Below are 72089 nucleotides of genomic sequence, written 5' to 3' on the forward strand. Positions count from 1 at the left end.
AGTGTAGGTGATGGGCATGGTACACAGTGATGTGTGCCATGTCGACTCTTTGTTTTGTCCTGCACCCAGACACTCAGCCTGCAAGGGCAGTGTGTGTGTGTAAGGGTACAGGGCCTCTGAGGGTGGCACAATGAGTGCTGCAGCCCTTAGAGGCCTTCCCTGGTCACAAGGCCCTGGGTACCTAGGGTACCATTTACTAGGGGCTGACATGTGGCTAGGGTTTGCCAATTTGGAGTTTGTGTGGTTTAAGGAAGGAACATAGGCCCTGGGCACCTGATTGGCAGGAACCCAGGGTACACTCAATCGAAGTACATTCAGCAATTTAGCAAAAAGTGGGGGCATACCATGCAAGAAAGATGGCACTTTCTCACATGGAGCCTTCCAGCACTCTGAGAAGTACAGGAAATCAAGGTCTCCTAGACTCCTGTGGAGCTATTAGAAATTTGCATGGGACGACATCTGGTGGCCCTCGGAAACCCACCCACACCGACAGACCAAGCATGCAACCTCGGCATTATACTGGACTCTTCTCTCCCTTTGAATCGCCAGATCAATGCCATCTCCTCCACATGCTTCAATACCCTCCGCATACTACGTAAGACATTCAAATGGATCCCCCACTGAATCCAGGAAATTGTCACTCACTCACTCGTCACCAGCAGACTGGACTACGGCAATGCCTGCTATGCCGGAATCAACATAAACTCCTCTGCAAACTCCAGACCATCCAGAACGCTGCAGCCAGACTAATCCTTGACATCCAACGTCAAAACCACATCACCCAACAGCTCTGTGACCTCCACTGGTTCCCTGTCAAAAGAAGAATAACTTTCAAGCTGCTCACGCGTGCCTACAGAGCCCTCCACAACATCGGACCCCAATACCTCAATGACCGCCTCTCCTTCCACGCACCCAAGAAAAACCTCCGCTCAGCCAACCGTTCCCTAGCCACCATCCCATGCTTCTACAGGACCAGAGCAGGTGGAATGTCTTTCTCGTAGCTCTCAGCCAAGACCTGGAACGACATCCCCCTTCACCTCTGGTGAAGCCCGACACTGCACCAATTCAGGAAGGACCGCAAGACCTGGCTCTTCGATTTACCCAAACACAGTACGAAACCCTGAGGTCTCATAATATAAAAAACGAATTAATTAATTAATCCGGTGAAGTACAGAAACAAACTAAGCCTGATAGATATTTCTAAGGGCAATCCCTTTGTAGGAAGTAATCCCTCACTCACCCGAGGTGACATGCTTCATCATTTGGGATTCTCCTCCCAGAGGAAAAACCTAGTTCCTCTGGGGGCTACAACCCCCTCTCTGAGAGGGAGGAGCTCAGGGATGTTTTGAAATACACTGGAGGATCAACTAAATCCACAAATGGTGAGCTGATAATGTGAGTGAGGGGTGCAGTGCTGATCAGAGACAATTAAGTGAAAGTTGTGTAGTTAAAACTAGTTCACGCACGGCAGACAAAAGGAAAAAGTTATTGTCATTTATATATAGCATCCGTACATGACCAGGATTAAAATTGTGTACGCCACCAGTCAGGAGGTTATAGACTGTGGTGGAAAATTAACAAATGTGGGTCGACATGTTTCAGCCGTCACACCTATAGAAAGGCTAGGCTTTCATCAGGACCACTCACGCTACTGCAATAACAAAACTGTGTGGACAGCACACAGATAAAGGATACAAACGACACACAAAAACCAATTGACGTGTGTCCGTAACTGGTGTGTTTCACCTTCACCCATAAATACTGGGTGAGTCACCAACCTCCGCCTGGCAACCGCTCAGGAAAGAAACACCGCACTCTCCGTCGGTGAACCGGCGTAGTTATGAGCCTGAAGCCTTCGATTGACCCAACAGAGCTGCTCACACACCCCATCCCCCCAGCGCCTTGAGATCCTAATGGGTGAGTAACGCGCTCTACAAAACCCTGATTGATTGACAATACTCTCGCTGTTTGAAAATTTCTTGGTGCATTTAGGAGAGGGGATTTGGAGGAAAAGCACACAATAGGCCATACGGCCATTTGATCAATAGAGCATCTATCCCTCTACCCTTGCCTCAATTAGTAAAAACAATGATGGAGAATGTTCTCTTTGTATGCAAATACATCTATGATTGGACATCCCATTTCTTGCATAAAATCTGAAAAGCTTTTAGGTAAAACCAGAAATTTGTCAATTAACAAAATAACGAATATAGCATGTTTGCCCTACGATTCATCTTCGCTAGAATGCACATTGCCTGTAGAAATTTCACGGGCCTGATGTATAAAGAAATTTGGAGGATGCTAAGTCAGCGATATGCAAAATCACAGGCTTTGTGACCACAAAATGGCTTTTTTACATACTAAACCTATTTTGCAATTCAGTATCAAGTTACTATATAGCAAAATGGGTTTAGAAAGGTATAAGGAATTGCTATTTGGAAATGGGATATTTTAGGTGTCCCTTCAAGATTGCAATTCAGTATGGTATGTATCAATGTTTTGTGACTGAAATCTGGGTGCAAACATTAAAATGTTATAGACTTCTGAGTTGGGATGGTAATGAATTTGCAAGTTTGTTGATGAGTAAGAAATGGGCACCATTTAAAGAAAAGTTTATCTTATTTAAATGAGATCACAGACATGATGATATTCTTACCATAGCAGGCCACAATTCCTGTGATGGCATCCCGTCATAGTGAGCCCTCATTAATATTGAAGAGGTAGGTCAAATTGTGACCCACTACAATTCTGAATTGCGTGCATTGACTTATCAGTACATAGGTTAGTTTATAAAATTCATTTCCATTTGCAAAACATTTGTGTGCTATAGACCACAACTTTTTGCAAATGGAAATTTAGTACATGAGGCACCATATTCTTTCCGGCCCACAAATATTTGTCTTGGGCTTTCTTGAGAAATTACAAACATTGTTTCCCCTTGGAAATTGAAATTGAATTAGGCTATCTGACTGTCTGTTCATATTACCACTGCTTGTCCCTAGATCACCTGAGAAAAACCCTGAATGTATTTTTTAACTGCTATTTACTTTCTCCAATTGGAAGACTGGAGTGCTTCTTCTAGCAGGCATGGCCCTTAAATTGACTGATTCTCTAGAACTGCACCTCCAACCTAAAAGACTTGTATCTGTCGTATTCACTACAGGATTGGGAGGACATTAAGGAGCTTCCTATAGAATGTTATGTCTTCCATTCCCTGTAACTCTCCTTTCTTATACCCCGAGTTATTTGGGGAAAAGTCTTACTGTTTTTTTTCTTCTGGACACCACTGACAGACTAAACTAATCACAGGCTTAAAATGTAACCTTGCCCATGTTATTACTGATATTGTGGCTGCACTTTCAAACATTTTCTTACTCAGTCTGTGTTAAACTGAAGAATGATTCTCAGAACCTTCTGTGATGTTCTTGCATGATCTAAAGGAAGAGATACAATCTCCACCAGAGACTGGAATATGGCTCATAAAAACAGTTAGTCCTCTTATGGTTGAATATGTGATTTTGTTTCCAGTTCAGGACCCACCAAAACTTTGAAGCACTTTACAATTTTTTTGTCTTTGTTGATCTTAGGAAGAGAAGATGTAGAAAATAGCCAATTGTCTAAAAATGGACAAAACATGAGGAGCCACAATTGGTGCTAATACCTTTGTAAACACACTTGTAGATGCTAAAAGTTTTTTAAAAAAGGATTATGATGTGGCGAACGCTGTTTGTTTCATAGCGCTTTTTTTTTGCTGGCTCAAGGAAAGGCTTAAGCTATTCTGTACAGCAACTGGAAAAAACTGTGGCTGCATTATAGCACTTTTCTTAATTGCTGGTGGGAGGAAGTACTTTAGGAATGTTGTCCAGCAGCACAGCTGTAAGCTAAACAAGCAATGGCATAGCCAATACGTCTCGCTTTTGTGACCTTGAAAGTGTTTAGCCAGAGCTTTTGGCTTAGCCAACTTCTTTAACCCCTTGCATGCTTATGATGAGCCCAGCTCGTCATGAGGCACAGTGGTGCTGTGCTCATGATGAGCTGGGCTTGTCATAACGGCTGCGCTGCGCCCAAGCGCTAAAGATTCCCCGCCTGTGCGGGAGAATCAATCAGTGGGCGGAGTTGTGACGAGCCCAGCTCGTCATGAGCACAGCTCCACTGTGCCTCATGACGAGCTAGGCTCGTCACGAGCACCGTGGCGCTGCGTGCCCCCCCCCCGTGGGTGAATTACCCCGGCAGCGAAGGGGTTAAGCTATGTTGTTGAGTAGCATGTTGAAAAGTTATAGTAAAAACGTGTTATAAGCATTTTTGTTACCTTATATATAACCAATAAAGACATTATTGTCTAGGCAAGACCTACAAAATTTGCTACTGCATTTTTTTCTTTCAAAGCCAATGTTTGGGTTTCCTTGAATTCTGCTCAGGCCCAAAGGAGTTGTTGATGATCATGGGGCCAGGCCTGTCCAGGCTTGCTACTGGGCTTGCCACAAACGTTAGTGTAGGGAGTGATGTCAAATGCATGCTTCAAGGACTAAGTGAACGACACCTTTGGATGTGACTGACAGGCCCAACCAATGCCTTGTCTTGAAATTTTGGTACTGAACAAACATCTGAAACTGTCCTGCATTAAATCAGAAAGAGGGTTGCAAACGTGTGTGACAGGGACAGCTATTTAAATTAAAGAGCATGAAGTTGTAGATAGGACATGTATGTTAGGGGCAGAAATCCTACATATTTCAAACTGCTAGTCGTTCAAGAACATTGAAAAATATAACACAGTGAGTGTGGATTGATGTAGTCCAATTACATTTGCCCACAACTCCCAACAGTTGTTTTAAAAGTCTTTTAGACTATCTCCAAATATTTTAATTTTGTACGCGTAAGAAAGGTAATTTCTCCAGATTCTGACTTGGGGGCATATGTATCAAACGATTTTTTAATCGCAAACGCTGCGATTCGCAAAATAACAGCGTTTGCGATTAAAAAATCGGTAATCGGGATGTACGAGCCAAATCCCATCGCAAAATTAAGGAATTGCTAATTTAGCGATTTCTTAATTTTGCGTAAGCATTTAAGAAATCGCAAATTGCGATTTCTTAAATGATATGTAAAAAGCACCCAAGTTGTGCGAATTATCCTTAAGAAATCGCAAATTACCACCAACTTCCAGTTGGTGGTAATTTGCGATTTCCTTTCAAAAAGCACTTTTTTGAATTTTACAAAGTGCCACGTGGCGCTCATACATGCCCTTAGGGCATGTATGTGCGCCATATGCACACACATGCTCATTTCAGGGGTGCATCAGGGTGTCATCATGACACCCTTGCACCTTTGAAATTATTCTCAAATTCCGATTAGCATATTGCGATTCGCTATTTGAGAATTACTTCCCATTCATTCCTATGGGTCTCCTGGCCCATAGAAATGAATGGGCAGGTATTCCTTAATTGCGATTTCGCAATTTGCTAATCGCAATTAAGGAATTTTAAGAAATCGCAAAAAGTTTGCAATTTTTTTTAATACATCCCGTTTTGCAATTCTCAAATAGCGATTCTTTAAAAATCGCTATTTGAGAATCGCAAATGGTGATGTTGATACATATGCCCCACGGTTTTGACAGGATTATGATGTCATGTTGTCAGTGCACACTGTGTGCATCAATATCAACATAACACACAGTTATGTAATACATGGCACACAATAATATGTGCGCAGTGACAGTATGTTAAGCACAGCGTGTAGAGCATTTCCTTCAAACACCAAACAGGCTGGCACCCCATGGATAACAAATCCCTATGGTAGTTCATCGTTTGCATCCAGTTTCCCTTTGGGTCCTGGTGTCTAGCAAATGTCAACAAAACACAAAGGAAGGGCCAGAGGGTGTTTAAATACCATCGTGGGTTATATCGCCAAAAACAGAATCACAACACAATAGGAACCCTGGGTCTGCAAGAAAGTAAAAAACGGATGCTAATAGGGTGTGCCTTTTATAGGACGGTTTCCCTCACCCACCCGAGGGTGGCATGCTTCATCATAGGGTAACCTCCTCGCACTATGAACCTAGTCATAGTACGGGCTACAACCCTCTCACTGAGAGGGAGGAGCTCAGAGATGTTTTATTTGTTTGAAGAGGCATACTAAATACCGTATGTGAAATCAGTGTGCATCTTTAAACAAATCATGGGTCAGTGGTCCCATACTGAGCTCACCTTGGGTTCCACAAGCCTTGGAACCCGGCAAAGGAATGATTCTTACAGCGATCCCTAGCACTATATATTTCAAGGAAATAAACTGTTGTATCGAGTTCACTTGTTTATTTCCTATTTTGATTCAGCTGGTGGCCTCCAATATACGGATGTCTGTGTTAATGGTGCCAGTTGCCGAACAGGTCCCAATCGCAGAATTGTACCAGGCACTGCAGTGCACTGGTGGGGGGTGCAGAATACAGATGGACGGTTTCTGTACTGGAGCAGCTGAGGGTCATGCAGGTTAGCTTTAAGTTGCATGGGTAGAAGAAGCAGTGCTGTATTCTAGCACTGTAATGGCAGGTATGTAGGTCCCAGTACTGGAACAGCTGGGGAGTCGGGGTTACTACATGCCAGGACTAAGTTCAGTACAGTTGTGCGTATGAGACCGGGAGTGAATATTGCATCAGTGCTGGTTCTCTCCCTTTCAAATTAGGAAGTGCAGGTACTCAGTACCAACCCATTTAAAGCACTGTCTAGGACATGGCCGAGCCACAATAAAAATTATGCCCCATACCTGTTGGTGTTCCTGCTTTCTAACCGGACTGCATCACCGGAAACACATTTGTTTCAAGTGTATGTATTGTGTCAATTTTTAAGCTTGCTTGGAAAGTGGTGAGGATTAGAGCATTCGTATCAAACAAACAAGAAAAAAACGATTTTATAACAGATGTTTCTAAATTTGACAAGATATCCGTCCATGGCAGCAAAACGTTGATTCAGGCCTGAGCTTTCCTTTTACCAAGCATGGTTAACCCGGCATGATCAGTGATGCGCAAAGCAGGCGAACCAAGACTACAACTCCCAGGATGCGTTACATTGTCGAAGTAAAGTCCACGACGAAAGAGCATGGGCTGATGAAGCTTAAGAGAGGCAGGTGACAACCCTAACTCGTTCTTCACTTTTCTTTATTCTCGGCTCACATCAGAGCTACCCCCATACAGCTCCATAATTCGTGCACGAGCCGATGAGTTAAAGGTCAATAGTGGTAAGGCTCCCCTACTCAGACCAGTGAGAATACCACTCACGTGGCCGTTACCCGCCCACTCACAGGTACCCAGAAGCCTCCATGAGATAAAAAGATACAGCTGGCGCGATTACCCAACTACCACATGGCCAATCATACTCCCGCTCTTACTCGGGAACCAACAAATTACACCTGGATTGGTCACCTGGCTACACCCATCGCGCTCCCGTCTGCTTTCCTCTCGCTGGCGCTAAAATCTAATGGAAGCCTTGGATTGGCCATGAGATTGTCACATGACCAAAATAGGCGTGGCTTGTAATTATCGGAGAGCCTTTGATTTGTCCACAGGTGGCCTCGTGACCAAGTGTCTCTTGATTTAAAAAATGTGCAGAGGGCGAGTGTGCTGTTATATATTCATTAGAGTAATTCGGTTTGTATAGCGGATGAAGATTTTTTTGGGCGTTTCGAGTTGTTTTCCTGCTGTAAGTATTAGTTACGTGCTGGGCAGTTTAAAGTTATAACAAAATTTTAAGTTCTCTTACTTACAGAGCGTTCCTGGGTTATTTTGTTATCAGTGATGTTATCTTGTTTTGTAGATAAGGACTTGGATGTTCATCTTCTGTCGAAGGAGAGTTCGGACCCAGGCGAAAGATAGGCCGGTTTTCGGAGAGGGGTGGACGAGCGTTGGTGGTAGGTTTACATTTATTTGTAAATCTTCATTTATTTTGCAGCGCTTTATAATGTAGTAATCCTTAATAATCGGTCTCGAAGATTTTGACCAGGTAATGTTTGTTTTTCAGAGGCTGTCATAATTAAAGTTCTAGAACTGGTTACTCCGAGTTTTTTCCATTTGTTGTCACTGTTTTGTCTTATTAGTATTTCAAGTAAATGTTAATTAGTTGTGAACCAAACTTTTAAATTGATTAGTTTCGTTTTTTTTTTTTAACCTTTGCCGTTTTACGGTTAAATGCTTGTTTTTTTTAAAATATTTGTATCGTGATGTTTACTCTTAGAGGTATAGTTTCTTTCACCCCCCAACTAGTACTCTTATTTTTATTTGGTATAAGGAACTTTTTCGTTTCTATTAATTCACGATTGTGTTCTGGGAGTTGTAGTTGGATATAAGAAACTAGAATAATTCACATGATAAGAAGCTATGTGTTAGGGAGGCGCCGGTCTGGCCAAACTGGAGTTCTGTAAACGATATTTCAAGCACTTTAGTAGGCTAAATTATTTGAATTCCAAGTTAGTTTAGCTATGAGTCTCGAAAAAAAGGAATCTTGCGGCTAATCTGAAATGCATATGATGGGAACTGCAAGGTTGTTCTCTTTGAATTTGTAGTGCATGCTATTGGAACCGGCGTTAAAGGTGGGAAACTTATTTTTTTTTTAAAACTGTTAGATTGGGAGTTTATTTAGTGCCGTTTATTTCTAAATCAGTTTTAGAATTGTTTGGGGTCTGTAGGCCCCCTCAATCCCCCCCAGGTACTTCTGGATGCGAGGTAAGGCACCAATATTAACTTCTTAGGCTGCAGTCCGAATGTCAGTCGCAGGGCCGCCTCTCAACGAGGTACTTTGTCATGAGAGCCCCCGACTAGATCCGGAGCGCCCTCTTCGTACCTTCCCGGGGGGGTGGGGGGGCACCAAGGTTCGTTACGCAATTGTTATGGGGGATGTTTCAAGGGTGACGAATGCTTATTATGAATTTAGGAAGATGCTGCCTCGGAACTTGCCTTTTGGCTGCTGTTGGTGTTCGCTCTCTGGGTGGGAAGACAGCTGAAAGTGCGATTCCTTAGCTACGCTTTTTGGGGCTGTTAATAAAATATTATGTTTTGTGGCTCTGTTTCCCCTTTGGACCAATACAATGAACTATGATTGGTATGTTAGGTGTGTGGGGGGGGGGGGGGGGGGGGCATATTTCTATTTATGGTAGGGTGGTCTTGGGTTTCAGTGGGAGCGTTGTGGATTCATCTTTTTCCTTTAAAGATGGAGTGATAACATGCCTATCTTTGTTTTCATGTGCTTGTAGGTGGTTCTGTCTCCTGTAAGTCTTCGGAACTTCGCTCATACTGCCAGTAAGTACAGTTTAACTTTGCATGAGGTGGGGTTGTAGCGGGACTATATTTTGCTTGCTTACTTGTTTGATCTGCAGAAAGATTGTTTGTGTGATGGGCTCAGCTTTCACTATCTGATTGGCCGGTAGCATGTTTTCAGACTTGACGAATTCCTGTTTTAATTTGCTTGTGACCCCCCCCCCCCCACCACCACCATAATTGAGTAGTTTGTTTCTGCTTTTAAAGGGCTGCTGTTTTTTAGCGAGTGTTTAACTTTTTGTTTCTGTATTTCAGGTTGTTGCGGTGGTGTAGTGTAACAAGGTGACACTGGTATAGCTTGAATTGGCACTTACCAAGCCATTTACTTTCTTTGGCTGCCAGTCTTCTGATAAAAGTCCTGGAGTACTCAGCTCCAGTACTCCAGGACTCCTACACCTCGTAGGTCTGTCTTATGTAACATTTCCAATACATTGATTTACACAAGTACGATTGTCTCTATGCAATGTACGTGTGATGTAAAGTGTTCTAACACCTTAAACTGGTATGAGTGGTGCTATAAACCTATAAATCGAAGAGACAGATGTTATGGGGGACTTGGGGGGCAGTGAGGGAATCCGTCACAAGCTGGCCGTGGGGGGGGGGGGGGGGGCAAGCATTGTCGCACAGGGCGCCACCCATACTAAAGTCGGCCCTGCACTAGAGAACCAGCTGAGTACTGGTCTCATTTGCAGACCCTCATACAGCCCAGCACATCACTATATGGGATTCACAGGATACTGACCAATCTATTGTCACCAGACCCCTTACCTTTTTCTATCCTCCAAAACAGACTTTTGAGCCATCTGGGGCTTGGTCAATAGCCCACAATCGTAGATGGAAAGGACATGGGGATGGTTGGCAACCCTTTAACAACGGGTGGGAAGGAGCACCCACTATGAACAGGTTTGAATGTCTGGATCAGGTGGATTGACTGGGAATTACTGTCGCCCCAATCCTTACCAACGCCCAAAATCCCCTAATGGAAACTGTCCCGAGTGAAAAATTAATGCCCATACCCCAAGTTCCAAGCCACATTGGGATAGGCCTAAACCCCCTTGAACAGCACCCTTTTACTGCACAGGTCAAACTACAGGCAGACCCTGCACACCTGCAAGTTCGGATAGGCACAACGGGGAATGCAGGGCATCATCCACAGGAAATTAGAAACCCAATGCACTCTCTCCTTTCTTGGAATGTTGCAGGCCTCGGTAGTAAGATCACCCACAAACCTTGGCTAGAGATTGTGCAGAAGCATGGCATCCTATGCCTACAAGAAACCTGGCTTATAGAGGAAGTGCACATGTTGGGCTACCGAACCTTCCATTCCCCAGCTGTGCCATCAGCCCAGGGTCGCAACAAGGGGGGCTTGTGCACATATATATCTAACGTAGCGGACGTAAAAGCTTGCGATTTCCAATCCAATCAGTACTTCCAAATCATACTACTTAAATGGGGCACTTCGCATAAGGGGATTCTCGTGAATTTTTATAATAATTTGCCAATTAGTGAGGTGGAATCAAATTTGAATATTATGATCCATCATATTCACAAACTGAGAGATCAAGGTTCGGGGGATCACATAGTGTTGTGGGTGGGTGACTTCAATTGTTCTGTCTGTCCGTCTTCTGAGCTAGGTTTGTGCGGCCTGTCAGATCTCGGGGAGGACGGTCCTCTGCACTTCTCCCACACCAATATGGGGTCTCTTCTTAACAATGTCATATTTACCTTTGACCTCACCTTCATTAACCAGGCATGCTCCCCCCCGGTTCCCTTTGCCCCAACGTACAATGGAAGAGGTTGTAAATCCACAATCGATTTTGCCTTGATATCACCCACCCATTCTGACTTTATAACCTTCTGGGAAACGGGGGATGACCCCATGAGCGATCATTACCCCATTACCTTCGGGGTAAATCTCATGGAGGGCAAAGTAAAGGAACCTAGTAGGGTTCTATATCCATTTGAGGTTACCCTATCTAAGACCAATGGGTATGTAATTAAATGGGAGAAAGTGAACCCAACATCCTTCTTTCAAAACTTCCTATCCTCTTGCTCCACGGACATACTTGCCTGCTTAGAGGAAGATACTGACCCAAAGAGTATCATGGTTGCTTTTTCTAACATTCAGCACCACATAAAAAATGCACTGACTAGGAACTGCAAAGACAAGGGGAGGCATACTCGTGGGTGGTTTGACTCTAGATGTACATCTACACTGAAAATCTTAAAGAAAGTTTTGTCTGCCGACCCAAAAGATAGAGTTCAAATTCGTCAAGCGAGACACGATTATAAGCTGGCAATTAAACAGCGGAGGGCGAAACTGAAGCAGGAGGCCTGGGAAGCTTTGGGGGAAGCCGCCAGGAATAAGGACAGTAATGCCTTCTGGAAAGTCATAAGATCTGTTTTATAACTTAAAAGACAGAGATAATTCTGTAGAAGTGGCTATAACGGCTGAGCTCTGGGTAGAACATTATGGTAATCTTTATTCCAACAAAACACAGGGTAATGTCCTGAACCCATGCAAGGTGAATTCACCCCCAGATAGCATAATTCAGGATAACCACCCAACTGTCTCCCCAGCACCTCCTTACCCCATTGAACTGGTATTCACCACACTAGAAGTGGAAGATGCCCTTAGAGAAAGTCCTTTAGGTAAAGCTCCCGGCCCTGACCACACCCCAGTGGATCTCTATAAATCAGAACCGGACTTTTGGGTTCCCTTGTTAACTAATGTACTAAATATGGGAAATAAATGCGGTTTTATTTCCACCTGGTCGGACGCAATCGTAGTCCCCATATTTAAAAAAGGGAATAGGGACGACCCGGCTTGTTACCGTCCAATATCGCTATTGGACGGACTCATGAAAGTTGCTGGCAGGATTGTCCTTAAGAGGATACAACACTGGGAAGAAGAGAAGAAGGTTATCACGGAGTTCCAATATGGGTTCCGAAAGGGACTAGGGACATTGGAGCAATCCCTAAATTTGTCCCTATTAGTCTCTAAATATACGCAGGCCAAAAAAGGGGACCTATTTGTTACCTTTGTCGACCTCAGCTCCGCATTCGATTGCGTGGACCATGCGATGCTCTGGTCGACACTGGAAGACATCGGGGTGGACTCAGCGATCCTCACATTTATCAAAGAGCTATATAGAGAAGCGGGGGCCAGAGTAAGATTTGGGACCCAGGGGCAATGCTCACAAAAATTCGCCATAAACAGAGGGGTGAGGCAAGGCTGCATACTTGCGCCCTTGCTTTTCACTTTTTACATAAACTCTATCGCTGAAAGCTTAATAACTCTGCCAAGCGATTATCCGGCTGTTAATGGTAGGCCTGTACCCATTCTTTTATATGCCGATGACACGGCAATTATGTCTAGGACAAAAGTAGGTTTGCAGAGAGCTGTAAATGAATTTTCATCCTACATGGGTAAAAGAAATTTAAAGGTGAACATTTCCAAAACTTTCTCCTTGCCCTGCTCCCAAAAGAACAGACCATCATGCTCAATATATTTAGATCAGCAAAAGATTGCCATTACAGACACTTTTTGCTATTTGGGCATTGTGTTCGACAGGAGGGGAAGGTGGAAACACGCAGTGTCAGCTAGGAAACTCGCCTTTAGCCGTGCCATAGGCGCTTTAAGAACCTTTGCAGCCAAAATTGGGGGTAAACCCATTCATGAAATGTTACAGATTTACCGGGCAAAGTGTATAGCTACGGCCACATATGGCGCAGGTCTCTGGGGTTTCGAGAATGTGTCCTCATTACAAACTTGCGAGAATATTTTCATCTGTTACTTACTAGGTGTGTCCAAAACCACGTCGACTTTTATGACTCATATTGAGACCGGCGTCAAATACCTTAGCGACATCATAAAAATATCACCTTGTTTGCTTTGGCATAAGATTTGGACCACAGAGGAGTGCAAATTGAATAGAAACCTCATGAAAGACTGCATGGCTTTGGACGGTGTAGCAAAAGTCAAGTGGCTGCGATATGTACAAACGATGTTCTCTAACATTGGACACTCTGAATTTTACCACGAACCAGAGACCCTTCAAACCTTGACTAGACCGGCCCTCAAAAAACTATTATCTATACACTTAGAGAGTGCTAGATGGGACACTGAGAAACTTAAAGGCACAACCCTGAGTTATCAGCAAATCACCCCTACTGAAGGCCTACAATCTTACCTTGGGCTTGAAAAAGCACCCTATGCTCGCATGCTTTTAACTAGGCTGCGCCTAGGGTTTTTCTTCCGCTTGGTCACTTTGCCGAAACAGAATGACTGGGCCTCACTGAAATTAATATGTCCATGCGACGACCATTCAACACAAAGTAACATTCACATCATGTTCTTTTGTAATCTGTATACCAGCCCGAGGAAATTATTTCTTCTACCCTTACTTAAACGCTGGGGAATAAGAACATGTAAACCTGCATATTTAAAACTTTTGCTTTTAGAAGATGTGGATGTCATCTTTGCTGTTTCTCGCTTTTTAATGTCAGTGATGAAATTTAGAAACTCAATGAGTTAACTAATACTCGTTAATATTGACTGATTAGTGTAAAACGAGGCCCCGCATCCAAATGACTGCTGTAGATTTTAACTTTTGGAGAAATGTTTTATCCATTTTTGTAATTTTGTTCATATGAAAACTGTTCTTAAATTATCCGCATAAATTGTATTTGTATGCTTTTATGATTTATTGATCGAATAAAGCTTATATTTGATTTGATACATGCTGGCAGGACAGTTGAGAGTCCTTGGTCTGGAAAAGCGCAAATTCAGAATTCAAAATGTAACGCATTATGATTTTCTTTAATTGATTTCTACCCAAATGAACCCTTTTTGCAATATCTGGATAAGGAAAGACTGGGCGGATAAACATGTAGCTGTAATATTTTCCTTGCAGTTTGCATGCATCTCTTTGACGACAGTTGATAGCTCACTGCTCTATAGTAGGATTACCTTTTTAAACTTCAAGTAACAAGAGACAACCCATTGACCTATTTATATTTTATGCACTTTGATCTGAATGGGACGCTTTTTTTGCAGCAGGCATATTAACCTTCTGCGCCATCAGTTAAAACTTCCACTACCAGGCAAAGCTCTGGTCTCTCTTCAGGAAGAACATTCTCCAGTGTTATCGTGAAATTTTTACTGATGTTTGAATATTGCTGGGACACGGAACATGGTATCTGGTCATTCTAAAATAAACCTGGCACCCTCCATCCCAATTCAGCACCCAGTGCAGTGGCACTGATCGCCCCACCTTAGAGCTGGCCCTGCTGTAGTGGGTCTTGCCTTAGGGCATGAGTGCCCTAATCAGCAGCTGGTTATTTATCAGCTAGCGTCTTCCTCTACATGATTAGGTTCTGCAGGTTCCCTGTGGTTTGTGTAGACTATCCACAAAGTTGGTGTGCTCGTGACTTCTCCAACTGAACTGATCCAGCAAAACCTGGTGACTTCCACTGGGACCTGAATTCTCAGGGTTTAAGGCAACTGTTAAATTGCTCTACTTGGGGTTGCACAGCGTTTGCAGGACATGAGGTCGTATTAAAGTAGTGTAGTCCTGAGTAATCTGACAACACTAGTATTGATGCATGTGTTAAAAACCTATGTAAAACGCAAGAAGGCTTTTTCGGTTACAGACTACAATGTGGCTTTTTATAACAAGACTCCATGAGCATGGATAGGGAGGTCACGATGCAGTGAATCTACTACAGCAACGCCGCATACCTGGGTGGTAAGGGGAGTTTTCTGCAGGAATCGGGGAAAACTACAAAAAATCCTAACTGCAGAAACTGCCTTGTTGCTAGTGCGCTTCATCGGTGTACTTGGGAGCCCTCAGTTGAGTAACATTGGCGCAGCTGGCTCGTATGGTGCATCTTCCCCCCCCCCCCCCCGCCCCCAATTCTAGATGAACCTGGCAATATCTGAATTTATTTAGTGCCTGAAGGGTGCTTGAGAGAGCAATTTCACCCTGCCATCATACAATTCGATGTGTCCCACAAGTTACAAACCTGTTTAGGCCAAAAACTGGCTTCTTTCAGGTCTAAATTTCTTAAGGCTTAAAATTCAGAAGCTTGAATGAACTGATCTGGGAATGGAAATTATTTCTACTGCCTGGCGGAAGGATGAACTTGCCCACATACAATTAAGGAAATTATTGACTAACTTTCATTGTAGTGCTTTCACCAGTGTCTGATGCCAAGCAAACTGTCATCTGTGAGCAAGCCAGCCTGCCTCAAACACATCTTGCGGTATCCCATGATGTCGCAGTTCTTAGTATGAATTCTACAAGCTCATTCACTTTCTATAATCTCCTAATTCTTAAATTTGTGCAGCCCAAATCCACACTCTTGCTTGATTTTAGTATTTTTAATTTTTGTGATAGGCTGTGCCATGTGAGCGTGTAGCAGCTATTGACTTGGATATGCTAAGTTTTATTTTTTAGGGACATAATGTTACTGCTCATACTATACTTTGTAAGCTGTAACTCTTTTGGTTCCCGACTAGGTCTTGTAACAGATGCCCCGTGTTTGCACGGATGTTCAGCTGGTTTTAAGACTGAAGTTGATCCTGTGCTTTTTCTTTCTGAAAGCAAGAGCCGGTTGTAGAATTGAGTACCAGTTAACTGTATGCTGGCTAGCCTTCCCTAGCGGCTCTTGTAGTGTGTGTGGGGGGGGGGGGGGAGGGGGAACTGTCTCGTATCCTGGAACACTACTGGTAGAGGAGATGCAAAATATTAGCCTACCATGCTCTTGTTTTTTTAGCAAAAGCTTCTGGGGCATTACTTGCATGTGATGGTCATAATGGCCCTGCCCACTCCATATAATATTGTAGGTTAGGAGTCTGCGTTGTCCATGCCCAGCGTTCCTAAATCTTTATTCTGGACTGTACATTGCATGTCCCTGGTAGTCTCTGCTCCCGGTGAGAACTGTTGGAGGGCCTTCAACAATCATACTGTTGATCTGGTGCTTTTTTGCCTGGTCAAAGCTTGTGGTGTCAAGGTGAAACGTTTGTAATGTGTGGAAGGAAATTTCGGTGATGGTGCAGGAATGTTTCAGCTCCTTCATATTGGCTCCTTTAAGTGGAATATTTGTGCAACTCTGGTGCTTTCCAATAAGCATTTATATGCTAGATGGTAGTATCTGCAGTCTTTTATGTAGTGATAATGGAATAGACTTGAACATGCTCTGTTTTTCATGGCTGGTATAAGGGAGATGGCTCTGAACGGTTGACTTGGATGTTTGAGGACAATATTAAATTGTATGTTTTTTCCAAGTACATTTAAGCCAGGGTCAGTGTTGTGAAGCAGTTGCCCATGGCAAAACAATTGCACTTTGGGTGGCCCTCTTACTACTATTCTATGAAATTGTGTATTTCAGAAGCCAGTTAGTATGCCAGGGTCTGCAACATTTGTAAGGGGTATCTTATTTGGGTTGTCATTTGTTCATGGATAAGGCTGCAGTTGTAGATGGGGATGCTAACAAGGCCTTGGATGTTTCTGGATATTAACCTGGCTCATGTGGTGGAGATGGCAGTAGCCTCTCCTCCCTGCGAATGATTATTTATATATATATATATATTAGTTTAGAACTGTTGCGTGAACAGCTTATTTGCAGTGGTTATTAATGCTTTGTCTTGTTGCAGCATGGTGAATTGCAATGTTTGCATGTAAAAATTAAGGGTGCATGCATGGTCTAGCAATCAAGCTGCTAGTTGACCATAAGGGATGGTGAATGGATGTCTAATCTAAATTTGTCTTAATACGCAAAATATTGGGTTGAGTAACCTAAGATGGTTAGCTGAGATACCATTGAGTGTTATACCCCACACATAGGGAATAGAGGTACCTCTTCTCCCCCCCCCCCCCCCCACCACCACCCGTCCCTAACCTAACAGCCATACGCACACAAAGGAATAGGGGGAAACTGAAGTTTACACGAGATGAACGTGGTGCAAACAAAATTTAAGTGCCCTCTCCCACTAGTAGTGGCATGCTTCATCATTGGGCTTATTAACATCCCTGTGCAGACTAATGCCTGGGATGGAGCGTAAGGGTGGGGAAGACATTCCAAGGCTCATGAATCATTAATGTGCAGAAACTAAGTTTAAAACTGGCTCCGGAATATCCCCTTTATCTTTCATGATTTTCCTGTTTGAGGATTAACAGAGACTCTATAGGATGGTGATGTGGGGGAGCCTCATTACTCCGTATGAAAGCACTTTGTATGTGGATTCTGCCCCTGTTGTGTTTTGCGCTGTGATAAGCCCTATAATGTCCTCCCATTCTTTCTCCGAAAGCAGCCGTCCCAGCTTTTCTCCCACCGTTGCAGTCTTTTGAAGCGATCCCCTCCCGCAGGCTTAATCAGCATTGCATAGAGCTCCAAAATAAGATGTTGATCATCCCTCTTGCATTCTATCCATTTCTCAATGGCCGTCCGCTTCCGTGACATTGCTTCTCGTAATGCGGGCTCGGTGACCAAATGGTGCAATTGAAAGTAATGTAACTTGTCAGACTGGCACTGTCAAAGCTACTCAAGCCGCCCGGGTAGAATAACGGTCCGATGCGCTTACCGCCCTGTTCTTGCCATCTGTCAGACCGAGTTGCCCCCTGGAGGAAAGTCAGAGTTCGCGGTCATTGGGTAGGGAAGACGTCTGGTCCTTGGCGTACATCACTCTGTCCTAAATTTCCATAGTGTGTGATGTCACTGGGGAAGAGTACAATCCCCATGCCCTGTGCTTGAGAGACCCAGACCTCCCTCCAAATGTTGACCCCTGCAACCATCTGGTCCTTGAATGTTGAGTGCCTTTGACCCTGACGAAGGCTCTGTAAACCAGATTATATCAATTCGATAAAGCCCTCTCTGAAGCCGCAATGTATCAATTGGATACGACCATCTCACTTGGTCCAACACCTTTTTGGCATCAATGGAGAGTAACACTGCCTCCTTATGCGATCTGTGTATGACGTCCATGAGGCATAGCAACCTCTTTGTATTGTCCCCCCTCTCTCTGCCTGCCGGGAGGGCATAAGACCAGACTGTCTGGGTCTCAGTCCCTCCAGCTGGTTCAGCTGTGCCACTAGGTTTCTTGTAAATACTTTAGCATCAATATTCAAGAATGGGGCCGAAAAGGCCAGTCTGTCAGATCTTTCATTGGTTTTAATATTACCGAAATTGAAGCTTCCAGAATCGAGTAGGTCAGTGAGCTGGTCTCCCTGAAGGAATTAAATGGTCGCGTCCGTAAGGGTGCCAGTCCTGGGCAAAACAGTGGATAATATTGCGCTGTAAACCTGTCTGGGTCCTTGTAGCCTTTTGAGGTGTGCGATGACTGATCCCCTTTTCAATGCGGATTGGTTGCGCCAGCTGTTCTGCAGTGGCCTCCAGCAGTCTGGTGACATGTTTGTGTCGCAGAAAGGGGTGAGGGTGTCTGGGCTATATCGTCTTCTGTGTATAGTCTGGTAAGTGTTGTAACTCCCCAGCTATGTTCCGGTTAACTTGCACAGTGTCCCCAAGGCGGTTTTATGGATCGGATCGATGTTGCCAGGGTTTTTGGCTCTAAGCCTCTGCACCAGCATTTTCCCACACTTTTCACTGTCTAGGAAAAAACTGTCCGAGCCTCAACTGCATATTCTGCCCTGTCCCGGTACAGATGCGCCAGCAAAAGTCTAATTCTCTAGTGCCCTCCAGACTAGGTGCCCCAGTTCTCTTATGTATAGCTTCAACTGCCTGCTCTATACTCTGCCTTTTCTCCCATCGCAGTGTATTTTCTCCCACCAAGATCACTATGCATTCTCCTCTGACCACTAATTTCAATGCCTTCCACGCTGTTGCTAACTAAGTAACCCCTGTGTCATTAATTTGCAGATAGTCTAAGATTCTGTTGCTTATCGCCTCTGTAATAGGCCTGGATTGTAGGAGACTTATCCCGCAGTCGCCAGCCGGCCAGATGTGGGATTGCCACTTTCTGTGTAGTGTAACTGTGATCATGGTGTGGTCTGACGGAGCGAGGCTCAATGGTGGGGGTCTGAGAGGCTCGGTGCCAGTGAGGTCAATTGTTTTATGAGCCGCCGAGTAGTGTTCTCTGGTGTCCGGATGAGTGCGCCAGAGATTCTTTCACTTGGGAGTCGTGGACACACCAGAATATCAGGCGGGGTGAGCTTTGTTGCTTTTAGACCGTCACACGGTGCGCTCTACCAATCTGAATTTCTGCCGGGCATTCGTCGCCTAGCACCAGTTTGAAAGGGTAGAACCTATTCGCATGTCCTCCTTCTGCACGGGAAGGCACCCTCCTGATGTGCACATTATTTCTGCATGAGCGATTTTTCTAGGTCCTCCACGTAGTCGCAGGATTTCCTGCTGCATCTCCAACTCTTCATCCCTGGTGGTTTCTCGCTCTTCCAAGGATGTGACAGTTTCCCACCTCATCAAGATCTTTTCTAACGTCTTTGTCTGCCGAGAGTTGAGTTTGCATTGTGAGTAGATCTTCTCAGAGGTGAAGAGTGTGGTAATAAAGGCTTTGGTAGCTGGGGCGTCGGAGCCCTCATCCCTATATATATTTTTTTGGTCTTTCTCCTGCAGTCACACTTGACGTGGTGGACGCCAGTGGTTGCTTCAGCAACATGTCTTTTACAGATCTAGCCGTTTTTTAGCCCAGGCTGCAGCCATTGCAGCTCCATTCATAGCCGCATTTGTAGTGTTGGCTGCTGTAATGCAGAAGGCCACGGGGAGCTGCTCTCTCCTAACCATGCGGGCTTAGTTAGGATGGCGGCCCACAGCCCCCCTCAGCAATGTCTTGTCAAACTGGTATGTTTCTTTTTGCTGAAGGATTATCCACTATCCTACTTGCATAGCGCTGGCTGACAATAGCCCAACTCCCTCTATTTGCAAGTAGAGTTGGTGCCCGCAGTGGGGCTTGTCTTCTGGCCTGCCCGCTTCTCATTCTCCGTGCCAGGGTGCTTCACTCTGACCGGAAGAGCTTGCCCTTAGTCTTCTAATGTGAACCAGAACCGTGCGCTAAAGACAGGTCATCTGTCCCAATTCAGAGGAGTTCACTGGCCCAAATCCTCGTACTCAGCTGCTGAGGAAGGCCCGCCCATGCCCCCCCCCTATGCCCATTAGTTTTGCTGGCATGTGCCCTCTTCCTCCGTTCCTCTTAATGTATGCTGGGACCTCAGTGGCAAAGGGAAATTCCGACACAGCCCCCCAGGCAGGGGATGGTATTACCCTTCAGGGCCGCCTCGGCTGCAGAGCTATGTGCAGGGGTTCCGGGAAGTGCCCCCCACCAATGAACGTCTTCTCAGCAGGGCTGTGGTGGCTGCACTCAACTTTCAGGCCCTCCACTTAAGACTGTGTTCGGGGGGGGGGGGGGGGGGGGGGGTTCTGGATGTTGCACATGTTCACTGGCATCACACCACAGCATGGAGGAGCAGTAGCCGGGACCAGGCTTTTCCACTCTCCAGAAGAGGCCAGTCTTTGGGGCTCAAAGGTGGATGGGCTGCTGGTCTGTCGCTGCACCGCGATCGCCTCGCCACGTGCGGCCTTCCTCAGTCTGTGTCTTTGTAGAACTCTGCCATGCCCAGGGCACGAGTCGGGGTACCACGCGGGTGGATGGCATCCCCCCACTTGTTTTCCAGGGTGGACGCCGTCCACCCTGCTCCATCAAAACGCCGTCCACCCTTCCCAAATACGCGCGCACAAAGTGAAGACCACAAACAACAATGTATTTCCGGGTGGCTGGCTGAATCCGGAAATTTCTCGGACTGCCGCCAATCATCACGCCCCATGCCCCTGCACCTACCAGGTTCACCGTTGCCAGGGTACCCACCAATAGACGCCGTGATCTTCAACCAATGGGTGGGTGGGTCTGCAACTCGGCAGTCCCGCCCTCCTGCTCCAAGCCCTTTATTTTTCGGGCTTTCCTGCTTTGGCTCCTTTGCTTTTTCGAAGTGACCCAGAACCGGATGTTGACGTGGCTGTTCTGCCTGGCCTTGCCTGCTGCCTGACCTGCCTCCCGCTGCAGACTTCCCTTCACTCGATAGTAAGGGTAGCAATAATGTGAATGGCGGTTGTGTTAGAGTATCAGTTGTAGTATTGTGTAATGGTTAAACAAGTAGTAATGTGTTTGTGTACTGCAGTATATAGTGTAGTGTGTTTTTGTGTGTTGTAGGCTTCAGGTATCTGTATATTAACGGATGCAGTACACGTGGTGCTGTTTTAATAGTTTTTTTAGAGAATTTGTTTATGTAGAGCACAGCTAGAGAACCATGTTAGATTCACGGCGTTAGCTCACCGACCTGTGATTCTGGGCAAATCAGTTAATATCCCCACGTCTTCCAATAGGCAATGTGTTCGTGTGACTTTTAGACACAGATATTCCACTGTATGCAGCCTCAAAAGGCTTTCCCTGTAAATGGCACGGGAGCTGTACCCCCTGGACCCATCGAGCTAGTGCCACCTATAGCATTGAGTGCCACCTATAGCATTCAGAAGTTACATCTGCGCAGTCACTACCACTGTGGCACGGTTAGCTTTACAAACGGAGATACCGCAGCCTACACGCTTTATAGGTTACACACTGGTGGGCCCAATACTCCAAACAGTCGTGGCAGTCTTGTCGGCTGATACTGCACGCTGAACAGTACAGGGATGGCCACTGTTGGACAAAAAAGACAGGATAGGAGCAGTGTCACAACGGCCTAGGAATGGTTGATGTTGAGGCAAACGTAGGGCGTGGAGGTATTTTCCATGCTTGCATGAGGGTTAATGACATTAAAGTCTGCCAGCGTTACAAACAGTGCACTTTACGGACGCCTGAAGCCTTGTCATTGTTAACAAGTTTCACACAATGCATCCACCCCACACTGTGTTTGCAGAAAAGGGGTGGGGGGGGACACCCCAAAAAACGAATTGCTCCATTCCATTATCACAACAGCACATAACAGTGGGCATGCGCAATTAAAATTTTCCAAGCTACAAACTCAAAATAAAACGTGGCAATGAGGGCATGTTGCTTTTGTAGCAAATTCAGAGCTTACCTCCCACACAATAAAGGAAGTAGCAAACATTTTTCTATTCCGAAAAGCAGCCTCGGGACAGAGAGAAATAAAAGGTTAAAAATATGAAAATAAATAAAGCACTAAATAAAGCAAGACGGAGTCGTCGCATAGTGGCCAGATTGATTTTATTCACACGCAAACACATTAGCACTGCTTTATAGAGTACCAGTGAAGCACTACTTTTGTGTTCTTGGGTTTCTTTGAACATTGTTTTCCCGCGGTGGGCAGGTGCACCATCCGGGAGGTACTGCAATACCTAGTTGATGGGTGGATTGGAAAACAAAATGTGTACCGTGGCACTGTGTTCACAGATGTGGTGTTTTTGAACCATACTCCTTTCCTTTTGTAAGGATATAAGCAATGGTAAAAGCACTCACTGATTTCTGAATGACGAGTGTAAAAACATTGAGGTAACCATGTTTGTTGTTCCTTCTTACATTTCACATACTTTACCTAATTTTGCATTCCCTAGGAGTTTTTGCTTTTTCCGGAATGTTGAAGAAAATGTTTTTAGGCGGCATAATGTTGTCTAGTGCATAATTTGAATTGAGGTGCATCCAGGTGTTTATAGCCTGGCACAGTTGGGCTGTAGCTGAGCTGAAGGCAGTGTGTTTTTCTTAGTGGGGCAGTAACGTGTTCAGTGGGGGTGAGGATATGGCACTATGGCCAGAGTTGCCAAATTTGGAACTGGGAAACCAGGTTCAGCCTTGATGACCAGCACACCAGACCACTCTCCTGAGGGAGCACATTTCCATGGTAGACCTGAGAAGGGCTCGCTAGACCTTAGAACCCTTGGTGTCTTAGCACCAGCAGGTGGACTTTAGCGGTGGCAAGAGTGGGTTAACCTTGAAGGCCTATCCATCACAATCCATACTGAAGTTCACTTCCAGTCTTGCTGGAAAGCCTATGATGCAGCCACCATAGAGCAACAGTGACTGTCACTGAGGTCACAGGACCCTTGAGGCCAGTCCACCTCACCCATTGGTACGTCCATTGGCCTTGTTTCAGCATTAGTAGCTGCAGCTCTCCAGGGATCGCCAATGCAGGATTTGGGTGCACACCAAACTAAGTTCGCCAACTTAACAGTCTCTCTGCTTCATGCACAAGCACTTTTAATAGGTGCTGCCTGCTTTGGGGGCACTGGACTTATGCAGCAAATGAGAACCAAATTATGCCCCATTGACTAAATTAGGCAGCAAAAAAATGCTTCAGTGTAATGCAGAATATTTTCTGATACTTTATTTTGACATTTTTGGGTAAATTCTGATCCGTTTGAGCTACAAGCAATTAGTTAAAATCATCAGATTATGCAGCAGATTATGTATGATGTGGCAAATATTGAAGAGCCATAATTATATAGAAAACATTTGCAAACTAGGATATGTAGCCATTCATGTTTGAACTGCTATGTGGAAAAAGGTAGGAGAAGTGCTGATGACAGAAACTGCACTGGTCAGACAAATGGCTTGTGATTCCACTTTTAAGCGTATTTGGGACATTCTGTGATTGGAAACATATCCCACTTTGTGAATGTATTTAAATCTCAACTCCTATTTCTGGCCACACCTGAGTCCGCCCACTGACTCAATTCTCAGGTTATTCCCACCCTCTGATTTTCCGCCCACAGTTCCCCTACTTTTTGTTGCCCACTTCGACCACTGGTCTAACATTTGTGTTTGTTTGTAATTTCCAGGGACACACAGGAAGGAGGCTGAAAAAGCTATTGAGAGTGGCTTATTTAGAGGAGTGCCAATCAGCTGTGAGGACTCACGTGGGCAGGTCAAAATAAACCTTCCCCAGTTTTATCAAAATCTGGCAGATAACTTGCGCTCTAGGTTGTATGCACAGTCTGCAAGCAATAGGTCGGCCACATCATCTCGGACAGATGAATTTTTAGCTCTCACATCAGAGATAGATGTTATCAACCCACAGAAATGGCCATATGACATTGAGAGCCCATGGTATGAAGGTGAGGAGAAACTACAAAACCTGTGCAGGAGATTCTGTCTTAATTTCAAAGGCGTATCTGAAGGCTTCAGAGACTATATTATTATTATTATTATTACTTTATTTCGGCCATTTTGGCCATAAAAGTCACATACATACATTAAAAAATCAAACTGTAAACATAGCAGCAATTTAAGAGAATAGTGCACAAAAAATGAATACCTTTTACAATTCATCTCATTTCAAATTTTTTAAAAATATATAAAAATATTAAAAATGTAAGAGATTTGTAAACATATACACATTTCCAACTCAAAGTACCTGTCCTTGTTTCTTACGAGTTATGTAGGCAGAGTATAGAAATTTACTTATGCTAAAAACAATGTACTGGGTTGAATTACTTTTCATGATCCTAAAGGCTATAGCGCAGGACCTGGTTCCCAAAAGGTTACACATTGGTTTTAGCCATTTCTTTCTAGCATTCATGTAGGCGCTACAAACAAAAAACATATGAGCTTCATTCTCAGAACAGACATTAGAACACATAGGGCAACACCCCTTTTTAACATTCGCTTCTCCCAATCTTTTTTGTGCCCATCTTTCGGTGTTGTAATTAAGCATAAGTATCCCATATCTGAACTTTAAATAAAGGGTTTTTGCAATAGGAGGCTCTATCTCGTCCAGGAATGGTTCAAAACGAAACTCATCCTTAAATGACAAAAAGAACTGGACTGCGGAGCCTACACTAATTCCATCCACTAAATTTCTGTTCATGTGGGTCCAAAAAGCTCGCTTAACTATTAGTTTAGAAGAGGTGGGCAATTTCTCGGGAGCCTCCCACAAGGAATATAAGCCCAGGAGTGTAAACCATTTTTTAATATGCACTAGCCATTGGATGGAATTAAAAGAATCAAGGGTCATCAGTTCATGTAGACCATTTCTATATTCTATCAGTTCCGGGGTGGACCAAAGCCTAACCCAGAATATTAATGGTCTTAAGATAGCTAGATGGTCTGTTCTCTTAAGGTTCAGGTCAAGTTGGAGAGGTAAAAGAGGTGTACTATTAGGGACCCTTACAGAAGCACGCATGAATTTGTTGTCCAGATTTTGAAAGCTATTCTTGGCCCATGCGCCCCATATCTCTGCTCCATATAGCACAGCAGATTGTATTTTAAATTTAAAAAGTTCTAAAACCGGGGTTACACTTTTACTCGTGCTAGTATTCATTTTACACAGAATTGGCTTAGCATTTTGGGCATATGTTATCTTGCTTTTCTCGATTTGGGCTTTCCAACTTAGTTTGGAATCAAGCACAACACCCAAATAGGAAAAGTTTTCCACAATATCTAGTTTTTGGCTATTCAGGGTTAAAGACCCTCTATCTGGCATACTGGGATTTAATGACATGCATTTTGTTTTGTCAGCATTGATTTCCAGGCCCTTTATCTGACAATAGCGACTGAAGGAATTAAGGAGTGCCTGGAGGCCCTTTTTTGTTTGAGATATAAGTAATGTATCATCTGCGAAGAGCAACGCAGGCACCCTTTCACCATTGAGCCGCGGCAAATCGTTAACACAGACATTCAGATAAGCAGGAGCATCATTAATAAACAGCGAAAACAAGGTAGGGGCCAGGACACATCCCTGGCGAACCCCGCGTTCAATGGGAATATTACGTGTCAACTCGCCATTAGGGCCCCACCTAACGTTTGCAAAGTTATCAGCATGTAGCTCGACTAATTGGGCTAGGAGGCATCCCGGTAGACCCATTTCTCTTAGAGTTTTCCAAAGTAGACTGCGTGGGACAAGATCGAATGCAGCCCTCAGGTCAACGAAGGCAACGTACAGGTGACCTTTTTTAATGTGCACATACTTCCAAATCAAACAACAAAATCGAAAAATTTGGTCAATAGTGCTGGTCCTACTCCTAAAACCAGCTTGAAATTTGGAGATTATGTTCGAGTCTTCCAGCCAGTCGTTGATCCTGAATAGCAAGTGTTTAGCATATTTTTGGAGCGTGTCCATCAGACTAATGGGTCTATAGTTAGAGGGTGTCAATCTATCCCCCTTTTTAAATATTAACACAATCTCCGCTGCACGCCAACTATCAGGAAAGTTGCAGTTTGATGATAAAGCATTAAAAAGGCGGTTCACATATGGGGCCCAGACGTCAATTTCATGTTTATAAAGATCCCCCGGTATTTTATCAGGACCAGGGGCTTTGGAGTTTTTAAGTTCGTTGATCGCCCTTACTGTCTCATCCAGTGTAAAATTGAGGGGTTCAATAATGGGAGAATCAATAAAGGGGGGGCACCTTAAACTCGCTTTACTATCGCCATCGTATTGTTTATAAAGATTTGTAAAGTGAGTTACCCAGGTCATCTCATCAAGGAATACATCTTTCACAACTCTCCCAGCATGCCCCCCATTAGCCACCAGCCTCCAGAAGCCAACATTATCATTAATTTTTGCTGCAGCTAACATTTCAGCCCAAATTGATTCTTCCCATAATCTTTTAGATGTTTTAAGTATACGTTTGTATTCAACCCTTGCAAGATTAACATCTTCTTTTGTCTTGTTTTTAATGGCAAGCAATAAGTTTCTTTTAGCAATCCTACACGAGTGGTCATACCATAACTTTCCGTAATTAGCCACTCTTATAGTTTGTTGTTTTTTTCTCGGCATATCTGATAGATACGTTTTTAGTTCTGAAAAGAAGATTTTGTGGAGATCAACAAAATGATCAAAATGTTCAGGTAAGAAGGCATGGTCAACTGTGTGTGCAAACGTTTGCTCAAAAAGAGAGTATACCAATGCTAAGGCCTTACCATCCGCCAGAACACGTGACCATCTTACTGCACGTCTGTTGTTGTTTATAAGGACGTCCTCACACGTGCTTACAGTTGATATTGTGGTAGTATCACTAACCAAATTCATATTGATGTAAAGTTCCAAAGGATAGTGATCGCTTTCCCCCCTGCTTACTACTTTCAGATCGATCAAAAAATGCCAGATGCTAAGAGAAACAAGAACAAAATCTAGACTACTTTTAGCTTTAGAGAAGGTTGGTTGTTTTTGCAAGTCCGATGGGAGACGGCCATTTCCTGCTCTAAGGCCGTGGTCTGCGGTGAGTCTTAATAATTGGCTGGCCAATGTGGAGTATTTTACAGATTTTGAGGTACCAAGCTGGGGGATATTATACGCTTGGTCCTCATCTTCAAACACATCAGAGATGCCCAGAACAGGTTCGTAATTACAATTTAAGTCTCCTCCCAAGATAACCGGGATGTCTCCAACTACGTTTTTCAAGAGGAGATCCAGGGCTTCAAATGTTGGTGAAACCTTGGAGTGGCCAATCGGTCTATTATAAACATTAATTATGTAACATTTGTTTCCACAGGGTGGAGTAACCCTTAGGGCCAAGATATCCGGGGAGCCTGTGTCAACAAGATCAACCTGCATGGGCAAGGTGATTTTTAGCCAAATTAATAGGCCCCCCGATGGTCTTCCTCGATTGGACTGTACTGCCTCAATACCATAAGTTTTAAATCCTACCCGATGTGGAACTTCTATCGCCCAAGTTTCTTGTAGCAGACAAATATCACAGATGTCAATATAGTCTGCCCAGTCAGGGTCTTTTAAGTTCTTACAAACACCTGCGATGTTCCAAGATGGAATAAGTAGACGAGGTGATAGACTCTGGGTGACATTGGAGTGATTGACTACACACTGTTTAGATAAAATGCCTAGCTGTGGATTTAGCATGTCTTTCTCTGCATCCCTGACTCTTTCTTTCACTACGGTATTAGATCCCCCAGCCGGGCCACCCTTAGCTTTACTATAACATACATTTCTGGCTTTGTAAGATAGTTCCACGTTCTGGGGAATTGAGACCGTCCTATGCATCCTAACCTTAATGGTCTGATCTTCATCATGCAAATGTAATACATTTTTTAGTTTGGTATTACCTTTATCCATGCTACAGAAGGAGTCATATAAATTAGAGATACAGTCAGGCATAGTGGCAAGTCAATCAACAGCGTCAAGGCAACTGAATCTGTTGGAGGTGGTAATGCCAGACCACATATTATAATCACCATGTCTAACCAAATTGGGAGCACTGCCATAATAATGGTTGACATAGTTCCACTTGGGGACATGATGAATGGGTCTAGGTAAAGGGTAAAAAAATGGTAAGGGTCTAGCTTCGATGGAAGGATTCACACCATACGATTTCCAATTGCATATTAGTTCAGCACTTTGGGGTTCTTCGAAGGATATGACAATACAGTCACCCGTGGTTGATTTGGCCGTTGGCCCTACCCATGGTACCCTCCTAACCATAAGAATCTTACTTTTCATCTGGTTAGGAATGGGTTTATATTTGTCTAGCCAAAAAATCACTTTATTTTTTAAAGATTGGAAATTTTCTTCATATTGGCTATCCAATTCAGGTACCCCTGTGAGGACGACTACAAATGGACTAGCGTCTGGGGGCAGATCTATATACCCTCCTCTAAAGTTACTATACGTGTGGCTAGACTGGTGGTTTGACTTATGAGTAGTATTTATAGAAGATTTATCTAGCAGGGATTGATTGCTTATAGAAGGAATATGGGAAAATGCAGGCGGATTAGATCGAGATTTATTTGGGACTAATACGCTCTGGTTGGAGGAGTGGGTAGAGGGAGCAATTGGCATTTGAGAAGTCTTACTATGTACCTGCTTTTTCTGAAAGGGTTTACTGGTAGCATTTGCAACAGTAGAAGTTGAGGGGGTTAAATTAGATTTATCTTTAGTACTACTAATTAGTTGTTTGGCTTTAGTATTCCCTACTATCCCCTCCTTTTTTTGCTGCACAGTCGATGAATATGTGTTTATTGTTAAGGCCGGGGCGAGAACTGGAGTTTGTTGGATGGCTCTAGGCACATCAGTACAGTTGAGGCTTAGACTTGACAAAGTGATAACACTTTTCTCAACTTCAAGTAGTTGGTTCTCAATGTCAGTAAGCCTGACTTCTAGTGGTTTGAGTAGTCTCTTTAGAGTCTCCCAAACTATTTTTAAAAATTCTTCTCTTCCACCATCTTGTTCTGCCATATCAGACGAGACTCTTTGCCCCTCACTAGCAGAGTGATCAGACATGCTGATAAAGATTTGTTCATCTGTAATAGCATTAGTATTTTCTACAGTTGCTGGGGCTACATCGTGAACAATGTCAATTGTTGCAATAGGCATACTTGGAGTTCCCCCCGTGATATTATGGCTAAGAGCTACTTTTGCTTTTTTCCTAGCGAAAGTGGTTAGGTGTTTGCGTTTTCTTTTGTGTTTTGGTGCAACCTTAACAGATGACTTGCCTTTATTAGGCTCTATCTCAGCTAGTAGCTGACAGGTCTCCTCATTTACGATATCCTCAGCACTCTCCTTTGGAAAATTCAGCAGTGATAGGCTTCCAGTTTCGGCTCTAACAGAAGGCCCAGGAGGTTCCTGATAATTAAGAGGAGTTGTTTCATCTGCTGTTGAGTGGACCTCAGCCGAAATTATAATTGGTTTTGTGCCAATAATGCGATCAGGCGTTTTGGAGGTTGCAATACTGCCTAGAGAAGATTTTTTTCCAAGTGCAAATTCAGATGAGAGCCTCCTAGCACTCTCAAGTTCTACTGAGACTTTGTGCTGAAGTTTAGTTATTTCATTATCAATTGAGAGATTGGTCCTGGTGATAAAATCATCTAGGGTGCCTGTAGCCTTTTTGGAGATCTTAGTAGCCTTACTCCTAGTTTCTCGCGAGAACATTGTGTGAGAGGAATTTTACGAATATGTGTGAATAGGGCAAAAAGGTCAACTAATGTGGCACAAAAGTTAAAAACCAAGAGGAATGGCCCGGTCCGGTCTTACACGGTCTCTAACGGCCTAAAACGGCCCTGTCTTTGCCCGGGCTGCGTCCCGCGCTGCGGGAGTAGGATGTTATTATGAAGCCTCAGGAGGGCGGGGGGCGGGCCAGCAGGGAGAGCGGACCGGAAGCTCTCCGTCGGTCTAGCAGGGACTTCTGGGAATTGAAGTGCCCGCACGCTCGCAGCCCCGCTGCAGCCACACGCCTGATGCCGCTTTTCCTCCTCAGTACTCCTCGCAAACGTCAGGTGTGATCCTCTCCTTAACACGGGCGAAGGGGCACCCGCGAAGCGGGTGCGCCAAGAGGTGGAAGGGCGCCGAGTGAAAGACAGGTGAGCCGGCAGTTGGCAGTGCTAAGCTCCTCCGTTTAGTGTCCAAACAATTTAAGCAAAGTGTCCCACTCGTTTAACTGCAAACTGGTGTTTTGAAGCCTCAGGAGGGCGGGGGGCGGGCCAGCAGGGAGAGCGGACCGGAAGCTCTCCGTCGGTCTAGCAGGGACTTCTGGGAATTGAAGTCCCCGCACGCTCGCAGCCCCGCTGCAGCCACACGCCTGATGCCGCTTTTCCTCCTCAGTACTCCTCGCAAACGTCAGGTGTGATCCTCTCCTTAACACGGGCGAAGGGGCACCCGCGAAGCGGGTGCGCCAAGAGGTGGAAGGGCGCCGAGTGAAAGACAGGTGAGCCGGCAGTTGGCAGTGCTAAGCTCCTCCGTTTAGTGTCCAAACAATTTAAGCAAAGTGTCCCCTATAGACTATATTGATAATGGTGGTAATGACATTCCAGAGAAACTGCAACCTGTTTTGAGGGTGATAAACACACTTCCTGTGACTGCGTAAGGGGTTTCAGCACAATGAACTTGATGATGTCACCCATACGAAACTGCCTTGGTATCGGACGCCTTTCCTCATTAATGTTCATTAACCTCATGGGTCCTCCTCTGCCTCTTTGGAATCCAGTGCCATTTGTGAACAGGTGGTTGATTGCCCATTACCATGCAGATGATACTCAATCTAGAAAGGTAGATCCTACAGCCCAGCACAATAAAAGATATGCAGACGCATGGTTGTTTTTAATTGATGGCTTTCAATGATCTAAGCGGTCTCACAAATTTTCCATGGCCAGACATCCTGTGGCAATATAACGTGTCCCATAATGTCTGCAATAACAGATGTACAGAGTATCAAGCTGAAACTGTACAGTGTGCACCTTGCATTTTTTTCTCTCATGGTCCCAGTGTATTATACTTGTCAAATTTAAATGTCGTGTTCTCGGTAGCGTAATAAATTTTAAAGTTTTGATAATCACTATTGTAGTTTCTAGTATGTAGTTTTCTTTGGCTTTTTTCAACACACATTCTGATTTTGTTCATGGTCCCATGTTTTAGTATGCCTCGCTTACAGCACTTAATGGCTTGACTAATGTAGTTGTACACCAAACTTCATCCACATTTGGGCTGCTAATTCCTCCATACAGGGACCTTAAGTCACAGGCTTAAGTACCAAGCAGCTTCAATTGTTAAATCTTGCAATATATGCAAATGATGGATCTGCCTCACAAGTGATGTCACTTCCTGTCGTGATGTCACTTCCTGTCGTGATGTCACTTCCTGTCGTGATGTCACTTCCTGTCGTGATGTCACTTCCTGTCGTGATGTCACTTCCTGTCGTGATGTCACTTCCTGTCGTGATGTCTAACTTGGAGAGTCCCCCCCACTTTTTTTTTTAGGACTTGTGCCCTGGCCATGCCGCAATATCCCGGCCGCCTCTCAAGCTGTCCACAGCAGTCCCCCAGAAGCTCCAAGCATGGTGAGATGCTGATTCACTTCAGCATGGCGTCCACCTCTTTCCACAGGTCCCTGCTGTGCTCCCGGACTTCCCCCTGGATTGTTGCTGCATCTGACTAGCTCTGCCCAACGGGGCCTCCGACGCTGCCTCCCTGGTTAAGCTGTTTTCTTGGCCCGCCACAGGGCCCCCCCAGCCTCCTTCAGGCTCCCGTAGGTCCCCTCGCTATCGAGGGTGCGGCCCACAGGCCTAGGAGTCTACATCCACTTTGCAGGCTCCAGCTCAGTGCTGCAGGCCTAGTTGCACTCTGCTCCCAGCAACCGCGGATCTCGGTCCTGTGGCTATGCCTCTCCCTCACAGTTCATAAGAGCGGACCACTGCACTCCCGGTGTGTTCCTTGCAAAAAGGGCCGGCACCTGGCTGTAATTGGGAAGCTAAATGCTGGAGATTCTGACAAGTCTCACTCGGACGCCATCGTGACCATGCTCCCAAGTCTCTTTTCGCTCTCTGTCGCTCTCTGTCGCTCTCTGTCGCTCTCTGTCGCTCTCTCCCCTCTTTCCCGCTCTCTCTCCCTCTCTCCCCTCTTTCCCGCTCTCTCTCCCTCTCTCCCCTCTTTCCCGCTCTCTCTCCCTCTCTCCCCTCTTTCCCGCTCTCTCTCCCTCTCTCCCCTCTTTCCCGCTCTCTCTCCCTCTCTCCCCTCTTTCCCGCTCTCTCTCCCTCTCTCCCCTCTTTCCCGCTCTCTCTCCCTCTCTCCCCTCTTTCCCGCTCTCTCTCCCTCTCTCCCCTCTTTCCCGCTCTCTCTCCCTCTCTCCCCTCTTTCCCGCTCTCTCTCCCTCTCTCCCCTCTTTCCCGCTCTCTCTCCTCTCTCCCCTCTTTCCCTCCTCTCTCCTCTTTCCCGCCCTCTTTCCCGCTCTCTCTCCTCTCTCCCCTCTTTCCCGCTCTCTCTCCTCTCTCCCCTCTTTCCCGCTCTCTCTCCTCTCTCCCCTCTTTCCCGCTCTCTCTCCTCTCTCCCCTCTTTCCCGCTCTCTCTCCTCTCTCCCCTCTTTCCCGCTCTCTCTCCTCTCTCCCCTCTTTCCCGCTCTCTCTCCTCTCTCCCCTCTTTCCCGCTCTCTCTCCTCTCTCCCCTCTTTCCCGCTCTCTCTCCTCTCTCCCCTCTTTCCCGCTCTCTCTCCTCTCTCCCCTCTTTCCCGCTCTCTCTCCTCTCTCCCCTCTTTCCCGCTCTCTCCCCTCTTTCCCGCTCTCTCCCCTCTTTCCCGCTCTCTCTCCTCTCTCCCGCTCTCTCTCCTCTCTCCCCTCTCTCCCGCTCTCTCTCCTCTCTCCCCTCTTTCCCGCTCTCTCTCGCTCTCTCCCCTCTTTCCCGCTCTCTCTCGCTCTTTCCCGCTCTCTCGCTCTCTCTCGCTCTTTCCCGCTCTCTCTCGCTCTTTCCCGCTCTCTCTCGCTCTTTCCCGCTCTCTCCCCTCTTTCCCGCTCTCTCCCGCTCTCTCCCCTCTTTCCCGCTCTCTCTCGCTCTTTCCCGCTCTCTCTCGCTCTTTCCCGCTCTCTCTCGCTCTTTCCCGCTCTCTCTCGCTCTTTCCCGCTCTCTCTCGCTCTTTCCCGCTCTCTCTCGCTCTTTCCCGCTCTCTCTCGCTCTTTCCCGCTCTCTCTCGCTCTTTCCCGCTCTCTCTCGCTCTTTCCCGCTCTCTCTCGCTCTTTCCCGCTCTCTCTCGCTCTTTCCCGCTCTCTCTCGCTCTTTCCCGCTCTCTCTCGCTCTTTCCCGCTCTCTCTCGCTCTTTCCCGCTCTCTCTCGCTCTTTCCCGCTCTTTCCCGCTCTCTCCCCTCTTTCCCGCTCTCTCCCCTCTTTCCCGCTCTCTCCCCTCTTTCCCGCTCTCTCCCCTCTTTCCCGCTCTCTCCCCTCTTTCCCGCTCTCTCCCCTCTTTCTCCCCTCTTTCCCGCTCTCTCTCGCTCTTTCCCGCTCTTTCCCGCTCTCTCTCGCTCTTTCCCGCTCTCTCCCCTCTTTCCCGCTCTCTCCCCTCTTTCCCGCTCTCTCCCCTCTTTCCCGCTCTCTCCCCGCTCTCTCCCCTCTTTCCCGCTCTCTCTCGCTCTTTCCCGCTCTCTCCCCTCTTTCCCGCTCTCTCTCGCTCTCTCCCCTCTTTCCCGCTCTCTCTCGCTCTTTCCCGCTCTTTCCCGCTCTCTCTCGCTCTTTCCCGCTCTTTCCCGCTCTCTCTCGCTCTTTCCCGCTCTCTCCCCTCTTTCCCGCTCTCTCCCCTCTTTCCCGCTCTCTCCCCTCTTTCCCGCTCTCTCCCCGCTCTCTCCCCTCTTTCCCGCTCTCTCCCCGCTCTCTCCCCTCTTTCCCGCTCTCTCTCGCTCTTTCCCGCTCTCTCTCGCTCTTTCCCGCTCTCTCTCGCTCTTTCCCGCTCTCTCTCGCTCTTTCCCGCTCTCTCTCGCTCTTTCCCGCTCTCTCTCGCTCTTTCCCGCTCTCTCTCGCTCTTTCCCGCTCTTTCCCGCTCTCTCCCCTCTTTCCCGCTCTCTCCCCTCTTTCCCGCTCTCTCTCGCTCTTTCCCGCTCTTTCCCGCTCTCTCCCCTCTTTCCCGCTCTCTCCCCTCTTTCCCGCTCTCTCCCCTCTTTCCCGCTCTCTCCCCTCTTTCCCGCTCTCTCCCCTCTTTCCCGCTCTCTCCCCTCTTTCCCGCTCTCTCCCCTCTTTCCCGCTCTCTCCCCTCTTTCCCGCTCTCTCCCCTCTTTCCCGCTCTCTCCCCTCTTTCCCGCTCTCTCCCCTCTTTCCCGCTCTCTCCCCTCTTTCCCGCTCTCTCCCCTCTTTCCCGCTCTCTCCCCTCTTTCCCGCTCTCTCCCCTCTTTCCCGCTCTCTCCCCTCTTTCCCGCTCTCTCCCCTCTTTCCCGCTCTCTCCCCTCTTTCCCGCTCTCTCCCCTCTTTCCCGCTCTCTCCCCTCTTTCCCGCTCTCTCCCCTCTTTCCCGCTCTCTCCCCTCTTTCCCGCTCTCTCCCCTCTTTCCCGCTCTCTCCCCTCTTTCCCGCTCTCTATGTGATGACTAAATTAAAAAAAAAGGCTTATATTTAAGCCTGACCTCAGCACTGCAGCCGGGGCCCCACGTGGGCCCCCGTTTTTTTTTCTGGGGTGTCCCACTGGGTGAACTGGCTGCAGTGCTGATGTCAACTGAGAGGGGGCAGAGATTGGCTCTGGTCTGTCACCTCTCTCTAGAGAGCCTGAATTCTGGCACCCAAGGGCGCCCCAGAAAGCCTCTTCAGGCATCTCGCAGTGAAATATAATCAAATCCCTGGAGGAGAAACCATTCTGGCGGAGAAAGAGCTGCTTCCTTTGACACTGGAAGTCCTTATTGCTGGTACAGTATGCACAAATTCAAGTCCCTTTCCCAACTGACTATATTGTATTCTTCACCTGAGCTTTGTACTTGCAGATTTCCGACGCTTTGGAAGCAGCCTTCTGTGTCTCGCTGCTGCGCCAATTCCTGAAGCATGAACGGTTATGTTGCCTACATGACTGCTTGGAACTGGTTATCAAACTTGGAACATTATGGGTAAGTCATGGTTTTATACTGTGTGCATCAATTAATTGAAATAAACTGAAGTAACTAAATCATAGAAATTCGTCTTTAAGTAATTGTAATTTAAATTGCAATAAAACTGAATTCACTAAGCAATACCTTGTGTTGAGAAAATTATACACTAACAAAGGGCAAACTGTTTTCCATATTAAATCCCAGTTGAGAATAGTTTTGAAAACATGGTGGATCTAGCCCATGTGGATTGCCACAAATGGTGCCTGTTGCTTCTTCACAGCTAGTGTAGAGGATAACTGCTGATGTCTCTTGGCATCACATATTTGGTACACACCCCTCTGGGTGGCTAATACTATAAACACCCACTGAGAAACTTGTTTGCATAGTAATTGACAAGCTTTTATTCTGCCTCTTACCTGTATTCTCACTTTCTATTCCACATTTTATAAGATTCTGCTTTCTTACCTTCAATTCTACTGTAACAACCCTAAAAGTAAATTTTAGCCGACTTCTGCACTACAGCTAGAACCCCTGCCCCCCCCCCCCCCATGGTTACCCCTTTTTATATTTGTATTCCCCAAAGGGATGAACTGATTGTAGTGCTCATGTCCTCTTGGGAAGTAGAAGAGATTGGTCTAATCTCACCTCGAGTTTGCATCTTGGAGCACTCGAGTGCCTTTCTTGAGACTGCATAATAAACTTTACTCTGTCACCATAAGTAACACCCCTGGAGTAGACCAAAGGCTGAAGCCTTCAAGACTAAGTCTTTAGCTTCTACTGTTGAGTTAACCTGATTTCCCCCCACCCATGTATTTTTTGTACCAATTCTTGCGCTCTAAACCAAGTATATAGTGTTTTCAAAATCTAATGTGTTGCAATTTTCCACAGCCTTCTGCCGCTGAACTGTCGCTCAATTGTCCACTCTGCTGCATGAAGCCTGTTTTTTTTTGTGCATCTGCCAGCACTATGAAAGGTAAGTTATGGGTTGTGTATGCGCAACATGCACTATACAAAAGTGTGGTCTGTGACTGGCAGATACCAGTTTTGCAGTGAAATGTAGTTCAGAAGGTCCCCATAGAAGGGTTTAATTGTCCACACTATGCAGTTTTCCCATATGGTGAAGGCTCGCCATGTTAGAACTTACCCAGGGGGATGAGAATATTGAACTCTTAAAGGTGTACTCTGCAGTAGGATAACTTGCCAAGAGCAGGGATAGAACCAAGTCTCCAGGAAAATGTCTTCAAGTAAATGTACTGATAAATTGTGGGCACCAAACACTACGACAACTGGATAAATTAGTCAGAAATATTTAACTGTTTACACAAGTCTGTCATTTGCTTTGCATCATTTTAAGTGAGACTGCTATAAAATAAGGAAACTGGTAATATGGAGATCACAGGGTGCATAGAAAACATTCTACATCTTTTTGAGGAGTAAAAGGGAACTCTAAACATGATCCAATGTTTAGAAATGTGTTCCATAACAGAAGAATACCATGGGTCTTAAATGGGGCATATGTATGTCTGCATGGGGGGGTTGTAGGCTTCATAATAACTCCCAAATGATCTAATTTTGGTTTGCAAAGGGTGGCCCATTAACTAAAGTTGGGGGTGTTGTATACATGTGTTTGTGAAACCTCTAGTTTAAAACCAGCGCTCACGAGGCAGTGACCTGTGCAGACCCCATTTTTCTACTTACTTTAAATATACTGGCATGCTTAGGAGTGCCTTCTCTTTACTGTAGGTTGTAGAAGAAAATTATCTGTCTGGTTTACAGCAGAGTGGGTGAAGTAACTTTTTAATCTAATGTTGGATGCATTAACATCTCTAGTGGCTGCAGCTGTCCTCACTTACCTTCTTCTTTTCTTGTAGGTGACTCCTGCCACAGGAAGTCTCTTGGAGGAAATCTTTGGTGACCAGACCGTCTCATATTTCACAGCTTCACATTATTGTAAAAATAAAGTGTTGAACTGAACTATTGTGTCTGTACTAATTTTGAGAACTGGAAAGGGCGATCAAGGTTTCCTCTGAGGGGCTCTCCTGTCACTTCATTGTTTGCAAAAGAGGACGCTGGTCTATCTTTAGTAGATAAAGTACAGCTGTATCTTGCTGTGGGCAATACCTTCCCTTGTGGAAAGTGACCTCATTTTATAAAGTTGCGTTTGGCATAAGTTTCTCCCAATGGAAGCTATTAAAATAGGGTTTGTTTAGCTGGGGTGGTGGGGGTAGAGTGCTCTAGATGTGTCCATTGCATTTATGTATACAGTGCCATGGTGGTCTCCCTCTGAATCATTCATTGTTCACTAGTTGCCCCTGCAATAGCACAGCTACCTTGCCTGCATCCCCAGCAGCACTTGGGAACCTTACTCTAAGGCTTCTGAGAAGTAGTTGTTGTTTAGCGTTTGAATGTCTCGCCTCCTGGTGACTCGGTGGAATGAGTGCTAGGGCTTAGTCTCCTTCATTGAACCCAGCTTTTCTGAACAATTCTGGTCTGACTGCCTTCCAACACCTGGTTAGGCAGTATTTCATGAGGCGTATTACAGGTGCTACCCTGTTCAGACTGGTCGCTCCAGGTGATGCTGCTACCGTAACACTCCATGAGGTCATGTCCAGCAGTGCCTGGTAGGGGCTTATAAAGAACTGAGGGCCAGGTTTAGAGGAAGGTGCCACAGTGCTCTCCCCTGCACTGGCACACAAACAGCTGCCATGTGCCGTTCAAGCACCCTTTCCCCATGACATGGGCATCCTTGCACCATGGTGCGATTTTGTGTAGGAAGGTGCCCCTTCCTGTAAAAAAACAATCACTACAGGCATTTACCTTTTTCAGTGCATGCTGTGGAATGCATTGAAAGGAAATAAGAGATGAGCATTTCTCCTCATTACGCCTTGCTAAACCACGTGTAGCATACTGACACTTCCAGGTTTAAGATTCCTCTTATATCTGGAAGTGTTTCCATTGGTGTTCTGTGTGGCAACACCCATGGAATGCCCCATTCACACAGTGCTGCATGTAAAGGGGCTGTATTTCCAAGGACCGGAAAAGCCACGCTGTCTTTTTTCCTGGCCTTGTAAATATGGGGCAGAGAAATGCGCTGCCAGTGGGTCACAAAGTAACGTACAGACAGTGCAGGGATCTTTTAAATCTGTCCCCATCTTTACAAACCATGACTTAATTCTAGTCACTCTGTACTTGCAGAAACATAGTAGGCAAGACTTTAGCATTCCTTTGGGTGTGAAATTCCAGTTAATGTATTCACTACCTGGTCAGTAGACCAAGCTAGGGTTTGTGTCCTTCCTATAGTTTGTGTATATATACAGGAGCACAACGCCCATTGGAATCCAAGGGCTTCAGCCCCCCGGTCGTGTCAGCCAGGGCTGAGATAGGTTCCCGGGCGCGCACACAGCCGCACCAGAGTACTTCACAGGTCTTTAAAAGACCATTTGCATGTTAATGAGGCTTTGTCATTTTTTCGCCCCTGCATCTTAACACTTCCTACTGCTGGAAGAATTAGCCCCCCTGAAATTTTTTCTTAGCCTCTAGTTGCGCCTCTGTATGGGTGTGTATATATAATACTTGGTCTACCTTGTCATAGAAAACATTCCTAATGTTTTCTGGCAATGCTGGAATCTAACATGCTTAGTCTAGCAGTCACAGCGAGATGTGATGGGCAACCATTATAGAAGGTATGAATAATTGTAAGATGCCTTTTCAATATTTATGGGCTGTGGCAGCCTAACTAGGTCATACAGAGGTCTTGTGACACATGGCAGTGAGTGAACTACTGTAGAGTTCCAACAAACATTGATTTCAAGGGACAGTAGCAGAAGGCTTGTAGGTGTGTGCAGAGTCTGAAGGGGAGGCTTAGTCGAAGATGAGTTAGTAAGACACCATTAGATTGGTTAAGGGAAGCCAGATTGGACGGGTAGTGTTAGTTTGCATTTAGCTGGGTATTGGGAAGGCTGGACAGGGCAGTGTTTAGAGGATGGCTGGTGGGGGCTGAAATTGTTAGCAGGCAAGGTAGTAATGGGATAAGATTTTTGTTGTCCCTGTGGGTCTCATGGAACTTGGTGAATGGCCAATCGATTACATTTTTTTTTTGGCCTGCTTGAAGCAGGCTTCAGAGCAACAGGAGTCTATGGTGGCTATAGACTTGACCACTGTTTTATGGTATTCTCCTCGTGGGGTACTGAATCCTGCAACTGGTTGTTGCACAGTGGGAAGGTCCCTTCTGTTACATATTGCTGTATTTGGGTGTCGGACTGGTACTAATGAGGTGAGACATGGCTACTGTAAGGCAGCTAAGTTCAGTGATGTTGTTTGGTGACCAGTGTGGGAGGGGGGCAGTTGGGAGGTGTAGCACACCACAGGTCACACAGGAAACCTGTGGAAAAGAGCAAGACGTATAAAAGCAGTCTACACTGCTAGTGGAGCAATGTTCCTTAAGCTTAAGTTGACTAAACAAAAGCCAGTGCAGCAAAATGAGGCCAGAGTAGATTTCTGTAGTGCTCAATAAAATGAACCCCCATATTTTAATTTCTCTGCCTGGGTTCTGTTAGTCGGTTAACTCAATGTACTCCAGCCTTATCAATTACTGTGCCGAGTTCTCAGTGTAAAGCTAGGATCTCTTCCGAGGTAGACCAAGACCACCTGGGAATGCAGGCACCTTGACCAGCTCTAGTAGTGAAACTGAAACAGGTACTTCTCCAGTTGGCCCCTGGCACGTCTGGATTTCACTAGGGTGCAGCTCTGCTCTAACATAGGGTTATGAAGACCGTCTTTATGTGTTATACATTGTGCAGCCCCTGGTGTCTCGAATACTCTAGGCATATGAGTTGGTCTAACGAGACACCTAACATTTCTAAATTCTTGTTTGCTACATAATTAGCTGGCTGGCATACTAGCATGACTTGGTAGAGGAATGTCTACCCAGCAATAATTTGAGTGCTGGTGGACCAATACTGAACTGTCCATCCCCCCCCCCGCCCAATATATATACACAATGGCCTTAGGCTCCAGGTGGTGGTATTCTGGTGGGGCTGGGCACTGTTGTGCCAAGCAGTGTGGGCATGTAAGCTGGTTAAAGTCGTGTGCTGGCGTTTCCGAATTGAGCACAAGTGAGGTCCATTCTGCGTTAAGCCTACTGTAGGCAGCGGTCTTTCAGGGCCAGAATATATTGTTACTGGAAGGGCTGGGTGACAGACTGCACCAATGGCGTCAGAAATGGCCTTGTTGCTAAATGACAAGGCAATGGTTTGGGGCTCTGAATATTTATACTGTAGTTCAGTGCTGTACAGCAGGAAGACTACTATTTTCTAGGAACCACAAATGGGTGCTTGAAAAACTCATGGTAGAAGACTGTTGTAAACATTCCTGAAATTATTAGAAGGCTGGTTAAGTTGGGGTCTTGATCAAACTTTGACCTCTCAGAACTTGATTGTGTGGCAGGTAATTAATCGCGGATTAACCATTTACTTGGATCAGTCTCATTCCCTAGTTCATGATCTGAGTGTTTGGTGTAATCTCAGATGCCCAGGTCCATTCATTGGAGCCCCCAGTAGCAAAGTGGCAGGTAAAGGTGGACACAAAGATATCCAGTGAGATCTTGTAGAGCTCTTGCCTTCAGGAATTGGTGACTGAGTGACTCCAAAGCTCCATTGCATCCAGGAGTGGCTCTACTCCCTCAATATAATCAAGTTAGACTTAGACCTGAAATATGGATTGTTGAATGGCAGGGAGAGCTACGACACCATTTCCAGGCAGCGACCAGCTCGTATCTAATGGGTGATTGTTCCAATCATGCCAAAATGGGGTAGGCGCTGTAATGTTTGGTTCTTCAGGAAGGATTTGCCTCATGAGCACCACCTTCCTGGACATTTGGTTCTCGGGTGGGGAAATGGCTGTGAATCTGGCTCTTTCGCTTTAAGGGGTAACCAGAACAAGTTTTCCTTGCAAGGGTTGCTGCTACAGAAGGGAATGGTTTATAGTCTGTAATCCAGTAAAACATTACTACAGCTACCTTCTGAGGCTGTACGTAAAAAGTGTAATGTTTGCTGTAAGAGGTGGTTATTTTGCTTGGTATGCACACAAGCTGAATAAACGGTTACCTCAAGGTTGCACAAAACACGAGCATGCACCAGATGTTTATTAGGAAGGGAAATCAAATGGATACCTTGCAGCTGCTATAAAGTAATAGTCATAGCACATCCATTGCTTGAATCCAGGGCATTCTGCTTTTACTGTCTGAAGATTCAGAAGGAATAAGAAACACTAAAGTGCAACAGTGATAAAGCAGGCTACATCCAATTAGCGAATAAGTACACTTGCACAGGGACTGGATATGGCTGCCAGAGATGTACATATTTGACAAGTATTGCCTGCCTTCTGCTTTCTGTTAAGTTGTGAACTCGTTCTAGTGCCACTGCTAAGTGGCAAGGTTCCTCAAAGTTGGAAATAGGAAAGAGCTAGCCCACATTGTAGACTTCAGTATGAAGGGTTCTAATTTCATGCACTTTAGGAGGATTAAGAAGTCTAAATGTGCCAGTTTGAGGTCAATGGGTAGGTTGTGCCTGTGAATCCAGGTATCTAGTCTAGTGTCGGAAGTTACATTGAAACGGAAATCTGCAAATCGCTAAGTCAAAGTCACTGCATGATGGACTTTCAAGGTGTGACTTGGAGTTTGGCAATTTTTGTCAATTTGTAAATTGTAGAATGTTTAATGAGAACTCTCTTGGGCAGGACAACCCGAGCAAATTTCTCTTTTCCAAAAAAGAGGAAAATGGACTGGCGACCATCTTGGTGGTAGCGATGTCTTGGGAGTCTGGTCCAGACAAGGAGACATGAAAAATTAGTGTATAATTAGAGGTGGATTCCAAAGGCAAGCAAGTGTATCATCAAGTACTAATTTATTCAGGGTTCCTGGAAGCCCCCTCAAGAGGACCTTTCCAGTTAATGTACTACAACTGGTCATATTGCACTGAATTGCTGAATCTAAACTACTGCAATGTTACCTCTCTGCCACCATTGAAAGTCCCAGTAGACCGTGACCGCATACATGGCACAGCACACTTGTAAATATTACGCCACCAGGGATTTTCTATCAAAACCCAGGTGGTAATTGTACCTATTTAAAGGTACTATTCTTTAATGTCTGCACTGCAAATAAACAGTCGATAAGGCCGCCTTCAAATAATTGATGCCACCAAACTACTCCATATTCTACCATGGCTGTACCAACAAAGCCATTATCTATAGAACATCTCTAGCCATTAAGTAAGTGCAGTTTGTTTGGAGAAACTCTAGCTTGTCAATGTAGATTCGGTTCTCGTCCATATACGTTTGTTTTTTCCACTACTCTGCACCCCCCCCCCCAAAGATTTGCATCATAGTAAGCATCTATTACACACATACTAGTAACGCCCTAATACCATTGCCTTCGGTGATATTGGTTTTGGTTTAAAAACAACTGATACCAATGCACTGTAATTCCTATAAGACCTGGAGACTCACAATTATTCTCTCCTTGTTACCCCTCTTTGAAAGGGGCATCTAGTAGGTCCCTTCTCCCCCCCCTCATTGAATGTACTTCTAACATGTGCTTACTTATCCTTTAAACATTTTTATTGGCATTTTTAGTTTTCTGCTAAACACTAAATAAAACAACCTAACGAACAGGTCAGCACTGATCAACACACCCACCTTGCCCGCCCTCCACCCCCCTCTCTCTCATTACACAAGGAGTCTGTTCCATAATTATTCTGCGGGTGGCACCATCGTTGTCAGTATACACCATCGCCCGTGCCCCAGGGCTGTACACACCGTCCGTGAACCGTGCCGGTCCCCTCCACTCAGCCACCCCTCTAGAGACCCCCCTCCAGGCCATGATATTTCCGCCACCGGGACCACACCCTGCGAAATTTTTTGGGGCAGCCCCGTGCCTTGTACGTGACCCTTTCGGCCGCCATGTATACGTCAAGACCCCTCCCCCATTCCTCCAGTCGGGGTGGCGAGGGCACCCCCCAGTATTTAGCCACATCCCTCTTTGCCACCACCAGGGCCAGCACCAGGAAAGTCAGCAGCTGGCGGGTGAGGCCCACATCATGTGTCATGCCCAGTAACACTAACTTGGGGTCCTCCTGCAGTGGCACCTCTAGCACCTTACTCAGTTCTCCTAGGATCCCCCGCCAGTACCCCTGAATCTGCGGGCACAACCAAAGTACGTGATAGAAGTTCCCTCCTTCCCTTCTGCATCGCAGACATGACGTGTCCCCTATCCGTCCCATTTTGTACAGTCTGAGTCTGTCAAAGTATGTCCTATGCAGAATATTGAATTGAATCAGCTGCAGCCTGGACTTAATCGCCACCTCTCGCGGATGAATGAGAACTGTATCCCAATCCACCTCGTCCATCTCACCCACGTCTGCCTCCCATGTTGCCCTAAGCGCCCCCATAGTATCTGGCATATTGTTCATGAGGGTCCGATATGTGAGGGACACCGCCCTTTCCACCATGTGTTCCTGCAGCAGTCTCCCCTCCAGTGGTGCGTATTCGGGGAGAGAGACAGTCTGTAACCCCTCTGCCTGCCAGGCATGCTTCAGCTGCGCTTATTTATAGTACTGCGTGGGGATCAGTCAAAATTCCTTGCGGTGCACCAAAAAGGACTTCAGTTCCCCCCTCACTAGCACGTCTCCCAGTGTCGACACCCCGATGGTATCCCAGTGCGTGAACCCCCTCAACTTGTTCAATTCTGGTAGCCATGTGCAGCGCCATAGGGGCATCTGTCTACTTAGTTTCCTGTCCCAGCCAATCTCCCGGGTCGCTCTTTTCCATATCACCAAGGTGATTTTAGTGGCCGTCAGTAACCGTCCCGTACCCTTGCCACCATATAAGTAATAATTATACGAGTGGGTACTCATGACATACCTCTCCAGAGCATAAGTTGGGTGCATTGCTGGGGCATGGAGCCAGTCGTTAATGGACACCAGGTGTTCCGCCCAGTAGTAGGCCTCAATGTTGGGAAGCGAGATCCCCCCCCCACTATATTGGTGCCGCTGCAGGGTCTTTAGCGCCACCCTGGGTTGTTTACCTAACCAGAGAAAGCTACGTACTTCCCAGTCAATCTCTCGAAAGACCCGTCTAAGAACCGGATAGTATTCATTCTGGAACGCGTACAGGAACCTGGGCAGCGTTATGTTAAACATGGCTGCACGCCCTAGCATTGTAAGCGGCAGCCGACGCCATCTGTGTGCGTCCTCCACGAAATTGGTCAGAACCCTCCCAACATTCCTGCCATAGGAGACAGTCCGGTCCAGTGTTATAAACACTCCAAGATATTGAAACCCATCCGTCGTCTGGAGCCTGTCTGGGAAACACGGCCAGTTCTCCCGCCCCTCCGGGTCGTATAGCACCGACTTATGCCAGTTAACCCTATATCCCGAGTGGGCACCATACCGTTCCAGCTCTGAAAAAATTATCGGGATCGTCGTGTCGGGGTGGGTAACATAAAGGACATCATCCGCATAGAGGGATATTTTTTCCTCCAGTTCGTCTAGAGGACCCTTCCGAAAACCCCGCCGCTGCCGCCAGTACCTCCATCGTCAACGTGAAGAGCAGGGGGGACAGCGGGCATCCCTGCCGCGTACCCCTACAGATAGGGAATTCTCCCGACGTGACCCCATTTACACTCACCCGTGCCCTCGGGTCCGTATACAGTAATCGCACCCACTGGCGGAAGACAGGTCCGAAGCCCATGCGCCCCAGAACTCCCTCCATGAAGGGCCAATGCACCGCATCGAACGCCTTTTCCGCGTCTAAGGAGAGAAACCAGTGGGGGTCCCGTCGGCCACCCACCGCCTGCAGCCAGTTGTGCGGTCTCCGCAGATTCAGTCTCGTCGCCCTGCTGGGGAGGAAGCCAGTCTGATCCAGATGAACCAAATCTGGGAGCACCCTCCGCAGCCGGAGGGCCAGCACAGTCGCCAGTAATTTCACCTCAGTGTTAAGCAGTGAGATTGGACGATATGATGTGCACTCCTCCGGCGGCTTCCCCTCCTTGAAAATCGGGATGATCGTGGCCAATCTGAGATCCGGGGGGAGGCGCCCCTCTCCCTGTGCCCCCTCAAATAATGCCAACAGATGACGAGTCAAAAGATCCTCCGTTTTTTTAAAGAATTCCGCCGGGAACCTGTTCGGGCCCGGTGCTTTCCCCACCCGCAGCTTGGCCAGCGCCTTTTTAACCTCGTCCAACGTAAGGGGGGGCCTCCAGCTCTTTGATGTCCCCATCCGCGAGCGTCTATGTCTAGATCCGCCATGTACTGTAGCGCGTCGTCTTGCGAGCCTAGGTCCCTAGCTGCATAGAATGTCCGAAAGTGCCCCGCAAAGGCTTCCGAGATCTGTGCATCAGAACTCACCAGATTCCCCCATTCATCTTGCACCTGCTCTACCCTTCTCGCATCTCTCTCTTTTCTACTGAGCCACGCCAGTAGCTTGCCCGACTTATCTCCGACGTCATACAGACGGTGGAGTGTCGCCAACGCCTGCTTTTTGGCTTCTCCCGTAGCCAGATCTCTATACTGCCGTTGAACATCGAGCAACAGGCGCAGTGTCTCCCGTGCCTGATCCACGAGGTATTCCCTGTCCAACTGAAGTATGTGAAGCTCCAGCGTCTGTAGCTCCCTTTGCCTTTCCCTATTCTCCTCCACAATCCTATCCTGGACCCTTCCCCCTCATGACTGCCTTCATGGATTCCCATAGGGTCACCGGCGACGACACCGAGCCCACATTTTCGGCTAAGCAGACTTTAACATCTGCCCGGATGCCCTTCAGCACCTTCGAGTTCTGGAGGTCCCATGCTGATACTCGCCACTGCCCTGGCCCGTTACCCGGGGGGCCATTGTCGCCATAAGGGGAGAATGATCCGACAAGCCCCTTGCTTTATATTCAGCTAGAACCCCCCTATTTAACATGTGTCGCGCCATGAAGATATAATCCAATCTGGAATACACCTTTTGGGCCCCCGAGAAAAAGGAGTACTCCCGCCGTGTCGGGTGTAACCAGCGCCATACGTCTGTCAGACCTAGAGTCTCCATCATGGTGGCGAGGGCCGTCAGAGGCTGGTCCCTCCCCCTATCTCCCATCCTGTCCAGCGCCGGGGCCAATACATCGTTAAAGTCGCCCCCAAGCACTTGCATCGTATCTGACGTGGCGAGCAGTATTTCCGCCACGCCTTTTAATGTGGATGCCTGAAGCTTAGGTGGAGCATAGACAGACACTTTTGTGTATTCCTTCCGCCGCCACACTCCCCGGACCCCCACGTAGGTCCCCAGTGAGTCCGTCCATGTCTGTGTCACTCTAAACGGGTGTGTTTTCCGTATCAGTATTGCCACCCCTCTCGAACCTTGGGTAAAGCCCGCATGTGCTAGGACCTTGTATTGACCTTGGGCTAGGAATCCACATTTAGTCCCCATAAGGTGTGTTTCCTGCAATAACGCTACGTCTGGGCCTACCTTCTTAAGGTATGCGTTTACCAGGCCTCTCTTAATTTTACTATCGAGCCCATTGACGTTCCACGTTAGGATCGAGAACCCTTCCCCGGCTACTTCCTGTGTTACCTGCGTGTCTTGTATTGCATCTCCATCTGTGTGGACTGCTGTGGGGGCACCTCGCTAGCGGTTAAGCCCCGTGTTGTCGTGCGTGCCTTCAGTGACCTGTCCCCACCCAACCAGCCCCAACTGTCCCATCCCCCCCTCCCATCCCCCAACATCCCTAAACTGTAAACCCCCAAAACTGTAAACCCCCAACACTCCCCCGCTCCCACCCCCTCCCCACCTCCCCCCCACCTCCCCCCACCTCCCCCCCCCGTCAGTCCCAGTCTCCACAAACATAGGACTGCTGGCGGAGTAGGCCTGTCGCCCTCCCTCGCTATCCCTCCCGTCGTTAACCTATCACGTGCCCTCTATGTGGACAATACTAGAACAGTCCCAGTCTGCCCGACCCGAGAACACAATACATTAACGACTAAATGAGAAGACTAACAAAGAATATAAAAAGGGGGGGGGGTGTGTAACCACTTGCGTGCTCCATCGGGCAAAAGCTGCATTCAAAATTGTCCAGTCTCCCTCAGGAGTGGGAGTCTTGGGTATCGGGCCTCAGCTCCTCCGTGGGATCGGGTGCATCCCGCTCTAGATCCCGGATCGCTGCTTCCAGCGGGTGCATGGAACTCTGTGCCGTCTCTCCCTTCCCTGACCCGCGGCCAGTCCCCCCATCGTCCTCAGAACTGCCGCTACCCGCCAGGCAGCTAAAGCGAGATCCCGGCACTCTAGTCCCTCCGGGTGAAAGGGAGTCCCTCTTTCGACGTCGCGGCGAGCCACCTTCCGAGCAGGGCGTCTTACGCAGCCTCTTCCCAGTTCTCCGCCTTGACTGTCCCTGAGTCTGCCTGAGTGCCATCTCCTTGGGTCGTGCGCCACTGCCATACGGTCGCTCCCGGCCTTCTTCCCGATCGGCGGTCCGTCGGCTCGTCGTAGGTCTTTCTTCTAGCCACTGCCAGGCCTCCTCCGGATGGGTGAAGAAATGCGTCCCGCCATCGTATTTCACCTTGAGCTTCGCCGGGAAGAGCAGCATGTAGGTAAGGCGGAGATCTCTTAATTTCGCTTTGACCGCGTCAAAGGCTCTCCTCTGCTTTTGCACTTCTTGACTATAGTCCGGGAAGATCATAATGTTCGTATTTTCTAGTCGGAGCGCTCCCTTCTTCCGGGCCTCCCGCAGGATAAGATCCCTGTCGGCAAAATTGAGAAACCGGGCAATGACTGGACGCGGCCACGCGCCCACCGGCGGCTTCACCAGGAGCGCCCTATGTGCCCTTTCAATCACAAAGCAGTTCGAGAATGGGACCTGTGGAAACGTGTTCTTCAGCCAGGTATGGAGATACAGCGCCATGTCCGATCCCTCGATGCCTTCCCCAAAGCCCACGAATCGGAGGTTGTTGCGTCTCGCCCTGTTTTCCGCATCGTCCACCTTCCAGAGCAGTTGTCGGTGCGATGCCTGCAGTTCCTCCACATCTCTGCGTAGATGGGTGATGGTATCCTCGGCCTCACTGATCCTGGTTTCGGCCGTCTGCACCCTCTCCGACAAGTTGCGGAAGTCCTGCCTCAGTAACGTGACTTCAGAGCCCACCTCTCCGATCTAAACCTCCAGCGCTGCCCTTGACTCATGGATGTCCATCCTGGAGGCTTGTATGGCCTCCATCAGCAGCTCCGTGTCAGAACGTGCAGCAGGGGGGAGAGGTGGCGCCCCTGTCTGCGTCCGGGTGCGGGCATAGTCTTCCATGGTCCCCTGCCGGGCAGGTTTCTCCAGCGGGGCCTTCTTCCCCATGTCCGGCCTAGATATCCGGTCCCTGACTCCCGCACGGGCCCTCGGTCTGCACTCCGCCGCTAGATCCCGGGGGCTGCACCGTCTTTTCCTGTCCCTGTAGGATCCTGCCGCAGTACACACTCCGCCCGGCGTCGCTGTGCTCTGTGGGCCCAACGGTGGCGGACCGGTCGTCGCAGGGCTCCCCGAGAGGGTGGTGTTCACCGCCGCTGGCAGGAGCTCCGCCGTAAAGCCAGGGGCGGCCGCAGCCCGAGGGGGAGGAAGGGCCTAGTCCTGCAATACCGCCCCCGGCAGGGCAGAGATGTGCCCAGGGCCTACCAAGGCCGGCTCCTCCGTCTCGCGGCCCCTCTTCCGGCCGCAGCCCCAGATGTCCGTATGGCCGGCTTTCCCGCTTTGTGGCCCCCACCGTGCAGCTCCGAGGGCGTCGCACCTGCGGCATCTGTCGTGGTTTGCTTGTACGCCTTGCATATATATTGTACAGCACCTCACAGGCTGGCCATGTCTCCCTGCAATATTTCACCGATGCGGGCGAAGTCTGGGTCTTGCCGGATCACCGAGGGGAGGCGACACGCGTCCCAGCCCCCCCGCTCCAGCCCATCTCCTCCTACCAGAGATATGCGAGCCCCAGCCAGTCCGCTCGGGGCGTCCAGGCGGCCTCTCGCTGTTCTGCGCCGCACTCCGTCTGGCCGCAGAGCCGTCCCCTAGGTCTCCGGGGCCGCCGCCATCTTGCTGCCTCCTGGCCCCGCTCGTCCCTCGGGCAGCACCTCGCGTGTTCTGGAGTCGTTGCGCTCCTCGGGTCTTCCCCTCGGCTCCGTGAACGCCTCCGGTCCCGGGGCATGTCAGTCCCGTCTCCAGCAGACCGCAAGACTCATGTATATCGCCGGATTCAGAGCAGCTCTGCCAGAGCTATCACGGAACACGTCCCCCGTGCTTACTTATCCTTGGTCTAGAAGATGGACCATCTGGGGTTTTAGTTTTCCACGAAGTCCCAAATAATAATGTGCTGCTCAGCATTTAACAATGAGAGAGAAACCTTCCACTGAGGATTTCCAGGGAAGCATTTTCAACCCCCATTGACGTACCATGTAGCTCTACTCCACACAAAGCGATAGGTGTTTTTGACTTCTTTTGGTGCTAATATTGTCCAAACGTTGTATAGTCTTGTAGAATTGCTTATGATCATTTACCAAAAGGAACATCTATATATTGCAGCTGAAAAGCAGTAATTAAAGTATTATGATTTTAAAAGCCATGTGTAAACTGAATTTATAAATGGTTGAAGACCATATAGAAGAGGATAACATTTAACGCTGACCGGCTTTTGGGCACATTAGCTGGTTATTTGTATGCGAAGACATGCTGTGTGCAAGAGGCCATTGCATACCAGATATTGCATGAACAGAGCCAGTGATACAATTTAGATGATGAAAAGGAGGTAGCTTCAAAAATTGCATTGTGGGGCCAGGCATTCTGAATCCAAAATTTCACGCAAGCTATAACCAAGCATGCGTGTAGCCATAAACTGCAAGATGCAAGCGTAAACCATGGAGTGCAGGTTCAGAATCATGCATAAAACAGTAGTGCCAGATCCTAAAGTGCAAGACACAGGCGTAGATCCATGTAATGTCAGATCATATGGGTGACCCCTAGGAGAAAGTTTTGGCAACATTTTAGCATCACATGGTGTTAAATGTCTGTTCAACTTGGTTTCCTGTATGTAAATTAACAAGATGAAGATCTTCAGCCTCGGGTCATGACCCTATCCTGGCTTGTCATTGAGTTCCTGAGCCTGTGCTGGGTATTTTTGCCCTTAGCTCGTACAAGGTACGCAGGAGCGTTTCTGCTTCAGCGTAGAACTTGCCAATCAGTGGCATGGTGGTTGTGCAGATGTATGTTATCGCCTCTGCACATTCTCGTGCCATTTTGTAAAAACATCGAGGTACAGACGCCTCTGGTTTAGCAAGGCAGGGCAGCAGCAGGCAATGTGTACAGCTGATTCTGTGAGATATTGGCACACGCTGCCCTCCTTTTTTCCTGAAGCGATATTTTTCCAGTGGCCTCAATAATTCCATATTGGAAAGGTGAAGAGCCTGGTCCTCAATGTTCTTTAAAGCTTGCCTTCCCAGTGCTGCATGTAGGCATGGTTAGTTCATGGTGACTTCGTGTGAATGGGCAAGTACCTCTATACAGGGGTGTTTTATCTGTTTAATGTTCTGCTCCCTTGCCTTGTACATTTAGCTGTATTTTTAAGCTGTGCATGGTTGGCCATAAATCAGGTATGATTTCTAAAGGGAGGCTGAGTTGCACTGGCGCTGATCAGGTACCTTGTCCAGCTAATTTTAGTATCCTTCAATACCACTTTACTGCTCCCCTCATTTATCTTCGTTCTGCATTGGTCACACGGTGGTAGTATTTCACCGTGTCTTTTTTGCATTCAATGGTCATCGTTGCAATAATAAATTCAAGCTGGATCAATGTGTGCACAGTTGTTTTTGGGAGATTAAATACCTTTCTGAATGCGGCTGTATGATGGCGCTCCAGTTTCAGTCGGCAATACAGGGAAGGCAAGATGTCCATAACTTATGGTTGGTATTAATTTCACCCTCAGGACTCAACGAATTCCCTCTACAGAGTGACTTTGGAGCTTGTGGTGTAGTTTGCCTAGGGCATATGTGACCTTGGCTGTAAGTGCCTTGGCCTGCAGGTTGGTTTGCTTGTGTCTGAGAATTGTATACCCAGGTAATTGTTTGTTGGCTGTGCTTATCCTTGGAGGGCCATGTTGCCATTCCAGCAGTTGATTTTTCGGTTTATGGCCAAATATCAAGACCTTTGTTTTCATGGTGTTTGCGTGCAAAAATGTATTTGTAATGTTCCCTGGGCCCTCTTCATGCTAATTCTGGTCCAATAATACCAAATCATCTGCATACCGCATGATGGGGAGTCTAAGGAGGCCTAGTTTGGGTGGGAAGATGTTTGCTTTCAAAAGTGCCTTACCTTGATCAGCAGTGTACAAGTTAAACTAAGTGGGAGCAGTCGCGCAACCCTTTTTTAGCCCCTTCATGTAGATATTTGCGGGTGTGTGTGTCTGGTTAAGCTTGGCTAGGCCTCATGTGCCAGTACACAGTGCCAGGTTGGCCACAAGTAGTTTCCTCTGGATACCCCACGTAGCAAGTTTAGCCCAGAGGGTGTTTTGGTCAATGCCATGCTGTAGTCAATGAAGCAAGAGTAAAGTGGGGGCGATGCAGCTTCTGTGGCCCTAGTTGCCAAGTAGGACAGGGCAATAGCATTTTACGTGGTGGATGAATTGGGCCTGAACCCTGTCTGATATTGGGGTATGATGTGCTTTTCGTTTATCCAGGCCTCTAACTCATTCAGGAGCACTTTTGCAACTGCTTTGCTGTGTACACCTGGCCATCTGGCAAGGCAAACAGCCTATAATTTCCCAGACTGGAGGCATCTCCCTTTTTAGGTCTCGGCTAGCGAAGGCTGCGCTTGCGCAGTCTCGCTCGTGAGATTTAATGACTTGGAGAAGAGGGGCTTGAACCCGGCCCTCTTCTCCCCTGTTCTCCATTGGCTGGCCTCTTGAATGCTGGCCAGCCATTGGAGAAGAGGTCAGTCATTCCGATCAGGCCCCGTCCTTTTCGGATCGGGGGGCGTGTTTTTTGCAAGAAGTCTCATTCTCTCCTCCAGCCAATGGCTGGAGGAGAGAAAAGACAAACACGCCCCCGAATCCGAAAATGCCGCTGCCTTTCTCCGAGGCATTTCTGCTCTGCCTCGGAGAAAGACGGTGGTGTGCCTTTTGCTCTGCCTTCTTTTACTTTGGAGAATGCTGACAGGCAGCCACTGTTATTGAAACCCTGCATGAACTATTTAATTGCACATTTAACTGTCGGTGAGTGAAATTAGATATACAGAATTGATACGGCACCACGATTAGCGCTGAAAGCACTTTTTTTTTCTTTTACTGCTTTGAGTTACTGCGGGCCTCGGCGTGCGAAACTGGATATGCCTTTATCAGGAGAAGCGCGTTGCTGAGATGCGTGCATGTTTTCATGGGGCCCGTTGCCAAGTGAAGCGTGTGAGTGGATGTTTTCCTTGAGCGTATTGCCTACGGAGAAGAGAACGCGAGCAGCTCATGTCAGCAGACGAGGGAGCGCAGGTCATCGAAAGTGTCTGTTTACAAGGATTGTTCAGCGTCGAGTACTTTTCACAATTTTGCAGATTTTGTTAACAATACAGGGTCCTGCCGCAGCTCTTTGATGTGGCAGCCTGCTCCTTGAGAGCTACCGTTCAAAGTTTACTGACGGATCTAAACTCTAAACATGGCCGCTAACCTTTACACTACATTGCCCAAAAGGCTAAGGTGCTGGAGAGGACATTGCGCGTGCGCCTTCCCCTCGCCCTCACCCCGCCTTCCCCCCCTGCTTCCAAGTTTGGAACGTTGAGCCGACAGCCCCGGCCCATCATGTAGCCACCGCAGCTCTGCAACTCCTCCTCCGCTTTGGACACCAGGCTCTCCGGGCTGTGCAACGAGCCGTGCATCCGGACGTCACTAGCCCACGCGCCCAGCTCCAGCCGCCGGCCGGAAAAAGTGCAGTTGCAACAAGCCGGGGGCGGCGGCTGCCACCTGCACCCCTCTCGCTCCCCCACCAGTGGCTCCCGGGGCTTTGTGTGCCCTTCCCCCAGTGCGCGCGGGCCAAGGGAAGATGTCTCAGTAGAGAGGAGCAGGCGGAGGTAAGGTGACTGACTGTAAACGCAAAATATGCAAAAACCGCGGAATGATTTCGAGAGTGCATGCGTGCAAATCGGGGTCAGATCATGCTCTATGACCTCCTAGGTTCTCCCAGCTCTCTGTGCCTCCCCGAGTCCTCAATCAGCCTACCGCTGCAGTTCTCCTGCAGTGACCGTAGTTGCATTCCTCTCCCAAGGATCAGCTAAGGGATTTAGTGTGCAAGAGAGCATGCATTTTTAAATGAATGCATTTCCTTGCATTGTTCAAGAAAATGAAAGATCACAACCAAGACTTAAAAAGAAAAGGGTACAGCATTGCAGCTGCAAGCGTTTACACCCGGATCTTACTTTGCATGCAAAACATTGCACTTTTTTCCAAAACAAGGACCTGCTCTACAGCTTATGCCAATCTGCAGGAGTTGGTCCTGGAATCCTTAGCCAGGACTGCATGTAAAAGGGCCTTTCTGTAACCAAGAGCTGTGCAAAGGCTGGAAGTGTCATAATGCAGTTCTAGTTTTAGATAAAGTATAGGGTTTAAAATATTTTTTTAGCAAAATGGCTGCAGCCAAATTGAACAGCCTTTTCCACGCGAACTTAAAATACGCCAAAAGCTCCTGCTAGCTGTTACGTGCTAAAACACTCGCCAGCTGATCGCCATTCTTTGCATTCGATCAACTCGTACAAGCTGCAGCTTTAATCGGTGCAGATGGAATTCAGCTGGTGTGTCTGGTTGCAAAATACCTTAATCCTGCAAGCATGTTAAATTAAATATAATTGCATACACATAGTGTGTGCTTTACAAGAGACCTGCAGGTTGCAGAAGTTTTTCAAAATATTGCCTGCAACCAGGCTTGCAGATACAGTGTCATTCTTGTTATTCTTTCACAAGTTCTTAGCAAAATAGCTCACAAAAGTTTCACATTACACCACGACAGTAAATGCATGCAAAAGCAATGCACTACTCGACATTGGAATCTTTACATGTTGCCTGTAACATTAGTGTGTGGCTTTTTATGTACTTTGCCAAAGAGCTGACGTTTGCAATCCAATCCTTGTCTACTTGCGTGTCAAGTGTATGGCGCTAATTTGTCAGCCTTTGGATCTGTTTGCAGTTAAATGCATCATTTCCGCTTCTCATGTCCTTTGCCTTTTACATTGAAGAGATGTAAATGAGACAAATGCTTCATGCTCATTTAAAATTGATCCGTGCCCCGCGCTGTGAGTTGTTGGAAATTTCTCAAAGGCAACTCGCCACCTTTTTAGGTCTCGGATCGAAGGCTGCGCTTGCGCAGTCTCGATCCGAGATTTAACAAGCATTTACAATGCAACGGTCTCGGCATTGTTAAAGTTAGAGCTATTGGCATTGCTCATGACAATGCCGTTTCTTTAAATGTTTTAAAAACAAAAAACATAAGCGAAAATGATGTCATGAGCAATGCCAATAGCTCTAACTTTACCAATGCCGAGACCATTGCATTGTAAATGCTTGTTATATATGCGGTGCAAGATGGAGCCTTTACATGAATCTGGTACTGCTGATGTGTTGTAGCACGAGTTGAACTGGCTGTGCATGTAGGTGGCCTAGAATTCCTGTTCTTTATTGAAAATGCTGCCCGGTAGGCCATTAGGACCGGGGCTCTGTCCTTCCGAAAACCCTTCAGAGGGATGAGGGTTTCCCCTTCAGTTATGATGGTGCATTGCTCCTCTAAATCTTCGGGATAGTTGCCCACTATCTCCATGTTGGAGCCTGAGATTTTATCTGAGTCAACGTAAAGCTTTGTTGCAGGAGCTACCTGTTCATTAGCGGGTACAGCATTCTCTGTGTGGGTTCCGCCACTGAGGCTGTTGACATAGCCCCAGGATTCCCTTGACTTGTTTTGCATTAATGGGGAGTATATGTTTCCATTCCTTCTCTCGGTATTTGTTTCAGCTGCCAAGCGTTTTGTGTGAGATTTTCTGGTTTCTTTCAAGATTTTTTCCGTCCGTGTGCACTTCTCTCTTCTATGTAGTAGTTCCGCCTAGCAGCACCTCCTTTTGTTCTCTTTGAATTCTTTGTCAAAAAGGAAAGAGGGCCCTCTTTCTCTGGGCTTACTTTTGTGATTACCTTGCTTACGTGCAGACAGGGCTTTGAATAGTAGTTCTATTGTCTCCAGTTTTTCTCAATTGCTGATATTTGTATTCCTTGCGTCCACCGTAGATGTAGCACTGCAAGCAGCACCCCATTTGATTCTTTTTATTGATGGACCAGTATTTGGCCAGCATGTATTGTGGCACTTACGGTCACCATCATTAATAATGGGTGGTGATCACTTGCAGTGGTGTGTTGGACTTTGTAATTTACACACCTCCTTAGGAATATGTAGTCCAATGTGGAGATATTTGTAAAGGTGGGCTTTGTTTTGCTCTTCACAAGCCCTGTTTGTTCGGCAGACCCCAGCTCGAATTCATTGATGCAAGATTCCAGGATATTCCATCAACGCGCTCCTTGGCTAAGGGCAGCACAGATATCTCATGTTAAAGTCTCCGGCCACAATGCACTCATGCCCCGGGTACTCGTAGAGGTGATCTTTGATCAGGTCAGTGATTGTCTTGATGCTTTTGCCTTCCTATTTCCCTCTATTGCTATGCCGTTTATGCCAAGGATCTGTACATCGTGTAAGTGTGTGTGCCATTCTTTGGCACATAGTTGCAAGTTCAGTTTTATGAAGACAGAAAGCCCACCAATGGGTCGTCCAAAGATATTCTTCTTATGAGCCAATGTGTGGATTTCCTGGAAGCCTTTCATGGGGCTGGGTGTTGCCATCCATGTTTACTGTGACCATAAAAGGTTGCATGTTTGTAAGAGTTCTTTGTTGACTATCACAGATTTGAGTCCTGCCACATTATTTTTCTGATCCTTGATCTTATTGTCTGCTCCTTTGTGTACCCTGTACTAGGAGTTTGGCCTCCCCTTGGTATGCAATACTGTGGGTATCCAAGCCCAATTAGGTACTTTCCTGGAAGTTTGCGTTACTGTTTCCTCCATACAGTGTCTTACTCCGTGGCTCTTTGTTGGCTGGATTATGATCTTATTTTCCCAAGTCTGCAGAGTAATTGATTTAGTGCCCCTTAGTACACTTTTCCGAGGCTGTTTGGCCCCATGGTATCTCTGCGATAGTACATGGAGATATTTTTCCATGCACAAATTAGCTATACGTATGCCCTATTCCTTGAATTGATCTTTCTCTGAAATGATGTTTTGGGAATCAACCCTACTTGTCCGCTCTGTCAGAGTTGACTCTTTGATCCAGGTGAAGTTCTTAAAGTTTACTGCTGCTAAGTACGCCAATGTCAAGTGAATGTATTGAGAGGAATAGGATATTCGACCTGTTCAAAATATCACATGGGCCTCTTGTTTGGAACTCGGGGGTAATAATCAGAGTGGCTGATGTGCTAGCTTCCATGTCTGATGTTAGTTTGGTACAACTAGTGTTTTTCCGGCTGGCTTAAAACTAGGATGTTGCTGGGTCCTCCGATCAGGAAGTGATGTCTCCTTTGCTGTGATTGTTTAGAGACTGTCTACATTTTGAGTCTCACAATATGCCGCCATTGGCGATGGTTGTTACTTTGCTGTATGAGCATGCTATTCTGTCGCAAATTAGGGATTGCCCAGCGGGTCACACAGTTGCGTTCCCGCAGGCCTATTGGTTTCTTTTTGTTCTGCCAATCCCCTATTGGTACAAAAGGGGGTGGTGATTGACGGAGCATCAGAACCAATCAAACACTCACACCCAGTCAACAGATCTGGGTTTGATCCATCACCGTTCTTTAGCCCACTCTGCCACCCCAGTTCAGACATGGCCATATGCAAATCAGCCTGACCCTGTGCCTCATGGGAACAGTCCAGCCCGAACTGCCAAGCCATGCCTTCCCTGGAACGGAAACAAGCTTCCTAGGACCGGCTTGGGCTCATATGGCGCCTTCCTCTGTCCAAGGAGCTCTAGGCTTACCTGCTCTTTGAATAAGCTTTTTATGCTAGAGTTCACTACTCAGAGTAATGATCTTTCTTGGGTGTTCTGTGTAAGTGTTTGAGTAGAGATTTCCTTTTTTACACTTTCTGCTGGTTGCACACTCATGCTGGTGGATCTGCTTTCTTTCTGGCAACGTTTTTGCTTGCATTGCCTCGTCGGGGATTCTTTATTTTACTTGAAAGATGGGATTGTTCCCTGGGCCTGCTGACTGTTCTAGGCTCTGCCTGGTTGGTTTCAATGTTTCATTCTGGTGCTGTCCTCTTGGATTTGTTTTGCATGATAAAGGTCATACTTTGCTTCCAATAGGCCATCTGACCGGGTGTAACCCTAGACTATACATTCCCTCAATGGGACCAGTGATCTATATCAGGAATTAGATCCTGATCTTACTTTATAATAAAAATATATTGTGATGTCAAATACATTGCTGCCATACTTTGAAATAGTGTTGAAACTATGGAATGCATTTTGATATGAAAAATGTAAATCATAAAAATTATAGGAGAAAGGGATAGTAAATGATAGCAGCATACAGAAATAAAAGGGCCAGCCCATTAAATGTTCCCTTACATCACCTGCAATGAGATAGTAACATTCTATTACCAAACCATGTTATAAATAATCCTTTAGGAAAGACGGCACATGTCATCATGTGCCTAGATAACGTATACGGAAAATATAGATATCTTTGGCTATAGAAATGAGTCTCAGTCAAATAGATAACTTGGAGGGGGCTTTAAAATAGTGGAACTTGGCTATGAACCTGGTGTGCATTTTCCCAACCTGGAGTGTAAAAGCGCTTCTGTTGATAGTGAGGAATCACCACACTATTGGTATCTGAAACATTCAAGAGCTGGTGTAAATGCTCACTTAACAGTACATGTCTTTATGAATATCTGCATTGAAATACTCATTGTGTTGAGATGCATACACCAGCAGATGTGATAGGACACTTTTGACAGTGTCAGTGCTTCATTTACTGGCAAAGGATCCCAGAGAGACATCATCATCATCATCTAGGTTAACAAATTGTGTGGCACTTGTCTATTCTCCCCACAATCTGCCATCAGTTGTATCCCAGTAGACCCTTTTATGGAAATCAATTTGACATTAGATAAACTTCTTGTAAATAATATTTGTTTTTGCTGTGCAGTGACTGGTTCTGTCTGTTCGAAATCTGGCAACCTTTATCTTTACCATCTGAACAAGAACCACCACCTTTGTAATGTGTGTGACAAACTTTTATATTGTTAGGGTCAAAGAAACAGGAGTCCAAGGGAGACGTGCACTTGTTGAATGCATGCCAGTACACTAACCACCTTTATTCCCAGCTCAAAGCGGTATGAATCGAAACTGGTGGTGTGTGGACATCATTGAGCTCATGTTATTCTACGGGAGAGGTTTCACGCTACGATATGTCCTAGCCTGTTTCATTTTGGTGCATTGTTAGGGTTGTAAATTTACACACTATGCATCATACAGGTAGTTCTGTTTGGACATTTGCATCAGGATCTTGGCTCTTTATTTTTGATCTCATAGTGCTAACTGTTTTTGAGTCTGTTGCAAATGAGACACAATTCTCTGTTTTTGCAGCCGTGTCACCAGACAGTTGTGAACGGTGGTCCACTTGGTATGGTTTGAGTGAGTCAATTGATACCTGCCTCTTCTCCGTTGGCCTGGGCAATGGTGGCAGTATAAGTATTATTGGGCCTTTAGTAGTGGTCACTGGTCCATGCTCTCGGTTGGCAGACCAATATAATTCTTTCTCACCTATTTCTGTCACAAGGTTGATGGCCTCTGGTCACTAGCCGGCTGTAAGACATGAGGAAGCTTGATGTGCATGCAGACTTTGAACCTGGTTTAGGGCGTAACGGACTCAGCACAAACTCTAAATCATGCTTTTGGCCTGGCGTTTTGCAAATGCCGTAACAAATCAAGATCCAACAGATTAACGTTTTTATGGCCAATAAATCATATGATTTAGTAGTACATGTCTGAGAAATGTTAATGTTCTCTGGTTATATATAGGGTATTTAGCCACATTTAACTATTAAACATTTCTTTTACATGACTCCATTCTATTGTAGAAAATATGAGACAACTGAAGTGCCACTCCTGGTTCAGTAAGTGCCTCTGCTAATACTCTGGAAGGCAAGGCCCACTGAAATTTGCACATCCTACCCACTGTCAACAAACGTAACATCCCACATTGAGTGTTGTGGTGGTATTTACTTTCCAATGGATTTGCACTGTAGAGTTGACCAAAGTAGAACTATGCACTACTTTGCATCAAGGGGGCATTGTATGGTCCCCTCGGAACCACCCATGGGTTTTGACGCAAATCTCTATTAACTAAGGTATATAGGGATTTGCACCAAAAAAAAACGTAGAAGTCCTCTAGGCAGCTTTTACTGCGGAGCAAGTTGTGAAACTCCACATTTTTCCAAATTTGTATGTGTGCTTGTTAGACCTGTCAGCCCTTTTGGCTGTCCCCTCCTCTTTTTATTTTTTTCCCTTTTCCTTCTAATTTTTTCTGTCCACTAACTATATTTTTGGTGTTGATGTAGAGGCTCTGGGCGCCCTCATCTTACTATCTGAGGGAGAGGCGCAAGGTGCTCCACTGAAGAAACAGGAAGAGGGAGGTTAGTCTCACAAACTGGTGGTTCCAACTGTCACCTCAGCAACTGGGCCATAGACTGCCATGAGAGGTTCCGGAACCTTCTGGGCCACTCTGGCCAGTCAGGCCCCAGGTGATAAATAGAGGTGAGGGTGGGGCGGCCATTTTAGGAGGTAGTTGAGCTGTGAGGTAGTCAGGAGTAAGGCACCTGAGTGGGGAGGTGGCTGCACTAGATAGGGAATGGACAGGTCTTAGGGTCTGCACGACTTCCCTCATCAGTTGACACCACCCTCAACCTTCTGACCGGTCCCTGAACGCAGCCAATGACTTTAAAGGACATCGTTACCATGGGGGCTCCCATGTAGTCAGTATCCCTGAAGGAGGATTAGGGTAAAAATCGCCGTCTGGGATTACCTTTCCCTCATCCCTGTGGGGCCTGGGATGTTTCATCAGGCTGGCCCTAGCGATTGTTCATAGTCCCTGACTAAAGGGGAGATGTCCGTGGCCAGTAAATAAGAGATCTTCTCACCCGCTTCAGGTGAGCCGGCTCCCTCAATTTCTGCCCCTCCCCTCCCCTGCCTGAGCCTTACCTGGAACGTTCACCGCCGTAGTGCCGGGTCCGTGGAACTGCCTGTGGCCCCAGGGTGAGGCCTGGGACCGCCGAGAGGTCTGAGGAGGTGTCGGGACCCCTTGGGGCGCACTGGCCCGCATCGTGTCAGTCGGCTGAGGAGACTTGCATCCAGGAAGCGCGGGGCGGATCCAGCATTGAAGCCGCCGCCTCGAGTCACGTGAGCGGGGCAGACGCCAAAGCGCCGCCCCGCTGTTGTCAGTTGAGAGAGGAGGTCGCGCCCCCGCAAGCCGCGCTGCTACCGGCGGCTGCGGGAGCGCTGAACTGAGGGCAGAGGTGAATTGGGAAAGTGCCTGGCCCGTGGAGACCGCTAGAGAGTGAGTCCAGCGCGCTGTTGTCAGCGGAGGAGCGAGGCTTCCACCAGCGAAGGAGCCCCACCAGCAGGGTGGTCCTTGGGGGAGGTGGTCGGTGGGTGTGCCCGGATTTCGCCCCCTTGAGGAGATCTCTGTTGTCAGTGCGGTGAGCCCGGTTGTCCCGTAAGGAGTGGGAACTCAACACCAGGCTCCGCCGAACTTCCAGAGAGGAGGACACCGAGGTGAAACAGTAAGCTGGGCCTGTTAAGAAGGGGGGGAGAGCACAGGATACTACAGACTTAAAGCCAGAGAATGTCCGGGTAAAGCAGAGTGCCGGTCTCAGGGGAAGCCAGGTTTTAAGATGACAATACCGGCCTGATGCTGTAAACACTCAGGAGACTGTAGTATACCCATTGAGACTGTCCAGAATAGCGCTAGAAATAACAGATTAAATCCCAGGAATAGAGGAAGTTTCATGTAAGATGCTTATGTGTAATAGTTGTCTTCCAGTAAAAGAGATTTCCATGTATACTGCCTAGATGTAACCGCCTGATTCACAGCAGCAGAGTACATTTCAAAGATGGCACCTAAATGTAAAATATTGATAATATGCGACAGTATAAGAGTCAGAAAGAATAGCCGTTAGAGAAACCAACTGCCAGAAGAACACTGTGTAGACCAAATGATTTTCTAAATTGTGTAATATGCCAATGTTGTTCGGAGCGCTCCCTGTGGGGATTTAACCTAGCGCTCCTGAGTCAAGGCAGGATGGGAATCTCTGTGGGCGTTGAAGTAGCTGCTGTACAAAAAGTAAAGAAGGGAATGGTACTGTCAATTTAAATGCATTGTAATGTTTACCCTGTTATGTGAATCTGAGTAACCACGGTTAAGAAGGAAAGATAAAGACTTCAGGTAAACTTTATAATTTTCCGGTGGTGTGGCGTTACGGTGTGAGTTGGGTGTGATGCAAACACAATGTGCCATAGTGGGATTAAAAGCTTTTTGACCTGAGCCAAGCTACCTCAAGGACGTTAGGTCCAACAAGTTGGTGTTCAGCGGTGGGATCCTGGGTCTGTGTTTGCATCCACTCATTAGCAGTTTAGTGCGCACCACTCCCTACACCTGATTGTTTTTTATTGGAGTTTTCTCCAGGTTGTCTCCCTGATTGGAATTTTTCAAAAATTGTCCTGTCCTGTCCTGTGGTGTACTTCCTTTTAATCCTTTCAGTGCTTGTGACGGAGCGGTTCCGTCATGCGCGACGGTCGCGCTGTGCGCATGACGGAACTGCTCCGTCATGGCCCCGCCCGCGCACGGAACCTTCAGCGTGGCGCGGAAATCCGCGCCGCGCTGAAGGGGTTAAAGGAAGGTTCTCCTATTGCGAAGTTCTTTTCTGCAGTGTTGGGTCCCACCTGGTAGGATGGAGTTTGAGTGGGTAGGCTGGAAGAGTATACTGTAACTCAACTAAAGGAATTCTGCCAGGAGAGGGAGGTATTTTTCAAGCAGGGGGCGAAGAAAATAGAACTCCAAACTAGCTTGAGAGCCTGGGTTATGGCCCACCCTAGCGGGAAACGGGAGGAGGGGGGACCAGGACAAGACAATACGGAAGGGACCGAATTACTTTTTCCCCCTCAGGGCGACAACATGGACATAGGACCTAGTGCCCCTTCAAGAGCGGGTAGTAGCGCTTCGGGGGGGAGCCTGTCTTCAGCTGACTTAGTTGACAGGAGGGAGGAGAGGCAGTTCAAAATGGATTTAGCCCGCCTGGAAAAAGAAAGGGAGGAGCGGAGGTTCCTCCATGAGCTCCATCTGAAGGAATTGGAACTCAAGGCCCTACAACTTGGAACCCCCAGCAGTCCCAATGGTGGCAGCGTACATAGAGAGATCACCAGGGAGCCCAGACCCTATCTGCCAAAAGATGTAGTCGCCTGCTATGGTGTCGGGGATGACATTGCTAAATGGTTGGCTGCCTATGAGGTCTCCTTACGAGCCCATGGGATCCCCGAAGCTCAGTGGGGGGGTGGTCTATATAGGTATATGCCTCCGATGGGGAGGGATGCCCTGTTAGCTCTGGAGCAGCGAGAACAGACCGATTACCCCACCATGAAGGTCGCCCTAATTAGAAAGTTTGGGCTGACCCCTGAGAAATACAGGCAGAGATTTCGGGGTAGTCAAAAGCTAGCCACCCAAAATTGGGTGGACTTCCTGGATTACGCCAAGAAGGCCTTGGAGGGCTGGGTACAGGGCAGTGAGGTGAAAGACTACGAGGGGTTGTATAACCTGATTTTAAGGGAGCACCTCCTCGAGAAAAGTTTTCCGGAGCTGCGTCAACACCTGGTGGACAGCAAGCTAACTAATCCTAGGAAGCTTGCAGAGGAGGCGGATATCTGGGCAAGTACCCGGGTATCCTCAAAAGGGACTGGAGGGAATTTCCAAGGGGCTGGTCAGGGCGCCCCCCAGAAGAAAGAGGGGGGGAGACAAAAAGGAGTTCTCTAAAGGCCCCCAAAAGAGTTCGCAAGGGAAGGGATTAGGATTCCCTCCTAAGGTTGGCCCCCACAAACCCCCTTATCCTGACCGAGGTCAGCAGCCTAGGGTTGTCTGTTGTTATGAGTGTGGTGAGATTGGGCACTACAAGGGGGATGCCAAGTGTCCCAAGAGACCACACCCTCCCATTGGAGGAAAGACCCCTGGGGTGGCGAGCGTAGTGCTCGGGGAGGAGTTGCCCCTAGATAAGGGAGGTGAGTGGGCAGGGCTAACCTTAGTGTCCCTAGGGGATTGCGAGATGGTTCCTAAGACCCATGTGCCCTCAAATACTACTAAGTACAGGCAATGGGTCACCATCAATGCCCAGAGGGTGGAGGCTCTGAGGGACACAGGAGCCAGCATGACTATGGTAAGGAGTCAGCTGGTGTCCCCAGAGCAGGTGATTCCCAACGTAGTCCACCCAGTTGTGATGGCTGACAACCGAGAGGGTCACTATCCGGTGGCCCAGATTCCCTTTGAGTGGGGAGGGGTTGCGGGTCCTCTACGGGTTGCGGTAAGCCCAGCCATGCCGGTCGACTGTCTGTTGGGAAATGACCTTGAACATACGGCATGGAAGGAGGTCGAGTTCAAGGCTCACATGGAGATGTTGGGGACGCCCGAGTGGACTTGTGCCAATACATGGTCCGTGACAGCACCTCGCGTGATCCGGAGTCGTTGCGCTCCTCGGGTCTTCCCCTCGGCTCCGTGAACGCCTCCGGTCCCGGGGCATGTCAGTCCTGTCTCCAGCGGACCGCCAGACTCATGTATATCGCCGGATTCAGAGCAGCTCTGCCAGAGCTATCGGGGAACACGTTTTACTCGGCCATGTTGCTGGCCACGCCCCCCGTGCTTTCTTATCCTTGGTCTACATGGACCATCGGGGGGATTTAATGAAATAGTGCTGCTCCGCATATAACAATAAGGAAAAACTTTCCACTGAGGTTTTCCAAAGAGGCATTTTCAGCCACCATTGACATACCATACAACTCTACTCCACACAAAGCCATAGGTGATTTTGACTGCTAATATTGTCCAAATGTTGTTTAGTCTTGTAGAATTTCTTATGATCATTTACAAAAAGGAACATCTATAAAAGCAGAAATTAAGGTATTATGATTTTAAAACCCATGTGTAAACCATTTATAAATTCAGTTTAATACCACATAGAGAACATTTAACACTCGATCGAAGTCCTTTTGGGCACAGTAGCTGCTTATTTGTATGCGAAGACATGCTGTGTGCAAGAGGCCATTGCATACCAGATATTGCATGAAAGCCAGCGATACACTTAGCTGGTGAAAAGTAGGTAGCTTCAAATATTGCATTGTGGGGCCAGGTATTAGGAGCCCAACATTTCACGCTAGCTATAACCAAGCATGCGTATAGCCATAAAGTGCAAGATGCAAGCGTAAACCATGGAGTGCAGGTTCAGATTTAGTAGTGCCATCTTAAAGTGCAAGACACAGGCGTAGATCCATGTAATGCCAGATCATATGGGTGACCCCTAGGTGAAAGTTTTGGCAACATTTTAGCATCACATGGTGTTAAATGTCCGTTCAACTTGGTTTCCTGTATGTATGAAGATCTTCAGCCTCGGGTCATGACCCTATCCTGGCTTGTCATTGAGTTCCGGAGCCTGTGCTGGGTATTTTTAACCTTAGCTCATACAAGGTACGCAGGAGCGTTTCTGCTTCAGCGTAGAACTTGCCAATCAGTGGCATGGTGGTGGTGCAGATGTATGTTATCGCCTCTGTGCACATTCTCGTGCCATTTTGCAAAAACATCGAGGTACATTCTGAGGTACAGACGCCTCTGATTTAGCAAGGCAGGACAGCAGCAGGCAATGTGTGATATTGACACACTCTGCGTTCCTTTTTTCCTGAAGGGATATTTTTCCAGTTGCCCCAATAATTCCATATTGGAAAGGTTATGAGCCTGGTCCTCAATGTTCTTTAAGGCTTGCCTTCCCAGTGCTGCATGTAGGTATGGTGAGTGCATGGTGACTTCGTGTGAATGGGCAAGTCCCTCTGCACAGGGGTGTTTATCTGTTTAATGTCCTGCTCCCTTGAAGTGCGCTTGCCTTGTATATTTAGCTGTCTTTTTAAGCTGTCCATGGTTGGCCATAAATCAGTTATGATTTCTATAGGGAGGCTGAGTTGCACTGGCGCTGATCAGGTACTTTGTCCAGCTAATTTTAGTATCCTGAAATATCACTTTTACTGCTTCCCTCATTGATCTTCGTTCTGCATTGGCCACACGGTGGTAGTATTTCACCAAGTCTATTTTGCGTTCGATGGTCATCGTTGCAATATTAAATTCAAGTTGAATCAGTGTGCGCAGAGTTGTTTTTGGGAGACTAAATACCTTTCTGAATGCTGCTGTATGATGACGCTCCAGTTTTTCAGTCCGCAATCCAGGGAAGGCAAGATGGTACAAGGCTCCTGAGGCTTGAGCCGGGAGCGAGTTCGAGCAGTCATTTGTTTTTAAAATACTTATTTGCACATTTTGTTAGCGCGCCTTTTTACTTGACAAAAATTCACCCTTACCTGCCTTAGACACTTTTGTGGAATTGCGGGTGGTACTGTGCGGCGGTGGGGGCTGCCACTTTTCCGGGACGGTCGGAGTAGCTCCGCCATCTTGGAAAGTGCAGAAGTCAACAGTGCAGCTGCTCAGGCCGGTTCTCCCAGAGGTGAATAAATGCAAGCGTAGCCGTGACCGCGCCGCTGGCGTGCTGAAGGCGCACCTAAGGCAAGCCCGTCTGCGCCAGTCTGCTGCCTGGACCCTTGTTGATTGCACCACCGACTTCATCAGGTACTCGCGGGAGGAGCTCCTTGCCCTGGCCTCTAATTGCCCTTCCCTAGTCCTTGTTGGAACATTCTTTCAACTGCGACTTCTGTTCGTTTGGACGGACCTTGGCACAGAGGGACACATATTCATCAGGGTATAAGGAGTTCAGATTCCTCAGCCTGAATTGCCGTTTCTTGGCAAAGCATCATGCGGAGGTTTTTGACCTCCTGACTGATGAATCCCCTGATGCCCTCTTCCTAATGGAGACTTGGCTTAGCCAAGACTCGGTGGCAGTGCCTTGGTTGGCTCTCCCGTCAGGCTACGTGTTGAAAACTATAAATCGTGAGGGGGCAGAGGAGGCAGGGTGGCAGTGGTGGTAATGGAGGCGTATACTGTTAGCCTGAATAAGGAGAATATAGTGGGTTGCGAATGTGCTTCCTTTAATATCAGGCTAACCCGCAATTTCACATTATCCGGCCTTCTAATTTATAGGCCTCCAAGTGGTTTTAGGGAAGACCTTTTAAGTAAAGTGGGCCACTTTGCCAGCAAATTTTACTATCTTAGGGGATCTTAATCTCCACTTACAGAACGGTGAGAGAGCTGAGATTGCCAGCTTTTTGGCCGATTTAGAGCCTTTCCAGCTGAAGCAACTCGTGCTTGAGGGTACCCACGCGGCCGGCCATTTGCTGGATCCCGTTTTTTCTAACCTTAACCCGATAAAAATGTACCCCCCCATCCCGCAGGCTTGGACTGACCATTTTCTGGTCTCTTTCTCCCTGCAATTGCAGAACAAGGCAGTTCCAACTTGCACCGCTCAAGTTTTTAAACGCTCTTGGCACAGGTTGGACCTGGAGCTTTTTGCTGCCTGGCCGATCTGGGCATCGGCCTCAGCCATCATCAGATGTGGACGTGGCTAACTTGTGTTTCCATGAATGGCTGACGGCTGGCCTGGATAACTGTATTCCAGCTAAATGGAGAAGGAAAGGTCGCGGGCCATCAAATCCATGGTTTAATGATGCCCTTTCTTTAGCCAAGAAGGGCTGTAAGCAGCTGGAGCGTGTTTGGAGATGCTCGTATGATGCAGCAGCAAAGCTTGAATATCGGCTGCCCATCAAGCAATATCATAAGAGCATTCGTAGAGCACGGGCGGAGTTTGTGGCCAGTAAAATTCTGGGCAGTTCTAATCCTGCCAAGACCATTTTCTCCTTGTTGGATAGCATGAAGAGTGCAGGTGCCATCAGGGCTTCCCTCATTGCCTCCAACCTTCAGTGTGATGAGCTAGCTCAGTATTTTGTCAACAAGGTGGAGCGGATTTACCAGGCTCTCCCAAAGGCAGCTCTCTTGGAGGAGGAGGAGGGCCCGAGAGGGGGTGACACCTTGGGGGGTAGCAACCTGGAATCATTTCCTCTCTTAACGCCCCTGGAGTTTGAGGCTTTGTGCATAAAAATGAAATCAGGCTCTCCGGCTGACCCAGTGACCCCCACTCACTTTCGCCAGTTTTATCCTCTGATCTCAGATGTGAGTTTAGATCTGGCTATTCTGTCTTTGCTGACTGCATCAGTACCACGGGCGTGGAAACACGTGAAAGTCATCCCTTTGTTAAAAAAAACCTTCTTTGGATGCTGCCGAACCGGGTAATTATCGACCAATTTTCCAGTTGCCTTTCTTGGCTGAAGTGGTGGAAGCACATGTGAACTCCACACTGGCTAACTTTATCGAGCAACATGCCATATTTGATCCTTCACAACACTGCTTCCGGCCCTGGCATAAAACTGAGTCTGCGCTTTTGGCCGTGTCGGAAGCAATTAGGGGCAGTTTAGACGTAGTGGACTACGCGGCCTTGGTCCTAAGTGCCGTATTCGACACTGTGTCCCATAAGATACTTCTTAAACGCCTACAGGACATTGGGATCAGGGATTCAGCTCTGGCCTGGATTCACTCGTTTCTAACGGAGAGATCCTTTCAGGTTTTGGTACCCCCTTTTTCCTCACAGGAGTTTGCGTTGCATCAGGGGGTGCCACAGGGCTCCATACTAAGCCCTCTTTTGTTTAATCTACATGTCAGCCCCTTGGCAGAGCTGGCTAAGGGTAGGGGGCTGTCGTTGGTGTCGTATTCCGACGACACCCAATTGGTGATTTCCTTCTCAAAGAAATGCACCACCAATCTTGACAATTTTAAGGAAGATCTTCTAGCTATCTCCGAATGGATGGCAGCTAATTGCCTGCAGCTTAAATCCGGCAAATCAGAGATCCTGTTATTTGGGAAGGACGGGGAGCTGTGGTCTTAACAATGCTGGCCGGACCGCCTCAAACCTGCCCCACTTCCTAAGGAAACAGTTAAAAAATCTCGGGGTGTGGTTTGATAATGGCCTGACCTTCGATAAACAAACTAAGGTTGTGGCGGGCTCCTGCGGGGTCTAAAACCTTTGCCCGGGTTCTTCTCTCCTACGGTGCGCCAGACTATTGTCCAGGCGTCTGTTTTGTCAAGATTGGATTACGGCAATTCCCTCTACCTTGGAGCGAACAGGGCAAGCATCAAGCGCCTCCAGAGGGTTCAGAATGCGGCAGCACGGATTCTGGTCGCATTACCCAAATATTGCTCAGTAGCGCATGTTCTCCCCAAACTCCATTGGCTGCCGATGGAAAAACGGATACAGTTTAAGGCGCTGTGTATCTCACACAAGATCCTGTCATGACAGGCTCCGCCGGGCCTATTCCATCTCTTGGAGGCCTATGTGCCTAAACGCTCGTTACGATCTGCCGACCTAGCTATGGTCTGCACTCCCACGAGTGTGGAGAGCTAGGGCCGGGTGGCGTTCCTTCCGCTGGCTGGCGGCGAAACTTTGGAACATGCTTCCGACCCCTATCGGAATCATCCCCAATTATTTGGCATTTCGTAAAGCTTTGAAGCCATGGCTTTTCCCTACTTCTACCATCTAAATTGTTTTGTCTCTCTTAGGCTCTTGCTTCTGGTCCTTGGTCTGCGCTGGGACCCCTTGTCGCTGAGGCAGCCATGCGCATTACAAATTTGCAATCAATAAATACATATATGTCCATAACTTATTGTTGGTATTAATTTCACCCTCAGGACTCACCGAATTCCCTCTACAGAGTGACTTTGGAGCTTGTGGTGTAGTTTGCCTCAGGCATATGTGACCTTAGCTGCCAGTGCCTTGGCCTGCAGGTTGATTTGCTTGTGTCTGAGAATTGTATTCCCAGGTAATTATATTGGTTGGCTGTGCTTATCCTTGGAGGGCCATGGTGCCATTCCAGCAGTTGATTCTTTGGTTTATGGCCAAATATCAAGACTTTAGTTTTCATGTTGTTTGCCTGCAGAAATGTATTTGTAATACACAGCTGTAATGTTTCCAGGGCCCTCTTCATGCTAATTCTGGTTTGGTCCAATAATACTAAATCATCTGCATACTGGGGAGTCTAATGTGGCCGGGAAGATGTTTGCTTTCAAGAGTGCCTTGCATTGATCAACAGTGTACAAGTTAAACTAAGTGGGATTAATCACTCAACCCTTTTTTAGCCCCTTGTTCGTGTAGATATGTGCGGGTGCGTGTTTCTGGGTAAGCTTGGCTAGGCCCCATGTGCCAGTACACAGTGCCATGATGGCCACAATCAGTTTCCTCGGGATACCCCATGTAGTAAGTTTTGTCCAGAGTGTATTTCGGTCAATGCCGTGCTGTAATCAATGAAGCATGATTAAAGTGGGGGCGATGCAGCTTCTGTGGCCCCAGTTGCCAAGTAGGACAGGGCAATAGCATTTTATATGGTGGATGAATTGGGCCTGAACCCTGTCGATATTGGGGTATGATGTGCTTTTCATTTATCCAGGCCTCTAGCTCATTCAAAAGCACTTTTGCAAATGCCTTGCTGTCTACATCTGGCAAGGCAATGAGCCTATAATTTTCCTGACTGGAAGCATCTCCCTTTTTATGAGGTGCAAGATGGAGCTTTTCCATGAATCTGGTACTGCTGATGTGTTGTAGCACGAGTTGAACAGGCTGTGCATGTAGGGGGCCTAGAATTCCTGATCTTTATTGAAAATGCTGCCCGGTAGCCATTAGGACCGGGGCTCTGTCCTTCCGAAAACCCTTCAGAGGGATGAGGGTTTCCCCTTCAGTTATGATGGTGCATTGCTCCTCTAAATCTTTGGGATAGTTGCCCACCATCTCCATGTTGGAGCCTGAGATTTTATCTGAGTCATCGTAAAGCTTTGTTGCGAGAGCTACCTATTCATTAATGAGTATAGCATTCTCTGTGTGGGTTCTGCCACTGAGGCTGTTGACATAGCCCCAGAATTCCCTTGACTGGTTTTGCATTAATAGGGAGTATATATGTTTACATTCCTTCTCCCTGCTTTTGTTTCAGCTGCAAAGCGTTTGTGTGTGATTTTCTGGTTTCTTTCAAGATGTTTTCCGTCTGTGCACACCCCTCTCTACTATGTAGTAGTTCCGCCTGGCGGCACCTCCTTTTGTTCTCTTTGAATTCTTTATCACAAAGGAAGGTGGACCCTCTTTCTATGGGCTTACTTTTGTGATTACCTTGCTTACGTGCAGACAGGGCTTTGCATAGTAGTTCTATTGTCTCCAGTTTTTCTCAGTTGCCGATATTTGTATGCCTTGCTTACACAGTAGATGCAAGCAGCACCCCATTTGTTTATTTTTATTGATGGACCAGTATTTGGCCAGCATGTATTGTGGCACTTACGGTCACCATAATTCTTAATGGGTGGTGGTCACTGGCAGGGCTGTGTTGGACTTTTACACACCTTCTTAGGAAGATGTTGTCCAATGTGGATATATTTTTTAAGGTGGGCTTTGTTTTGCTCTTCACAAGCCCTGTTTGTTTGGCAGACCCCAGCTCAAATTCATTGATGCAAGATTCCAGGATATTCCCTCAACGCGCTCCTTGGCTAAGGGCAGTACAGATCTCTCATGTTAAAGTCTCCGGCCACAATGCACTCTTGCCCCGGGTACTCGTAGAGGTTATCTTTGATCAGGTCAGTGATTGTCTTGATGCTTTTGCCTTCCTATTTGGATTAACGTAGAGAGGTGTTCCCTCTATTGCTATGCCAAGGATCTGTACATCGTGTAAGTGTGTGTTCCATTCTTTGGCACATAGTTGCAATTTAAGTTTAATGAAGATGGAAAGCCCACCAATGGGTCGTCCAAAGATATTCTTCTTATGAGCCAATGTGTGGATTGCCTGGAAGCCTTTCATGGGGCTGGGTGTTGCCAGCCATGTTTCCTGTGAGCATAAAACATTGCATGTTTATAAGAGTTTGATGACTTCTTTGTTGACTATCACAGATTTGAGTCCTGCCACATTCCAGAATATTTTTCTGATCCTTGATCTTATTGTCAGCTCCTTTGTGTATCCTGTACTAGGAGTTTGGCCTCCCCTTGGTGTGCAATACTGTGGGTATCCAAGCCCAATCAGGTAGTTCCCTGGAGGTTTGCATTACTGTTTCCTCCGTACAGTGTCTTACTCCGTGGCTCTTTGTTAGCTGGATTATGATCTTATTTTCCCAAGTGTGCAGAGTAATTGATTTAGTGCCCTATAATACACTTTTCCAAGGCTGTTGGGCCCCATGGTATCTATGCGATATTTTTCCATTGCACAAATTAGCTATACGTATGCC

The 72089-nt window shown here is 47.2% G+C and overlaps 1 long non-coding RNA gene across 7 annotated transcripts; it reads left to right on the forward strand.

Moving 5' to 3' along the window:
* Positions 1 to 7536: 7536 nt before the first annotated feature.
* On the forward strand, positions 7537 to 37466 carry LOC146856555 (uncharacterized). 7 transcript variants are annotated; one of them, XR_014981515.1, is made up of 8 exons: positions 7568 to 7688; positions 7803 to 7896; positions 9235 to 9280; positions 9554 to 9701; positions 27716 to 27784; positions 35391 to 35510; positions 36381 to 36465; positions 37364 to 37466. It is a non-coding gene; the product is annotated as an uncharacterized LOC146856555 (long non-coding RNA). The 7 variants fall into 7 exon arrangements; XR_014981516.1 differs by having other exon boundaries at positions 9554 to 9697; XR_014981518.1 differs by having other exon boundaries at positions 9554 to 9580.
* Positions 37467 to 72089: the final 34623 nt, after the last annotated feature.

Source organism: Triturus cristatus, chromosome 4_1 (genome assembly GCF_964204655.1).
Source record: "Triturus cristatus chromosome 4_1, aTriCri1.1, whole genome shotgun sequence".
NCBI classification, from domain to species: domain Eukaryota; kingdom Metazoa; phylum Chordata; class Amphibia; order Caudata; family Salamandridae; genus Triturus; species Triturus cristatus.